General features: G+C 52.2%; 1 protein-coding gene across 5 annotated transcripts; it reads right to left on the bottom strand.

Annotated features, from left to right (window-relative positions):
* Positions 1-6,945: 6,945 nt before the first annotated feature.
* On the bottom strand, positions 6,946-53,059 carry FERMT2 (FERM domain containing kindlin 2). Of its 5 annotated transcripts, XM_084288110.1 has the most exons (17): positions 52,932-53,058; positions 51,957-52,125; positions 36,821-37,054; positions 23,991-24,125; positions 19,772-19,804; positions 19,080-19,305; positions 18,781-18,883; positions 18,329-18,436; positions 17,362-17,496; positions 15,471-15,520; positions 13,996-14,120; positions 12,710-12,816; positions 12,210-12,431; positions 10,317-10,337; positions 9,667-9,791; positions 9,170-9,311; positions 6,946-7,837 (listed from the first exon to the last, which is right to left on the bottom strand). In XM_084288110.1, the coding sequence occupies exons 1-17, from the start codon at positions 52,986-52,988 to the stop codon at positions 7,664-7,666; spliced, it is 2,166 nt and encodes a 721-aa protein (XP_084144236.1). In that variant the 5' UTR covers positions 52,989-53,058; the 3' UTR covers positions 6,946-7,663. The 5 variants fall into 5 exon arrangements, with proteins under 5 accessions (XP_084144236.1, XP_084144238.1, XP_084144237.1 ...); XM_084288112.1 differs by lacking the exon at positions 19,772-19,804 and having other exon boundaries at positions 52,932-53,059; XM_084288111.1 differs by lacking the exon at positions 10,317-10,337.
* Between the last annotated feature and the right edge of the window lie 1,628 nt (positions 53,060-54,687).

Raw genomic sequence — 54,687 nt, 5'->3', positions numbered from 1 at the left:
CTCCTTGGGGTCAGGCACACCCGAGGTCTGGTGACGATGCGAGTCTGGGGGCTGGAAAGGTCCCATCCATGTGAAGAAATTAACAGTTTATCCCACTTCAAGTGCCACAAGAAACTGAGAATTGTGGCTTTGCTGGTTAAAACAGCGTCGCTGTGAGTGCGGATGAGTTCCACTGAGTGAAAAAATGACAAAAAGGGGTTTAACTTAACTCCCTCTGTGATGCCTCTTCTCCAGTGGAAAGATTCACAGGTGTGAGGGAGGTTTTGCATTTTACCCACGTCACGGTGACAAATCCAGGCTTTTACCGAGTAAAATTGTGCCGTGACAGCGCTGTGAGAACGACCACATGGGGTCAGGCCAGCTCTCCCCAGCAGGGCTGGGTGCAGATGGCCGGGACCTGCCCAGGAACAGAGATTTTGGATAAATGCAGACACATCCTCCAGGTTTCCGGCACTCAGCAGCACAGGGACATCCTGACCCAGGAGCTTCATCCGGCCCCTGGTGTTTAACACCCGAAAGCTGCTCTCCTCCATGCGTGCGCCTCAGCTCCTGACCTCCAGAGCTCCCAGAGCGCCTCAGCGTAAAGGCACTGAATGGGGGAAAAAAAGCCTTCAGTTTGTTTAAAACTCCACTTTTATTAGTCCCGGAGACCGGCCCTTTTCTATTTACAGCCACTGAGGTACCGACTTCAGCGTGGCTTGAGGACAGGAACTATTTGTACTTGTGGGTTTTCGTAGCAGCGTGGGCCTGAACCAGAGCAGGGAAATGATCCAGATGAAAAATCTCCCCCCCAAGGGAAGAGGAATTTGCCAGGCTGCTGGCTCCAAAAGCGTCCTCCATTCCAGCAATGTTTTAGGGACAGGCTGCTGATACACAGGGATTAGCCTCTCACAAGGCTTTGATCTTCACACCCCCCCAGGGTCTGTAAACCCCCTCAGCAGACCCTGTGCCAGCCCCCCAGGCAGGGCAGAGCAGTGCCAGCCCGTTTTCAGCGCCCCTCTCTCCTTGTGCAGCGAGCTTGAAGCCTTTTCTCTGATTTTAACCACATCAGAAGGAGATGGCGATGCTCTTAAAGGCTTTCTGAGGAATAACTGAGTGTCTGGGGAAGGGCTCAGCCGCTTTGTGAACACCCCGAGGGTCCACGCACAAAACAAGCCTCGTTCCTTAGCACGGTGGAAGGCAAGTGGCCACGGATGAGCTCCCACTTCTAGAGACATCTCTAAGACCCACGGTGGCTTTCCAAAGGTCAAGTGATGCAGGTCAGTGAGGATTCACAGCAGCCAGCAGATAAATCTCCACGGTACCGCCGAGGCCAGGATTTGGTTGCAAAAAGGTGAAATGAAGCGTTTCCACTCGTGTCACAAGCGCCGGTTCCACCGCGGCGGATTGTGTTTCGGAGCAAAAGCAAAGAGCAAAGTGATATCCTCGGGCTGCTCCGTGTCTGCCAGCGCTGGAACGGGGTGATTACAAGGCAAGGAAATTGCAAATTCGTGACCGCAAGACAGTCGGAGAGACGGGAAAGGAGCCATGCACTTGCTTGATGTCAATGTCTGGGTCCGAAGCACGCCCTGCTTTATGAGGAGAGAACGCGCTCCCCTTTCATTTTGCCATATGACACAATGCAGCAAGAACGAGTAAATCCTTGCCACAATCAAATTGTTTACGTTCTGTTTTGGAAACACACTCAGGGCTCCATCTACCTAGGGACGGGCTGCTCTGGTTCTTTTTACCCTCTCACGGATCAGGCTGAATCCACCCACGGCTGAATCCTGAGCGCTGGAAGCGATGTCTGCAGGAGGGCTGCCTAAAACAGCTCCGGGCGCCCGGGTTTCACAAAGGACCCAGCACTTTTAACTCCAAAAAAAAAGAAGGATGCTGCCGCGTCTCCCCAAATGTCACCCATGGGTGGATAGAGATGAACTAAATACCTGCTAGGACTTCATAAAGTCGTAGGGGAAAGCTGGCAGCCCTCCCCAAAGCTCTGCCGCGATCCAGATGGCCGCCTGGAACTTGGGAAATGGTATTTCTGCAGGGCTTACGATAACATTAGTGCAGTTAGGGAAGGAGGCGTGCATCTGGAACACGTCTGCCTCGCTGGAAATGATTATCCAACCTGGAGCCAAGAAGCCGAGCATCATTTAGCAGTGGGGGGAAAGGGAAGTGTCAGGGAGCGCAGGTGCGTGGCACCCCCTGCCCCAGGGTGGCTCTTGCAGCCCCAGCCTGCCCTCTGCAGAGGCTGCTGGGAGCCTGCGATTGGCTCCTCCAGCTTTTCTCCTGCTTCTTGAGCATGGATTAAGAGCACATTTTTTATTTTTATTTATTTTTTTGTGTGCAGAAGATCCCCACCTGTCCCTACCAGCATCACCCCTCAGTTCTCAGACATCCCAGCTCAGACTCTGACAGCCCTGGGGCTGGAGCTGAGGTTTGGGTCGGACTCATAGGATCAGACAGAGATCTGGCCCCAAGCTGAGAAATGGGGAACGCAGCCCAAAGGGTGCTGCTGTTCCCAAAGAGCCCTGAGCCTGGAGATTTCCAATCCCCGCAGTTGAGAGCTCACCTTCCCATCCGCTGCAGGCAGAGCACGCTCCAGGACTGCTCTCCCCAGCCCTCCTGCACAAGATTAGCATGCTGTGGATTCGATAAGCCAATTTATTTGGGTGGGTTAGGGAATAAATTCGAGTTTTTCCCCTTGTCCCTCCTACCAAACATAATCTGTCAGAGCCAACGTGGCATTTTTCTAGCAGCTGTGGCATTTCACCCACCTTCCCATCCACCAGTTGAGGAATTCAGAAGGCCCACCCCGTACTTCCTAGGGGATTTTATGTATAAGACCTTGATTAAATTCAAAGATTGGCATTTCCCCAGTGGTTTCCCTGGGCACAGCCGGGCTGGGCTGGGGCAGGGGGCTCCGTCCTGCCGCGGGCAGCAGGGTCCTGCCCAGCCCCGGGGTGGGCAGAGGAGGGCACGGCCGCTGGGCAAACTCGCTCTCTGTTTATCCCTCGTGGTGGAAACTCTTTATCTTCCACTCGGGCTGCGCTGTGCGAGCGATGATAAGAGCTGGGTTGTTAAACAGGAGCCGAAACTGCTGCTCTGTGAGGCTGCAGAGAACAAACCAACGGCGGCCGATGCCCGTGCCCAGAGCTGATGGGCACAGGATGGGCCGGGGCTGTGCCTGGCATTTGGGGTGGCCTGGGAAGGATGGGAGGAAGAATGAATGCAGCTGGGGGTGAGAATTTCCCAAATTTCCCCCCCCAAAAAACCCTCTCCAAGCACACGGAGTGGCGATGCCGCCTGGCTCCAAACCAGCCCCGAATCCACGAGGATCAGTCCTAGGGCTGGGCGCGACGCGAGGCACATCCCAGCTCATTTTATCTCAGATCAAACCTCCGAAGGACCTGCTTCCCATGAGCTTAATGACTTTAATTAACTTAATGAAGCCCCTAGGGGGCAGGAAGGCTGGGATGTGCTGGGACGGAGGTCTCTCAGACCCAAAGGGCAGCGATAACGCGGGGTTGAAGGCGACACATCTGCCCTTGGTCCTGCTTTCCGAGGTCCTCCCCCTTCCTCTTACCTTGTGGCGCAGCGGGAGGGGAGGCAGGAAATCCTGCAGGGCTATTTTTGAGCTCGGGATTAATTCGTGGAGGGGCCGGGATTGACCTGGCCGTGGAGGGCTGGCGGGTTGTGGGATGTCCCAGGCAGCGCCGGGATCTGGGAAAATCGGGGCCAGGCTCGGGGTGGCGGAGATCCGCAGGGCTGGGGGGCTGCTTAGGGCAACAAAATGATATATCCACACATATTTTGTTAATTCTGCAGGGCAGAAAAATATTAAAATCACTTTTTGGACCTTTCTGGACCCTGCCAGCCACATCCCCGCTGCCAGGGCCCCTCCAGGATCCGTCCCCTCGGCGCCGTTGGAGGTCTCCCACCCGTCTCCCTCCCCGCCCTCACTTCCCCTCGGTCCCAGGCGTGTTCCCGTCCTGTTCTCCTCCTGTTTATGGGAAGGGGAAAAACGTTTGGGAGAGAAAACAGCCCTGCGGTGGGGCCGTTTGCCATCGAGTCTGGTGGAAGCAGAAGGTACTGGGCTTGGAGCAAATGCACCCCAAGCCCCGGAGCAAATGCACCCTGAAAAACAAAGCAAACTCACGCCAAAACCCAAAGCAAACGCACCCCAAAACCCAGAGCAGCAGCCTCGAGGTGCAGATCCTCGGGGAGCGAGGAATTCCCCTGGCTGGGGACAAAGTGGGGGAGCAGCTCCCAGCCAGCACCGCCCCGAGCCGAGTTTGCGACCCGGCTCCTCGTTTATCTCACACCCCCGTTTCCCCGGCAGGAAATAAAACCGCAGCCCGCTCGTTAGGGGCTGACCATCTGCTGACCAAAAGCCAAAAAGAAAAAAAAAAAAAAAAAAAAAGCCCAAAGCCACCCAAAGCAAATCCTGCGTTTGCTGAAGCCGCTGTTTTCGCAGCCCAGGGGGGTGGGAGGCTCGTGCTGGAGCTCCCCAGCAGCCCGCCCGGTGGCATGGGATGGGGCAGGGTTTTTTTGGGGGGGATTTTATCACTGTTTTACAAGAGATGTGTGTTCGGGGTGCAGGGATGGGGGTGTTAAGGCTCCGGGACACGGCTCTGCAAAGCTCGGTACCCCCCGGACAGATGGAAACCTTCAGGGTTGTGCCTTACCTGTGGGTCAAAGGCAAAACTTTTCGGGTAATTTCACTCTCTGACAGCTTCCCATATATTTGAGTCGCTTTAAAATACGGGGTTGGCATTTCCAAGTCCATCGGGCTGGGGAAATATTTTGATGCCCCTGTGTCGAGCAAAAAAAAAAAAACCCTAAAGTGGCTTTTTTTTGCACGGCTCAGATAAACTGCAGAGCCAACCACTGAGTGGATGAAAGCGTTTTGGGATAAATTGGGTGGTTTTTTAAATTATAAATTCTTCCTAAACCAGCATTTTCCATCAGCATTTCCCCAGCAGGAGAGGTGAGCACCAGACGGGGAGCTCAGGAGACGGCGAGGAGCAGCTTGCAGGGGGCTTCTGCTCTCAGGCCCTTCAAAGCGAGCCCAGACCCCATTACGCTGGCACTTACTGGAAAAGATGTGAGCAAGCAGACACCTTTTATTTATTTATTTATTTTTAATGCCTAACATCCAGCAGATATTTATAGATCTTTTATCTCTTTAGTGCCTCGGTGCCGCAAATAAAAGCGTGCGGCGCTTTTATGGTGCTTGGAGCCAGCAGGTGAAATAGAGGCACGGGTTTGCAGGAAGGTTTGGAGCTGGGCACGGATCAGGGCAGCCCAAATTGAGTTAGGATGGGTCTGGGGGGCAGGAGGGGATGCAGGAGGGGGGCTGAGAGTGACTCTGAATGCACCTTCCCGTGAAGTCTGCTGGAAAATCGTCGGTGGCAATTGTTTTCCCCAGGTTTTCCCACTGGTTTCTGGCTGCCCACGGCGAGCCCTGCCTGAAGCTGAGTCAGGCACCCCCACGCCGGGTTTCTCGCTGTGGCTTTTGGGTTGGTTTTCTCTTTCGTTGGCCCCCAAGGGCCACCCGCAGCCGGATTTCACCACGTCAGCACAAGAAATCCAGCACGGCCGCTGGAACTGGGGTCTGGGTGCCTCCGTGTGCCCAAATCTTTTTGTTTTTTGTACCAGCCAAGGAAGGAGCCTGGACACCCTGCTTGGGGTGGCCCTGCTGGGGCTGGGGCCGGGCCAGAGGCACCCAGAGGATGTCCAGAGGGGACGGGAAACGCAGCATCAAAAACCCAAGCCCCCCTTGGGCTCCCCCCGGAGCCTGTAGGGCTCCAGGCTTCCCCCATCCCTGGGGGCAGGAGAGCGACCTCGGCCTTCCCATGCCCCAGCACCGACCTCCCCGCAGCCCCCGCACCATTTCCTGAGGCCTCCAAGCCCGGAGGGACATGGGGACGGACACGGGGATGGACATGGGGATGGATGCACCTTCCCCTGCCTCGCCTCCCCTCCAGCAGAACCTCAGCCCTCATGTAGGATGGCTTTTTTTTGGCTCGCCGTCCCCATCTCCCAGCCCTCGCCCAGGGCTGGCGTTGCTTTCTCGTCCCCATCAGCAGCTCTGTTGTGTCGGAAAAGAGAAACCTGAACCCGTGAGCTGGATTGTGCCCTTCCTAAAGGGTCCCTGCCCCTCTCTCGGGGTGTTTTAGGGTGCAGCAGGGTGGTTTGGGTGCCCCCCTGCTCTGCTCACCAGCTCTGTCCCCACGAAGTGGCAGCGTCGCTGCTGCTTGCTGGGTTCCTGCTCCACGGGGAGGGGGAAAAGGGGTGACCCCGAGGCTCACATCCCCTAAATCCCACAGTCACAACCCTTAAATCACCCCCCAGTCACATCCTTCAAACTAGGGGCAAGAGGAACCCCGGGGGAGGGAAGAAGGGCTTTGGGGGCGCAGCGCGACCACGGAAGCCAGCGACGGCAGCGGTTAAATAAAAGATTTGACTTTTATTTAAAATAAAATGCATTTATACATAGTCTCGGAACCGCAGACTACGGGAACACAACACTGCTTATTCCTGGCATCAGGAGGAGCGGGCGACCCCCTGCCGCTAACGCAGCCCCTGCCCAGGGCCCGGCACTGAGGGTCTCCTGGCCCAGCTCCGAGGACGCACTTAACTTAGGTAAAAATTGGGCTGAAACTGGTGGGTTTGTTGGGTTTTTGTCTGTTTTCCACCCCCCCCCAGGTTACTCCCCTTATCCCCTACAGGCATACTACAGTTAATGCGGATACACCAGATCTACGCGATATTCTAGCTGGCTTGTGAGAGTAGTTAAAAAAAAAAAAACAAAAAAACAAAAAACAAAACTGTACAATTTTATAAAATTTGTGTTTTTACATTAGTTACACAAAATCTATACTTCATAGACCTTTACTTCATATTGTAATGAAAAAAGTTTGCATATCATAGGCAGAACAGTGGCTATGCTGGTGAATACTAAAAGTGTCATAATACAATATGGTGTAAAAATAAAAAAAAAAAGACAATATAAATGATTATCAAAAGGAAAGTTAACAAATAAACCAAGCTATAACAGACTAACAGGAGGTCGTCTTCAAGGCCACACGCAGCTATCTCCAAAATAATGTCAGGCACCTGCAGCAGTCCTGGTGCATGTAGTGTGAAAGGAGAGATTGAAATTCTACTTATGGGTAGGACAGCTTCCGAACAGGTCAAATTTACAGAATTAAAAAAAACAAAAACAAAAACAAAAACCAAAAACAAGAACACGAAAAAAAAGAAAAAGAAATAAAACGCTCATGCATTAAACATGATAAATAGACTTCATATAATTAAAGCCCTGGATGGCTTTTAAAGAAGATGGCTTAGAGTTCTCTTAGGAATTTGGCTATTTAAGGTCAGTCAAATCTGATCCCGATCTGCCGGCACGTTCGGTATGTAAAGGGGGCAGGCAGCATCACCTGGCCCAGGCACGGTCTCGTTATAGCAAATTAACAGAAGTGCTCATTAGTGCACACAGATTAACTGGTCTGGTAATGCAAAAATTTTCATGATTAAAAAAAAAAAAAAAAAAAAAAAAAGATACATTTCAAGCTTACTTTATTAAGCAGCATATTTCAAAGAACAGCTTCTTAAAGTTAAATATTAATATGGCCACGGGGGTTTCCTCTCGGCGTACAGTACATGGGCCTCACACCCAGCCGCTGGTCAGTTTGTAGAACATCTCCTCGTCTAAGCTCTCGTTCTGGTCCTTGGCTCGCGTCGACAAGAAGATGTAGCCGCCGATGAACTCGTGCACCACCTTGCAATCCACCTCCGTGCAGATGAAGGACACCCGGACGTCGTCTGCGAACTCCACCGTCACCTAGGGGCAGGGAGCCACGGGGTGAGGGGCACCGCGCGCAGCCCCGCCGCGTCCCGGCCCCACGAACCGTTTGTGCTGCCCGAGAGAAACCCAGCTGCATCACTGCTGAAATTTTGGGGGCAGAAAAGCCTCTTTCTGGCAAGGAGCAAGCCTCTTTCACCGCAGAGACCATTACATTGTTCGTGCCTCTCGGCGCCGAGCCTGTAAGTGCGCACCCTGTGCTTTACGAGAAGCAGAGGCTGGACACGGGACTGTTAATAAGGGCTGGGATTTGTTTCCCGGTTCCCCTGTGAGTGTATTTTGGATTTATACGCTGAGGTTTTGCTGTAGGAATGTTTTACGGGGTTGGGGAGCCTGTTGCAGAGTGCCTGCCCATCCTGATGCCCAGGAATTTTTCGTCCCCCCGACGCCAACAGCTCTGCGGGGGCAACGCTGGGGTTTTCCTGGCAGAAAGTCCGGGCAATTCGGATACAGGGGCTTGCAAGCTGGGTCCAAACAAGGACTCCGACCCTGAATAATTCTGCCAGCAGCTCTCAACGTGCCCCGAAGCTCACAGGAACAGCCTTTACACGGTGGCTGGAAGCCTGCATTGGATGCTGCGTTGGGGAAGAGCACAGAGCTTGCGCACCCAAACGTAGCTGCTGGTAAAAAAAATATTTTGGAGCTCAGCAAAGTGCCTTGCTTGCATGAGTTACAGGAAAATCTGAGCTGAGCCACAAGTAAATGGGTTTTAATATGGATAAAGGCTCAGCACATCGCTGTTACTGCTTAGGATCACGCCTGAACCTCAGTCCTGAAGTCTGATTCTGTTTCACTGCCCTTGAGTGGGTGTTCGGAGAGACCAGGCCAGAACTGCTACGCATTAAATGTGTAACCGGCTTAGTTAAAGGTTGAATTCTTTCCTCTTTTTTAAGGGTCACGCTTGGCTCCACCAGCTGCTCAGACAAGCTCTGATGGATCTCCAGGGGGTGGAGGTGGGGAGAAAATACTTTACGTGGATGCAGAAGGATGTCATTCCAGAGCTACCTCCAGAAAAAAGAGCCTGAAAGCTTTAGTGAAACGTGTTAGCGCTGTTTCCAGCAGCGCACCGTGAGCTTCCAGCCAGCCTCGTGCCAGCAGACCACCTCCCAAAAGCCACGCTTTGGAAAACACCGACAAAAATCTCACTTTTTAAAAGCCGATGCACAAAAAACTGACAGCAACATCTTTTCCACGGAAGCGGGGAAGCGGCCTACGTGTGTGAAACACCGAGCAGCGGGCCCTGCAACTCTGCAGCTCGCACGTCTGGGCACGGAGCAGCACGAGGAGCACAGCCGGGCTCTGCCCTCTTACCATTTTAATCTCCCAGTTGACGTTCCACTGCTTCATGTTGCTGAATCGCCACGTTTTGACGGCGTCGCCCGTGCTGGCGTCCATCCGAATCAGCCGGTTGTAGGCGATGCCGATCAGCTCCTCCTTCTTGCCCCCCTGGAACCTGCGGCACGGGGAGGGATTAGTAACCACGAGCTAACGGGGAGCTAAATGTGTTAAATCCAGCAACCCGGTTAACTTATACAATATAAATCGATGTGATTCACCCCGACACAGTCGATGTGATTGATGCTTTTAATTTCGGTTCTGGTGCAACTTCACGGCGCAGGATGTGCCACCGGAGAGGTGTGAAAGAAGGGGTGCAGGTCCTAAGCAGTAGGTGCAAACCCCCTCTGCTTGCAGCTATGGCTTTGCATCGCTCTGACCAGTTGCAGATGACAGATTTAACCCAAGGATGTCATTAAATGCTCAGCTGGAACACGTTCATTCACGGCACACACCCTGCTCTGCCCACTGACCTCGCGATGAAGTGCGTGATGCCAAACTCGGGCAGCGATTGCCATGCTTGGATAAACCGCATCTTCGCCTCGATGAGGCTCATCTGGGCGACGTTCTGGTGGGCCTCCAGGATCCGGGCCGTGATCTGGGTGCGGTGAGACACAGCAGCATTAGGCACGGGGCTTGTGAGAAGCACCTCCAGCACCCCACTCGCCATGGCCACGCCGAAAGGCACAGCTCGGCCGGCGCTGGGAACGGTGCAGGTCAGCGCCGTTATCAGCAGTGCAGATAAATGACAATTTCTACCCCGAGGACGAATTTCAGCTGTTATTGCTCAAAGAGCGGGACCACGGCTGACGGAGCTGCTTTTGCTTAGCATCTCCAGACACAGAAAGCAAACAGAGCTTTGACCTGGCTGAAGGCAGAGAGCTCTCAGACTCATTTCGCTTAAGACGCAGGATGTGAGCAAACGGCAGGGCAAATTTCTGGTGTAGGGTTTCTACTTTCACAGCATAAATCACTGGGGACCATTACGAAAAACAAACGGGGCTAGAGTTTCTCAGGGAGGATGGGTTTTGTTAGTTTTTTTTTCATCGCTGCTCTCACAACCAAAGGGGATCTAGGCTATTTTAAGTTTTTTTAACTTAATTTTATTGTTGCTGTCACTTACCAAGTCTCTTACATAGCCTGGCTGTAGATGGCAAGGCGAAAAAAAAAAAAAAAAAAAAAAAGAAAAGGAGGCAGAAAGAAAAAAAAGCGATCAGAAATATGGCAACAAAGCAAAGAAAAAGTGCAAATTATCTGCAAACCAAAGTTCAAGCCAAAATAAAAAAACAAACCATGCACAATTCTGTAGGCAGAAAAGCAGCCAAGGTGGACGCAAGCGCGGAGAGGGGGCAAGCGAGCAGATTCGCCCCTCGTGCCGGTGCGGGGTCGTGGAAATGGTTTTGGTCGGAGAGTTCCTGCTGTCCCACTCCTCTCCCTGCTTCTGTGCAAACTCAGCTCTATTTATTTGCATGGAAAAGGCCTCGAGCTCAATAGCTGCTTTTATTTGAGATAGGCAGAGGAAGGCTGGAGATGCTGCTGGGGTAAGAGGCGGCTGCGGGACGCCACCAGCAGAGCCAGGCGCTGCCTGGGGACAAGGCAGGGACATCAAACCCCTGCCAATTCCCAGCTCGTGCAGCTGAGAGCCCTGAATGCAAACGGTTTTTCTTTTTTTACTTTCTTTTTTCTTTTTTTTTTTAGCTTTTAGCATTTGGCACTCCTCGAACCCAACCTGCCAAGCCTGCACTGCCGCAGCGGCACGTGGAGAGAAACAAACCCCTGAGTGGGTTTGGGGCTGCTGCGGCTTCAAATCATCTTGCGAGGCCCATTGCCAACTCCCATTTTGCATGGCCTCCTCCTCCCCTCTGCCGGGGCACGGGGGGGACCCTCACAGCCAAATTCCTTGCATTCCCTCCTCCGTCCGTCCTTCCTTCTGTCTGTCCCTCCCTGCCACTCCCAGCAAACAGCCTCTGAGGCTGCAAACTCTGCCCCTGGCCGCATTTGGGGTGCTGAGCACCACGGGGTGCGGAGCCAGGCGAGGGCTCCTGCTCACCCCCATGGTTCCTGCACAAGGATACCTGCACAGCAAGCAAGTTCTGCGGGCTAATATTTTTCCAGGTGCCTCCATTTTACCGAGCTCAAGCCTAGAAGGTCTTCTATATGTTAAAAGTGGATATTTATGCAGCCTCCCCTCCATCCAAGTGGATATAAAGGCTTATTCAGAAGAATAATAAGGGCTATATAAAATATAACTCCACTGCCAGGAAATCATCGTGCTGTGCCAATAAAAAGTTATATTCTTCCTGCTTCTCTGAGTTGTAGCCTTCTTCTTGGGTTTGAGAGGTCGGATACAGCTCAGGCTGCGGAGCTGCAGCCGAACCGTTAAGTCACCGAAAGGCCACGGAGCAATGCCTGCCTTATTTCTGCTGCCGAGCTGAAATATAATGTCCTTCAGAATGCCGTGCATTTATTCCTACCACAAAACAGTTCAGCTCTGTCATGCACGGACTGAATATAGCGTGGAGTTCAAGCGCAAGTCACAGCAATTTAAAATGAAGCAACGTTTCAAAGCCTGGCATTCTGAAGTAGTGGAAAAGCGAAGAGGGAAAAATGCAAACCACGTTACAGCCAAGTCTGTACAAAGCACTGCAAGCAACTGCAACTCTGCTCATCCTGAGGCTTTCCGCGCCCGCTCTGTGCAAACTTCTGATCCCAGCAGCGGGATTTGGTCTCGCTGCTGGACCTGCCTTTGCCGCAGCACCCTCCTGCAGCGCCGTGCGCGGGGTGGAACCAACACCGATTGCGTCCCCACTGCCCAGGCTGCTTGCGTGCACGTCACCCATCAGTGCAATGATGGTGGTGGGTGCCATTCCCTGCTTCTGGTTCTGCAGCCTTCAGTGGGCACTCGTTTTAGTAACTGTGTGCATCCGACCCAAAGGCAGTGTCCGAAAACGCAGCGTTAACCGCCGGCTCCTGCCGAAGTGCGCACCGAGGCTGCGGCGAGGCGGCCGGCACCTACCTGCTTGTTCTTGTATTTCTTCAGGTAGCGAGGGGACACCAAGCACTCGGGGTTGATGTCGGTCGTGATCTGCTCCGGGATCAGCTGCGGGTCCGGGTTGAGGTGCTGCATCTTCAGGAAGGAGAGGATGTTCTGCACCTCCATGCTGTACGAGCTGTCCGCCATCGTCTTGCCCTTGGAGGCCAGGCGGCAGGCGGCCATCCAGCTGGCGTACTGCCTCTCCTGCAGCCCAAACGAGACCCGTGCACCATCAGCAGGGGGAGCTGGCACCGTCCCCCGCCTGCCAAAACGCCCAAAAAGTCTCCTTTTTGGGGAGCCTGGTGCACAGCCACAGATGGACAGAACCCTTCCGCGACACGGGTGGACGGACAAAACCAAGCGGCCCTCCCAATTCAGGCTGCTCGTGATATCAGCAGCAAATACTTCCACATGCAAACGTGCTCTGTGGGTTTGTTTGTTTTAATTAGCAGCAGCTAAACGGCCCACGCCGACGGACTTACGTTGTCGCAGCGAAGCCAGATTTCGTTCATCCCCTCCGCAACGGGGATCAGGAGTTTGATGTTGAACTTCTGCCCGGAGATGTTCACGTCGGGGGTGACTTCACATCCTGCAACGAGGGAGCCGACGTTCAACGTGTGTGTAAAGACACAAGGAGGAGGAAAAAAAGAGGAGAAGGAAAGGCAAAGCACTCCAGCTAAACGTCTTGTGGCATATCTCCCATGGGACAAGCGCTCCATGTCGCAGGGAAAAAACCCCTGACAGACAGCCCTTTTTCCAAGTGGAAGGAAAAAGAGGGAAACAAAGCAAGATCTGGTCTGAAAACAAGGCTGAGGCTAACATCTGCCCACTGGACTCATCTCCCAGACCTTCCCTGGCCTTGGGAACGGACCCAACAGCCTGCAAACACCACGTGATCCCCAAATTTTCATGAAAGTGCAGGAAGAGGTGGCTAGCTGCATCCTGAGCCCTCTGTCACTGTCTTGGCTGGGTGCACTGCTGCTGTCTTTAGTGGTGAGCATGAGCATCCCGCTTTCAGTGTCTACAAAGGGCTACGAGCCATTGTGCCAGCATGGGGGTGGTGAGATGGGACAGCAAAGGAAAATATGCCAAAAGCTCCCATAAGTATAATGAAGGCTGAACTTCTCAGGGCTGCAACCTGAAGTCATTTGGAATCACAAAATTCGTCTCTGTGCTAAAAAAAGATTCCCTTTCTGAAGTTTGGTCGCTCTTGGAGCAGGGATGTTTGACTTGACATAAAGGCAGGCAGCCAGAGGGATGTGAAACCTGGTGTGCAAGGCTTGCAGGGAACACCTGAGCGGGGCTGCCCACAGACAGTGCCTGGGAGAGGAGGAAAAAAATAGAGGAGGGAGAGCAGAAGGAGAGCACGGTCTGCTCTCTGCAGCTCAGTGTGCGCTCAGGCCCATTCTTTGCTGTTGGAGTTGGTTCAGCAGTTTTGAATAGCCGTGATGAAAAGGAAACTGGGACGCTGTCTCTTTGGGCTCACAGAAACCTGCTTGGCTTTGCTCTGCAGCTGAAAAATGGGCTGGTTAGCGGGGAATGCCCAACAGCTGTGCTACTGAGGAGGTGGTGGCACTTTCTGACGGGACCATGGACCACATACTTGCTAGATATCTAAGTTTATACCGTGCTATTAAACCCTTCTTTCCTTCACATTTATTTATCCAGCCCTCGGATGGCATGAAAGTAGCACAAACAAGTGGAAAACCAAGATGCAGCAGTGGCAGACAACTGGAATACCTTGGAAGTGTGCGTACGCTGCTCTTACCTCTCAAGTTCATCTGGTGGGCAGGTGTCCCGTTGGCTTCCTCTTTGCTCTTGTAGCAGGAGATGGAGGTATCTTTGAAGGTGCACCAGTATGGCTTGTAACCTTTCAGTGTCAGCTTCTTGGGCCTGCCAGACAGGTCGATGGACATTACTGTGCAAATCTGCAGCTCGCCAGGGGTTTGAAAAGCTGCTGCCAGCAGCCTGGGGGATGCCTGTCCCTGGGACAGCCCTTGCTGGGGAGCTGCACCACCACCTGCTGTCCCTAGAGTCTCTGCAGGACCACCAGGGACATATGGGGACGTATACACATGACACATACACATAATAGTGAAATATATTGCAGCTCTTCCCTGATAAAACACGACGAGGCACATCCAAAATAGATTTCATTCCTGCTCCCTGTCCTCAAGCTGCAGCAGGAATTGGACTTGCCATGAAGCAGATGCAGAAGTTAGGCTGGCAAAATGTGCAGGCCTAGCTCCCAGACTGTCCACCAGTGCCTTTATGGTATCTTTTGGACTCAAATTTGGACTTTTTTGGACTCAAATCGCAGTTCTCAGGGTTTGAAGTTTGCACCAAACAGGAGGAAGGAACCCGCATCGTCTCGCGGCTCCATCTCTTTTCCTGACAATTGGTGCTCCAATTTGCGAGCAATTAGCAATTTGAGTTGTGCCTGGTTTTACTGGCAAATAAGCACATCAAAGGAAACAAGGAGGTTTTTGTTGGATGGTTTGCTTTAAGGGGAAAAAAACCACCCGCTCCAAAGCATGGAGCAGGCTCCAGCCCTGAAACTTTGCCCCAGTTGGAGCAGACACAAGCCTGGAGAGCGGGACCGGTCTCATTACCACGTGTCCACAGAGGGAGAAAAAGTGCTTTTCAGCACACAAGTAGCAGCTTCTGGCTCCAGAACCACACGATTACGAAATAAAGGCTTGTTAGGGAGCTATTTCATCACCACCGTTTTATTTCTGCTCCTGTACCTATCCCGTGAAATCTCATCGGGTTTATTCACTATCTCCAGACCGTTCCCCATCACCTGTGCTGCAGCAGGCAGCGGATTACAAAAGGCAAGCGTGGCTGCCAAAGTGCTAGCCAGGGTCCAGCTGCTGCCGTGCCCAGTTTCCACGCACCAGCATCCAGGTGACAGCAACATTAACAAGGCCCATAAATCCCGACTTTGGGTTTGATGTTTAAGAAGTGATCAACTTCGGGATCAAATGGGTTGGTTGGGAACAGTGCGAAACACCCAGTGAGCGTGCCAAGTGCCGGATGAAGAAGTAAAAGGTTTTAATAGCCAGGGTGCCCAGATGCTGTGAGCTGCGGTGAAACAGCTCAGTGGTTTTCCATGCACCATAACACAGCGGTGTGCAGGGAAATCTCAGGGCAGGAGGGGGAAGAAATGCACAGCAGGCGTCAGGACCATTAATTATTCATTGCTCCTACGTCTCCCAAGCACCTCTTCCCATCAGTACTTACTTGAATACTTTAATGTAGTCGGCGAGCTCCGGGATGGAAGTGATGTCACCCTGAAAATAAAAATGATCCCTTTCAGTCACCTGCCCCAGCAGAGCCCAGGGGGTGAAGCACACAGAGAAAATCTACTGCACAAGTGCTTTTTGGAAACCAGAGGACAACCTTTTATATTTTTAAAGCGATTCCTGCTGCCTGTGCCCTGCAGAGCCAGTTCCCAGCCAGGTCACTGACTGGCACGCTGGCTCGTGCTTGCACAGGGATTTTTCTCTTCCTTTAAGATTTCCTTTAGCTCCGAATAAAACAAAAAGATGTTGCTTTGCACCACCCTGGAGGACTGTGGGAAGGCTTCCTGAGAGTCTAGGAAGGCTTTTTTTGCCCCTAATTTTTTTCATATTGAGTTTATCTTGGTATACCTCTGTATTTTGGATGAGTAGAATACAGAGGGTGGCATTTTCAATTCCCACGAGCTCCAACTGAAGGGTTTTCGAATGACAAAGAAAGCAAACAGTGCTACAGCAGCTCCCAGCAGCAAGACAGTTTACTTTCTGTCTGCAATGAGCAATGCTGTTTATAGATACCATGGGGAAAAAAATGCAGAATCTAAACAAACAATCCACTAATTGCCCATTATCCGTATTCAATTACTCGAATGCCTCTGGAAATGGCTACTGTTAGCAACCAGTACAGAAAGGGACGGATATTTTTTGATGAATCATTGTCTTCCTCACTCCTGTTTGGCAGGGACTGCTCCTTAGTGCTGCACTTCAAATCTGCTTTGCAAGGAAATTATAAAAGATATCTTGGCTCTATCAACCGGTCCCTATTTCTGTTGCATCTAAGTGATGCTGCTCTCCCTGGGGGAGCACTAGAATGCTGCAGGCTAGGTGTAGATGTTAACTTCAAAAGACCCTTTGTAAACAGTTAAAAAATTACAGGAACTGGAAGACTGGAAAATTTCAGGATTTTTAGGTTTTCAAAGGATTGGAATTTAAATGAAACTCAAAGATGGCAAAAATGTACAAAATTGCTGGAGAAACCGGGCTGTGCTGACAAAACCTGACTGGACCTTGTCCTTTTTCTGCAAATTAATTTTTGGGCTTTGCAACTTTAAAGGTGGGAAGCCAGTGTGTTAAAACAATGTCTCAGAAAGAAAGGAACCCTCTGAAATACAGACACAGCCCACTCCAGGCTAAAATCCAGTCTAATAAAAACAGGGTTTCAAAAGCACAAGCTATTTCTGAAAATCATGGCAGCTGTTTCAGATGCTGTAAAACTTTGTCATGAACTAGAGAACAGTGGAAGAGAAACCTCAGTGTGAGGAATTCGGTATTTGGGAAAGTCAGCCACGAGAACAGAAACCAAATGAATTTTATTTGAGTTTTCCATTATTGGAGTGGGAAGGTGGCTTGGTGCAGGGGGCTCAGCAAGATCCTGGCTCCTTCAGAATTTCTCCAACGCAGTTTGGTCTTCCAATCTTTGTAGGAAAAAAGTGTTAATGCACTCGATTCCTGTGGCAATGCCAATTATATTAACTGTAAACACCCCCAAAAGAGATGGCTTAAATGCAGCCTTGGGTTCAACACGTGCCCACGCTCAAAGAGCTTTTACCAGCTCCATGCTGGCCTCACACTGGACACTGCCTGGAGTCCCCTGCCACCAAAACCACCTAGCTGTGTTTCAAAAAAATACTGGTTTTATGTAAAATATCACTGGGCTCTGTGTTCTGCATTGCTCCACCACGGTCAATTTTTTTCAACAAGAGCAGAAATAGAAAAAAAAAAAAGAGAGGAAGGAAATAAAACTGGTTGGATGCATGGAAAAAAAAAAGTATTCCTGCTTGGTGAGAGGCGAGAAGGGGACATGTAAGGCACCACGCCCCAGCCTCAGCCCTTACCAGAATCGTTGACGTTTTGCCACCTTCCAAAGTAATTTCTAGGTCGGAGAGCGCAGCATCCACCTCATCCACCTCCTTGTCGCTGTTGTTCAGGTGGTTTTCCGACGACATGATGGACAGCTTGTTGATGTGGTACTGCAAGGCAAGGCACAGCCCCGTGAACAAAGGCGCTCCTGCGACCTGGAAGCCTCGGGCTGGCCATGGCAAAAAAAACTTTGGCTTTAATGGCACAGCCCATGTTTGTGACAGGATGATGGTCATGCTGCTGAGCTAATGCAACGTGAGGGCGTGCTCATGCACACACACTTTACATCCTCTTGCACTGCAGCTGTTTTTACCATGGAAAACCAAAAAGCCTGCAAAATCTCACTCTAAGGACCATGCACAACCCCCTCTGGACTGCTCAGAGAGTTAAACAGAGCGTTGACATTTCTGTTCTCACTATTTTCTTCCTGGGAGGGGCCCTACGAGCAGACTCTTGCTCCTGTTGGGGCTGTTTTTGCATCCTACTGCAACAAGGAGCGCCAGACCACACATAGTAAATGGCCTGCCATCCATCCCACAGAAGTCAATAGCAGGTGTAGTATTTATGCCAAATAACACCAAGTATTTCATAAAACAGATAAATAAATAGTTCTGGGAAACCCACAGATTATCACCAGCTGCTCAGGGGGCGGCGTGCCAGGAATGCACAGTTCAGTAACCTAGTGTCCTTACTGGGGTTTTTCAGAAAGGGTAAAACTAAAGTTAAGGCAGACATAAACATGTTTGGTAAAAGGGGACTAAGTTCTTCTTCATGAGAAGAAATGAGCAGAAAACATTTAAATTGCCCAGTAAACTCAAGTATTAGGAGACAGGAAACGAGCATGAGAAGCCCAACCTCCCACCGATGCATCAGCGGAGATGTCTGCAGAGCCACAAAATCCAGACTACCCAAACCCACGAGTTTTCTGGGGCCGTCTCCTACCTGCAGCGCCGCGAACATCATCATCTCCTCCTCCGTGCACTCGATCTCCTCCAGCAGAATGGCCCACTTGGACTGCTCGTACAGCTGGTTGATCCTGATCGCGTCGTACTGCGCGCAGCGAGAAATGGTGCGGCCGTGAACCACCACCCGCCACCTCCCACGCTCCCAGCACAAGCAAAGACCACCCAATTAACCTTTTTCAATGCTCATTTTTTAAAATCCAGCATTGGGAAGCCTCACAGCCACCCACCAAAGCATCTCTTAGGGTAACTCGAGCGATGCCTGAGTGTGGCAGCCCGGGACGTGGCAGGGCACACACCCAGGCTTGGTGCACGCACCACCAATTTTCAAGTAGTGGAGGATTTACCAGCACAAATGTGCATCAGAGACACAGGCATCCTTCACCCAAAACGTTCGGCTGCAAGGTGCAAGTGAAATGAATAACTCTGTACCTTTGGATTCAGGTCAAAAAAGCTGTAGTACTTGAACCGGAGCAGCAAAGCTTCGTTTTCTTTCACCTCTTGCTCCATAAGAGATCGGGACGAATCCAGCCATCTGTGAATTGTCAACAAGGGCTAACACACACGAAGAGCTCCGGCGAACTCGCGACGACGCTTTCAAGAATGCAATTTAAAACCACACGGATCTATTCTTTTTTTTTTTTTTAAGGAAGCCCATTTTTTTTTTTTTAAGGCAAAAAAAAAAAAAAAAAAAAAGAAGAAGAGAGAAGAAAAACAAATCCTGAACTCACCCTTGGTTGATTTTGGCTTTATCGAGGAGCGCCTGTGGCTTGTACATTTTTGCGAGGGACTCTGGGGAGGTGACGGGCTGGCTGACGGCCAGGATGCCCGGGTTCCCCTCCGACAAGGCGCTGTCACCGAACCAGGCGGACGTGGGTGACAGGGGGCTGCCGTCGTGAGCGTCGTAGGTTGGCGTCATGGTTTTGCTGTACAGTCCCGGGCTCGAATATATGTTTCCTACCAGCGAGAGGAAGAAGTGCCGGGAGTTAGCTTGCTGCCAAGCCCTGCTCCGTACAAAGCCAGCGCAGACACAAAAACGAAGCCAGCGGATGAGAAACCTTCCCTTTTTCTTTTACCATTTTTTTCCGCAGCGGGAAAACACTGCGCTGCTTGTTTTCCCATGACAAGCTGTCCCAAGCTCTCCCTCTCTCTCTCTCTCTCAGCTCTTCTCCAAGAGCAAAGCTGATGGAAAAGCCATTCCAGGCTGAATCCATGGGAAAACCCTCAGGTCTCCCAGGCTGCCAGCCTCGGGAGCTGGCGCCTGCCCCTGAGCTGGGACATGAGCAGCCCCCCACTTACCGGCATTACCTGGCGCTTAAAGATTTTGGAAGTCAAAGGTTTTAGAGGAGCAGGAAAATAAACTAAGGGCACGGCCAGAGAGACCAGAGGCAGAGCACAAAAGTCCTAAGGAGGTGGAGCTCACCTTTGACGGGGCCGATGTAAAGAATATCGGTGCCTATGGAGAGGGAAAGAAAGGAGGGAAGTGAGAAGGCGAGAGAAAGTCACCGGGAGGGCTGGGAAGGAGCGGAGCTGAAAATACAAATGTTTGCAAGAGGTCTGAATAGCACACGTGAGGTTTAACCACCCAAACCCCAGTGCAGAGCCGGCCTCTGGCTGAGACTCCCCTCGTTAAAGTGATTGCGCTTAAAATCAGGGAGGCGTTTCAGGTGAGTTTGCAAAAATTGCCTTTCTTGCCAAATGGTTTCGAGCGGGACACTCATGATGTGGATTTTCTGAGCTTCCTGCAAGCAACGCATCAAACTGCTGCGATCGGTCAGGCTAACGGTTGGACCTGGTGCTCTTGAAGGTCTTTTTCCAACCGAGGTGATTCTGTGCTTTTGGCAATTGCCACTTCTCAACACAGACCCGAAACTGCCATGTTTTCACCCTGATTTACTGCCGGGGAGGCTCCTCCAGCGATGCAGCCGCAAGATGCGTGCTCTCCCGCTGCCGCCCCGCTGCACGCCCTCAGTAGCCAACAAACTGTAAACCTGGTTTTTTCCCCGACACGTGAAACGCTTGCAAAGCTGCCCAGAAGCTCGCCCGTCTCTTTGCACACAACTTTCATCAAAAGCACTCTTTTTTCTGAGCGTTTTGCAGCAGCGCCAGCTGACTCGGCAGGCAAAGTAACCCGAGTGACTCCACGCTCTTTTGCTCGTGTTACAAGAACTGGCCAGGCACGGAAACGTGGCATTTTGTGGACAGAAAAGCTTGCTTAGATGGCCTATTTGATATTAATGTGCTGAGCGAGTGGTGCTATTTGGTGCAGGACTGGTCACAAGGCATGCAATAATCCTAGGTGAAGTTTTACAGCTTGTACAGGGAAAAAAAATATAAATCGCTTTTAAAATTACAAATTACGAAGAGAAGAAATCTGACCTAACTTGGCATCTTATATCCCATATTAGCTGATAGCTAACGAGGCCCTGCTTGTCTCATGGGAGCATTGATTTTTATGCTGAGTATAAAACCCAAATTTTGAAAGTAATGGAGATTCAACAAGTGTATCCTAATATCGGTGATTCCACTGTGTAGAAAAATCAGGCAATGAGCTCAACGTCATTTGCTGGGAATAAATCTGTGCACCACTATTTAGGAGGACCAATATTTGGCTCTTAGGGAAAGGATTGTGTCCTTTTGAAATCACGTTTCCCATTCCAGCATGCTCAGATGTGTGATACGATGCGCCCAAAATACACCTTAGAAGAGCACTAGCTCCTTGAATGTGCAAGAAATTACAGAAAGATGAGCCAAAAGACCGGTCTGAATCCATCCTATCGGGAAGAGGTCCAACCCCCCAGCTCTTCCATGCGTGGTTCTGCATTTTGGAAACCCAGCTCCAGATAGCTTCATCTGTCTCCTCAGGATGAAATATCTTCCACATCTCCGGCTGTTTTGAAGTATATTAAAAAACTCCAGAGAATATTAAAAAAAGTATTCCAAGCACTTTGTAACACGGCAGGATTCGATCGAGAGTTTTCCCGCAATATTTAGGGCTGAACTGAATTAGAGGGATACATCTGGGCCCAGCAATCCGATCCGATCTGGAATCGAGCTACATGATACGACATCTGGAAGATAACACAATCGACGTCAGTGAACCAACTTCGCACCGTTTTGAGGGGATTTTACACAGAACCGGCCTCTGTTAAGTTATTAACTGATAGGATGGAAAACGTAAGTGAAAGCTGGCAGGTGCCATCGAACAAGAAAACCTTTGGGACGTTTTTAATGATGCTGCTGGGTTTGCTGGCACCCTGGTCAGGATTCATGTTCTGACCAAAAGTCTGAGGACTGGGAAGCAGTGTGGGAACCTACTGGGACAGAGCTGAAAACTGGGGCTGAGGAAAAATGCTGCAGGAATCATGGCAGGATGGGAATATCCCCCTTTGAGCTTCATTCTTTCAAGGAGAAGGCAGCAGCTTCTCCTTGCCTCCATCTGTCGGCCCTTGCATTGTGCCAGCCTCAAGTGACAGGGCTGAACATGGAGCAAGGAAAGGAAAACCCACTTCTTGCCCCAAAACGGGCAGATGTTCACATGGACGTCCACGCATGTGCAAGCCCTGCTCCCCTCTGTTCGAGTCTCTGCTCCAGAGCACAGAGGAGCAAAACTTCCCCGTGGATGTTCTCCACATCACCTTCTGAGGAGGTCACTGACGTCGTTCAGAAACAACTGAAACATTTCAGAAGTTTTCCTTAAAAAATTTGCCTGTGGCAGGCAATGTCATGGAAAGTTTCAGCTTAAATACCTATAAGCTTGGCTAGCTCATAAACAAGCAAAAACAAGAATTTCAGTGGAAAGTGTTGGGCAATACTTACTGTAGGTATATTGACAGCTCTGCCTATAGAGGTTTAAATTGGGTGCACTGCCAGGTGTGGGGTCCTCAGTGACAAAAAAATGCCCATTAAATCTATGTGCACTGAAACGAGCAGATCCAGAAATGTTAACTCATTTCACATAAGCATTCAGCGCACAAACTGATGTTGGAACAACAGCAGCAACAACTTATTCAGCTTAAAAACATGACGTCTAACTGATGGGACCTAAACGTTGCAGATAGCTGCAGTAATTAAAGCTGCAGCAAAAGTCCTTTCATTCACAGACGTAGTGCAGGAAAGAAAAAACTGTATGATAGTTCAAAGTGACTCACTGAAAGAGTAATAAATAATTTAAATTGAAAAATGTCTTTTGCATACATTTCCCACAAAGCAAGCCAAGTATTTCCTATTAATCTAACAGAGATGCTCTCTGCGAACATTGCCTTTCGGAAAGGCTGATGACTACCTCTCCTGATGGAAATGCCAAATGAAAATGAAAATTGGCCAGAGCTTTGAAAGATGCAGGGAAAGCTCCTCTAGCCAGAAGTCGAAGAGGACTAGTCCAGAAGTATTATTAAGTCACTTAGAAGAGAAAGAGTGAGAAAAGAGGAAAAAAAGGAGTATTTTTCTCTTGCTGCAAAGCTCCCGAGGGGCTTCTGCAGACCATCCTCCAGAAGTGCCCAGGGTGGTGCTGAGCAGCTGGGAAGCTTGTGCAGGAGCTCTAGGCTCCTCCATCCCATGAAGGACGTGGAACTGAAGCCACCCCCCAGCCCAGTTGCCGAAAAGGGGAGATGCCAACCCTCCCCAGTGCCCGTGCCCCATGTGAAGCTGCCCACAAGCATGCAGGGGTGAGCACCGTGCCCGCAGAGCACCACCGAGCATGCTGCTGTCACCTTCACTCGTACTTTGGTTAATTCAAGAGCAATTATACAAATTTACTGAATCCCAAGGTTGTTTGCTTTTTAACATTAATGCTGCCCTGCTTCCCTCTTGTCGCTGGATTTAAATCCAGGAGCGCTGGCAGCCAGACGCGTCTCGCCCGCCCGCCAGCACGCATCACTGCGGCTGTCTCCGCGAGTCCATTAGGGTTAAAGTGCTCCCACTTGACTGCCTCCATCCTTCCAGCCCCAGCCTCCAGCCGCTGAGGAGCAGAGCCAGAACATCTCTCTGCTTGCAAACACTCCCGGCATCGATTTGCTGCTTGCGGCAAGCGGTGCTGCTCCGTTAGCGGTGCTGCTTCGTTAGCGGTGCTCTGTGAGCCACACTGGCAAACTCCCGCAGCAGCAAGAAACCCCCGACAATGAGAGCTTTCTTTTAGCATTACCACCTACAGCCACGCCCTTAGCATTAGGGAGCACTAATGCAATTAATAAAAAGACCATTTCTGGTGGGCTATAAATAAGGTTTGAAGCAGCGGTGTTGCCTAAAACGCACCTGGAGTTTGAAGTTAGGAATGGTTTTCCATTTAACTTCTTTCTTAATAGGGTAAGAAAACATTTCAGTAACACAATCTGCATGCTGAAGTGGTCACACTTTTTATTTTATGTGTTTCTTTTTTATTTTATAAAGCCTGGCGTTCTTCTGCTCCCCTGCACACCTCACAGCCCCAGGCGTTCATCTGCACCATCATGACCGCGTGCAGCAGCCCTGGATAACTTATGGAAATAATTCGGGGTCCATTTCTTGCGCAGCCCTTAAGGAATTTGGTCAGATCAATACTGCCATATATTTTTTCCCTGCATGCATTCCCATTTTATTACCTGGCTGCTTCCTCCCACTCTGCTCCCCATAAGCGCATCACCACAAAGCAAACCCTGACTCACCCGACCCCGGCGTGATTAGCGGGCCCTCCAGCTCAAAGGCTTCATCTTCATATTGATCATCCAGCTTCTTCTTTTTTTTCTTTGATGGATCTCTGGGTTTCCTCAAAAGGGAGAGCTCTTCTGGATGCCTGATGTCTGGGGAAAAAACAGACCGCTTTAACAAAGGCAGGATGGAAAAATGTGGGGGAAAAAAAAGAAGAAAATCTTTCCTTTAGGAATAACACCCAGTGACTTGCAGTATCTTGGCTGATTTTCCTGCTTTGCAATGGACAGAAATGAAGTTGAGACCCAGCCTGTACAAAACAAACCACCTTCCTTGCACCAGCAGCTCATATCTTATCTATCTATTTTTATCTCTTTCTTTATACATATTTAACCCCTCTATTTAGGCACCTAGGTGACAGGCCAGGTTCTCTCCCATCCGCAGCAGCAACCCAAGAGTCAAGCCATTTATTTAGTTACCAGACTGGAAATGCCACACACAACATCTTTATCTTTCTCACACAATGTCCTTGTCTCTAAATTGGAGAGATGTGGATTTGGTGGGTGGACTATTTGGTGGATTAATTATCTGGATGGCTGCATTCAGAGAATCGCAGTAAACAGCTCTATGGCCAGGTGGAGACCAGTGACAAATGGTGTCCCTCATGGGTCTGTATGGGGACAGGTGCTGTTTTATGTCTTTCTTAATGCTATGGGCAGTAGGATCGAGTGCACCCTCAGCATGTTTGATGATAACACCAAGCAGTGTGGTGCTGGAGGGAAGGGCTGCCATCCAGAGGGACCTGGGCAAGCCTGAGCGGTGGGCCTGTGAGAACCTCATGGGGTTCAACAAGGCCAAGTGCAAGGTCCTGCAGCTGGGCCGGGGCAATCGAAGCACAAACACAGGCTGGGCAAGGAACGGATTAAGAGCAGCCCTTGGGAAAAGGACCTGAGGGTGTTGAGAAGCTTGCCACAGAGGAGGCCTCGAGGATGCTCAGAGGCTGCAGCCCCTCTGCTGTGGGGACAGGCTGAGGGAGCTGGGGGTGTTTGGCCTGGAGAAGGGGAGGCTCCGGGGAGACCTCATGGGGCCTAAAGGGGCTGCAGGACAGCTGGGGGGTACTTTTTACAAGGGCATGTAATGATAGTGATGGTTTTAAACCAAAAAAGGGTAGATTTAGGTTCAATATGAGGAAGAAATCCTTCCCTCAGAGGGTGGTGAGGCCCTGGCGCAGGCTGCCCCAAGGAGCTGTGGCTGCCCCATCCCTGGGGGTGCCCCAGGCCAGGCTGGATGGGGCTGGGGGCAGGGGTCCCTGCCAGGGGGACTCCAGCCTCTCCCAGTTCCCTGCCCCAAACCAGACGGAATAATCCTAAAACCACGTAACTGAAAATGAAGAGCATCGGAGTGCATCAGTGCTTCAGCCATGGGAGTAGCATGGTTTGCTTCTACAAAGCACACAATCTGCATGACTAATGAAAATGAGAAACACATAAAAATATGTAGGAAAAAGGGATTACAAGATTTGGGTGACTGGGTAACAAAATCCTCCCCAGGAATCAATGCTCGTCACGTAAACTGCAGCTTGGACAATTAAAGAGCCACGCATTTGGTTTCCATCACTGGGCTCTTCCTGTTCTGGGGGCTTGGGGTGGTCCCATCCAGGCAAAGGTATTTTGGGGTGTCACACCTCATGCATCCACTTCCAACTGGGAAGGAGCTTTCTGGGAAAGCGGAGACCAAATTCTGGTCACACCTGAGTCTGTAAGGAAGAGCTTTGGAGCTGCCCCTGCAGCTGGCTCTCCCTGCTCAAGCCCCTTGGTGGTCTCCAGCTGTTTTCCCCCAAAATGCACAGAAACGTGTGAAGCTGTGAATCCTTGACGCTTTAAGGAAAGCGGCCACAATTCCCACCTCAGCTGCACGCTGAAGCTTGCAGCTGTACACGTTACGATACCTATTGGATCGCCTGGGGAGAAACTTGGTGTTTTCATTTGGCATGGCCAGGAGGACGTGAGGGCTCGTCCACCAGGCAGGAGAGGATGCAGAGAGTCGGAGCAGGCTGTATTTCCCCACCAGGAGGGGTGCTGAGCAGGACAACCGGTAATCACCCAAACCAGGAGGGATTACATGGTCAGCATTTTACCTAATGCACGTGGTGACCACGCCGGCAGCAATGGGAGTTTGCTGTCTGGTCCCAGCCACAGGAATACCATTAAACCCGGAATTTAGTGGCCAGGACGTGACCTGAAGGGGACACATCTGTGCTGCTCCGTGATGCAGCAGATGTTTCCTACCCCAGCCTTTTTCCCTGTGAGAAACGATGGATGAGAACACCAGGCTGCGAGCAGGCTCTGCCCCAAACCAGCGACACACCATGAGCCAAGAAACCAGATCTGCCTCTATCAGACACGATTCCCACCATCCCCAGGCGGACAGACACATCTGGCTTTCCTTGTAAGCAACCCCCAGCCTGTTTCTCTCCGAGCCCACACTCCCGTTGGGTGCTCAGGCACAGGGCACATCCCTGGAGCATCCCCAGCTGGAACACTCGGGATGGAGCAGGACCCAGCAGCCTACGTAGGTGCAGCGCCGCTAAATCACACAGCTGGACACGATGCACAGTTTCCACATTTGCCAAGGTACGGCTGCCATTATAAACAGCACATTCCAAAAATTACTTTATTTTTTTTTAATTTATTACAGCACGGCTTCCCTGGCAGGCTGTGCCCCGTCCCTGGACTTTGTTTCCCTGCTTGCAGGCACCGTGAGCTCCATGGGGCCATAGCACGGGCTATCCCATCCCACAAAGGGCCCCACAATGCCCAGCCTGCGGTGCTATTTGTACAACCACCTCTGCTTCTGCAACCTTGCTGTGCCTGCCACATCAGGGGGATGTGATTTTAGGTGACATGCAAGGACAGATGCCTCTGTCCTGGTGTCTCCTAATCCAGCACCTCTGGATTTACCCATCTCCCGTACTGCAAGTCTCCCACCCCAAACCACCCTCTGGCACAGCTTTTATTAATTAAAGTGCACATTGATTTCCTATTACTACACAAAAACTGACCATCCTGCTGAGCTCACTCCCCGCACCCACTAACAGCTAATTTCACCTCCACTCAACACTACTTTTTGACCATTTCTAGCAATAAATACCCGGAGCGCAAATCCAGACAGCTCTTCTGATTCATTCCTCTTGCCTCCAGCTTATCTCATTAAGAAAAAATCTGCTGGGATAACCAGGATCATGAGCATGGGACAACACGCAGCAGAGCCTAAAATGAGGAGTTCCCCTGGTATTTTGCTAGCAAGGTTTATACTCTGCTGTTTATTTATGGTGCATTAGCAACTGATGCTGCCGCTCAGCTGAAACCATTCAGAGAGGCCAAGAGAAGGACTCCAGGCCAAGCTCGGCTCCTGAAAGCAATCTGCTGGAGACGGCCCAACGCTTGACCATCTGATTTCAAAGCGACTTTTTATAGTTCCTCAGTTGTTCATGACGCTATCTTCGGATTACAAAGGATGCTGTAAGTTTTCGGCAGCTGCTTCAAAGCCGTGCATCGCCGCGGGGCACGGCACCGCAGCATCCGTGCCATGCAAGAGCACTGCTGCTCCTCCACGGCTGAGCACTTTTTCAAGTGAAAAACCACAGATTTCACCCCAAGAGCTGTCTGCTGGACAAGCCAGCCTTTCAGAGACTTCAGGACCCCACTGAAGCCAACTGCAGAAATTCGGGTTGCAGGGGGAATAAAAATGAAGCCTGCCGTGCTACAAGTAGACAAGCAGCAAGCGAGCACCACTGCGTGCGTGTCTGCAGTTCCTACCCCCGAATTAGAGAAAAAGTGAAAAGCAACTTTGCACATTTCCTGGCTGCGCTTTTCAATCTTTCAGTAAACTACTGGTGAAAAAAAATGCTTGACACTGCGTATGATTAATAAGTTTACAAAGGCTCTTCAAGCGTGTTTTGAATAGAGACGAGCTTTGGCAAACATGCTGTTTAGTTACTGTAGCTAAAGCAGAGGCTGTCCAGGGTGTAAGGGCTTGCAGATGGTAGTGCTCCAGTTAATTGGAAACTGGGACGAGGAGCTGCTCAGAGCCCCAGCCCCTCTCTTCTGGCCATAAAAGCAAGAAAGACGTCTTTAAAGTACAAAAGCAGTGAGAAATCTCAAGTCCTTGGTACAGGTTTGTGCTGTTGGGTTAATCACACTGTGCCTGGAGATGGCCGTTCGCTGGAGCTGTCCTCTGGGGTAAAACATCTTCCCAGGTTCAGTTCCAGCCCCAAATCCACATGTGAAGGTCTCTGTTAACATCTCCTCCCCGTTTTTCGGCTGACACCAGGCTGCTCCTGCCAAAGGTCACCTCCGAGCAGAAGCGGGTGGGCTGCAGCAGCGACCTCCTGATGCACTGCGAGCTCGCTCTTCAATTTATGCTTTTGTTGTCATCCTCCGGGCCTGTGTTTGTTTAAAGAGAGACTCCTTGTCTGTACACACAAGACAGATGGCATTGGCAACATCTACGAGAAATTACTGTAAATGATCCATTTAGCATTTTATTTCTATTTATTGTGCAAGCGCGTGGAAACCCAGCTATTCCTCCTCCTGCCGCGAGCCCCGGCACGGCTCGTGGCGTCCACCAGGATGTTTGGATGGAGGGGCAGTGCCACCAAAACCTGCTTCAGAAACCTCTCCTCAGCCAGATCTGAGTGGGAGCCACTTCTGCAGCCCCCAGCAGAAGGGGCTTGTCAAACCCATTGGGTTTTATCAAGCGAGGGAAATGCCCTCAGGCGAGGGGAGCACACGCACGTGATTTTCACAGCAGGCATCTCAGAAACGTGAGGGGGAAGGCGGCTTTCAGCCTCCAGGATAAATTTCCCCAACTGTTGGACAAAGGCATCCTGCTCCCTGCAGCATCTCCTTTCCCGTTCGCCTGCAAGAGCCTGTCTGTGCCTGTGCTGTGTCTCGCTGCAGACAAACCCTTGGCCTTTCCTTCCCGTGTAATCCCTCATTTCTGTTCCAGCCCATGCACAGCTCACCCGGCCCAGCTGTACCCATTTATCTCCCACCCGGAGACAAGCAGCAGAGCTGGGATGAAATCCTCCTTCTCCACAGGACACTGCACTGACTGCGCCCAGAAAACTGGCTTTGAAGAGCAATAGCTGCCCCGCAGGCTGTAAAATTCAAAATTTACGCTCTTTTGGGCTGAATCACGCGGCTGCTGCATCTTTAACACCGAGGTGCGTCGCGGCTGGCCCTGACCCCAGCCATGGGAAAGCAGTTGGGAATGTAGAAGCAGAATCAAACCCCATGGGTTTTGGCATGAAAGAAGGGGGGATTTTGCTGCTTTGTCCCCACTGAAGGTTCAAACCACCCTGATTGTCCCACAGGCGGCGAAGCAGCACCCCGAGGGGCCGGGGGACACCGAGTGACGATGTGAGAGCTCTAAGGGATGTGTTCTTGCCATGCTGAGAGACCAGATCTGTGGTTTTCTTGCCCCGACCACATCCACAACATGGCATCATCCACTGGAAGCGGTGTCTGAGGACGTATCGACTTCTCCAAAATTTAAAACGATGAGAAAGCACACTACTTTCAATATCCAATTTTGACATTTTACGAAAAATAACTCTCTGAAGAAGTTGCCATTCGTTTTTCTACCCCATTTCTGGCTGCCTTAAAAGGCCAGCGAGCTGGTTAGCCCAGCTCTTGAAGCATTGAAAAGTCCATAATTTTCCTGGTAGCACAGACAACATTTAGGGGAAATCCTCTCTTTAATGCTCATCCAGTTACCCTCAGCTAGGAAATGTGTTTTGAAGTGGGTTATGTCTGCACTGGATCACCAATGTCTTGAACCAATGACTCATAAAAATTACAGCCTTTGCACTTCAACATGATGATTCTTAGAAAATTGAGACCTCAAAACCCGTTCCTTTCCCATTTCAACCCTAAGACTGCGATTTTTTTTTTTTTTTTTGAATCAGCAAATTCTGTTTCGAGGCGTAAGCCGACAGACCTAGGTATCGCTGCCTTATCTTTAACATAAACTCATTCAAGATAAAGTCTGCAAAACAAACCTCAGGCAAAAAAAAAAAAATCAAAGCACATAGCTTCGGGAACGCCTGGAGATAAGAGCCCAGTTGTACCGGAGTTCAGCTGACGGCGGAGCAGGTCCTCAGCGGTTTGCTGGGTTTGTATACCCACGCGCATTCAGAACATTTTATTATGGGTTCTTCAGCTGCCCGGCTGCTTAAATATTTATTTGGGTAAAAGCCAAGTTTGGCGCCTGCTGCCCCAGGCAGGCGGCTCTGTCAGGACACCCTGTGAAGCCTCCTGAGATCCCGACAAGTGTCCCGGGCACTGTCCAAAACGGGGCTGACCATGGCCTGGGTTTTGCCTTCCCAAATTCCCTGCGGAAAACCCAAGCGCCCACTGGATTAGCAACTCGCTGGAAATGTGCAAAGCCACCCAAAAATGGTCTCTGAAGCTGTCAAATGGGTTTGCAGCGGTGAGGGCACTTCTTGCAGGTGCTGTGTGAGCGGTACCCAGAGCCAAAATCAGGCGGCATCGGTCGGGGGGACCCGTGAGGAGGAGGAGGAGGAGGCAGAGAGCAGCGACGGAGCCAACTGTTAGCACGAGGCTAATAAAAAGGGCCGTCGGAGAGACAGGAGGAGCCAAACGCCAGATGTTTTGATGTTTTTTTCCACGAGTGGGACAGAATCCCCAGGCTCCAGTTCACCAGATGCCTTTTAGAGCCCAGACGGCACGTCGAGCCTTTCCCTGAAGTTTCTGAACTGCAGCTGAAGTCGAATTAACCTCATTAGATTAAGTGCCACGAACAAGAGAATAAATCCACTTATAGCCTCTGCATCGGGCCATAAAGAGCCATCAGAGGGAGAATAATCCTAGGGAAGGTGGCGGGACCGGGTCTGCCAGCACCTCCTAATGTCTTCAGGACGAAAGGCTATTTAAAGGGTCTCTGTCAACAGAAGAGTAAGGATGAAAAAATTCACTGACTCACGCAGTGACATACGAAGTGATGTTACTCGACAGGCAGAATGGGGACGGCGGCGGGAGGGGAGGGGAGGAAAGGGGAATATTTTTTTCCATTTCAGTCACTTTGCGATTCCATCTCGTTACTTCTCTCGCGGCCCGGTTTCTGGTGTTCGTCTGGATCCCCCACAACAGCTGCGGATGAGTATAGGAAAGCAATAAAAGAGGAAAAGAGCGAAATGAAGAAGTTGGCAGCCGCACACTCGGGCCTCCCAATTTAAAAAGCTGAGTACATTGCAATTTGGCAGACTCTCTAAATGGTAAGATTTCCTTCCACACCCATCCCCTAGACATATTTAGAAATAGCTGCGCTACTGCCAAACCTCTGCTCGTGGTAGCAGGAGGCAGCAAACCCTGCCTCGGTGCTTGGCCGGCTCTGTCTCTGTGCTGGGACGTGCACGATGCCTCCAAGCATCCTCTTGGTGCTGCTGAGCATCCCCACACCGCACCAGGACAGAGCTGGTGCCACCCCCAAACACTCCCATGCATTTACCGGGACCCCACTTCAGCCCCAATGTTTTAGGAGAAGCACTGCTTTGTCTTCCAGCAGGGCGTGAGGGGAGATAAAAAGGTTTAAAGAGGAGATCGACGGCGATCTTCCAGCAAAGAGGAACCTAAAGGAATATTTCGGGGTGCTAATGGTGAGAGGCAGAGTGGGTGGCAGCGGGGCACGTCCTGCCATGGGGGAAAAACGGGGCTGCACCCTCTTAATTTGCAACAGGGTGCAGTTTTACAAGGGTGAGGAGTGACTGTCCCCATGTCATCCCGTGCTCTGCTCCAAGGCCTTTCTGTATTTAACTCCAGCTGCCCCCAGCCGTGCCGGGCTGCTGCTCGGCGTGCTAACGAAGCCGGGCGAAGCCCTGGGAAGCTATGCATCTAGGAGTGCCAGCGGGTTGCAGTTTTGCAAAAATAGCAGCTTTTTATAGAAGTTTTTTTGGCGACGGAGGGCGTGGAAATATTACAAATACTTCGGAAGGCAGAGGACATTCTGTACTGGAGGAGAGACCATTTATAAAGAGAGGGGGAAGGGAAAAAAAAAAAAAGGTAGGGTCAGATTCAGCGTCTAGACTGCCCGACGGTGTCGCCTCGCTCGGGCTTGCATCACACAGCTCCCAAATGCCACCGCCACCTCGTCTCGGGTTGCATTCAGTGGCTGGAGGAGAAGCGAGGAGGATCGGCTATCGCCTTCCCGTCAGTCGTGTTCTTCTGCTATTTTGGGGCAGGGAGAGGCAAAGGGAAGCAGCGGGGACTCCCCAGTCGCATCCTCGGCCCCATGAGCTCCCCAGGACTGGGTGAGCCTTCCCGGAGCAAGAGGGCTCCCGACTTCTTGGTGTCCCCAGGGGCTGGACCGAAATGGGTGCAGGCAGGGGAAGTGCTGCTGCTTAACACAGGTGCTCCATCCATGGACTTGGTTTCCAAACCAGGCGATTAATTCCCACGAGGATCCCTGAGGATGAGGACGGAGGAGCTGGGGGAGATGCCTCAGCAGGGAAAGACGACCTGAAGGAACTTCCTTGGGTCCTGCACAGCCTCAGAGGGGACAAGGGAAGGAGCAGTAACGTGTTTGGGAGATCCATACAGAGCAGCTCTTCCTCCCAGGGCAGCATCCTCCTGGCTCGGGCACCCGTCCTCCTCCTGGTGCTCCCACCAGTGCCGGCCGCCACCATCTCAGCACGCAGCAACTTTCCCTCATCCTGAGGCTCCCAGGACACTCGCTACTTCCCTGAGAGAAGCAGCACTGCTGGGGCAGGAAACGCAAAAGCATGGGAAAAAAAACCTTCACACTTCGGGCTCTGTTTGCTTTTCCTCTCCCACGTGCCCTGCCAGCAGCAGCACATCCTGCCTGGAGTCCATCGCTGCTCCCAGGATACATGGAAAAAGAAAAATAAAACTACAGGGAGAAGCAGCAGCAAGGGGAGCCTGCAAGGAAGCAGCGCGATGGCAGGAGCAGACGCAAAGCATCCTCTGCCCTGCAATCCCACGAAGCTGGGGAGGAGGGGAGGATTTCTCTGCTTGTATTTCGGGATGATCAGTCGGCAGGAGCAGCGACAAGGCTGTGCCTTACGCGCGGGCACCGCCAGCTCTGTGCGTTCAGCCGCATCCCCCATCTCCCCAGACCTCTCCGGTGGAGATATTCCCACCCACACCAGTTGAGTGCTGAACTGCAGCCACCTCAAGTCGCATTTGTAGATTTGACAAGCTGGCTGCCAGGCAGGAAAGTCTCCCAGGCAGGACAAACGGGAGGGGGACACGTGGGACACCCGTAAGCGGCACCACGTCCCCAGCCCGCGGCACCCTGCTCGTCCCCGCGGCACTTCTGGCAGTGCCTGAACAAAAAAAAAAAGGGAAGTTTTACTTTCTCTTTCTGTGGTCTTTAATAGCAGATCAAAGCTTGTCCTCCTGCTGCCCGGGCAGGCAGCCAGGGCCAGCCTTCGGGCCAGGGCTGCCCGCTCCATCCTCCTCCCCGCTCTGCTTCTCCTGCTTCCATCCTCTGTCACCCCCTGACCCTCCCCATCGGCTGCTGTGGGAATCGAGGGGCTGCAGCCCAGCCACTGGGAATGGGGGAGAGTTTTCCGGCTTCACACGACCTCCAAAAGCACTGGGGGGGGGGATGTGCGAGAGGCTCCAGCATCTTCCCACATCCACCTCCGGGCTGCCCCAGGAGAGCCCCGGCACAGCGGCGGCGAGGGCTGCTCAATAATTTCCATCTGCACGAGATTACAGACTTTAGGAAGAAATCCCAAGGGTGACATGACATGCCTGGCTGCTGCACTCAAGGAGACGACAGCCTGTGCTGCTTCCAGGGATGGAAACCTGTCACGGCTGGGTTGCAATAATGCCCTCGTTTTAATTAAGAGAGATGCAGAAGGGCAGCAACCTCGCCGCCAGGTCCAAAAAGAAGCAGGTCTGAGGTTTGGTAACGCGGTCCCGTCAGAGGATGCTCTGACTCGCAATTTCCCTCCACAGAGCTCCGACAGCATTCCTCATCTGCTATCGCTCTAACCTGAATTCCCCGTCCCCCTTTTGCAGGAAATTCAGCCCCTGACAGAAATATGAAGTCTCAGGCACCACTTGGCGAAAAGCCACTTCCGAGACCGAAGAGCCTTGCACACCAGACAGAAGCACTGGGCAGCTTTAGGAAACAGCAGCCTCCCTCCTTCCCCATCCCTCCCTCATTTTACACAAACTGCAGAACAAAAGCTGTTGCAAAACCTTCACGTAGGGCTGCAGCACTGCAAATACCAGACCACTGCAGAAGAAATATAATTTCTCAAGCCACCCCACTCCAACCAGAGGATGCTCCCTGGCTGCAGCATCCTCCAGCCCAGGTCTTCTCCCCACAGAGCTCAGACATCTCTACAGCCCTCGGGATCCCAAAAGAGCAGCTGCCCACAGGCTGGAAAACACATGCACAACAAACAGGGTCGCACGGGGAATCTTCTTCCAGGAATTGCCAAGCTTTTTTGGTTGCTAACCCTAAAGCTCGTCATATTCTGTAATTTAAAGTGAATATAAGAAAAGGCACAACCTAAATAATATGCCCAAGTGTGATCCTTGCTTGTCTGTAGGGTGTTTTATAGATGCAACCAGCTAGAGTCCTGGTGACATGAGGAATTACTTACAATTACTCCTTAATCATGCCATATGTTAAAATTACTGAAGTATGTAATTAAATGCTCTGGGGGCAAAGGCAGCAAACAGAGCTGAAATGCGAGCAGTTCCCAAACACAATTCTCTCTGCTGGACACTGGCTCAGGCCACAATGGACTGTAATTTTAGAAATCAAGGGATTTTTAGAGGAACGAGTTGTGCTGTTAGGGCAGGGATTACCTCTTTCCCCTTCTACCTTGAAATATCTGCTCAATTTTCCTTGGGGAGGCAACGAGCACAATTAGTGTTGGTGCTCCCTGCACAGATGCTGGGGAGGGCAGGAGGAAGGTGATGGAGAAAAACAGGGCAGGGTAAACACTAAATGGGGGGGAATAGAGAGGAAAACAGGCGGGTTGGGACAGCGTTATAGCAGGGTCTGCAAGACCCCGAGAGGAGAAAAAGGAAAACAGGCAGGGTTTTGGTTCCTATATATATATACACATATATCTATCTCAGATGTTTATATCTAATTTATGTTAAAAATTATATATTTGAGCTATCTATCTACGAAACTGTGTTATATATGGATATAGAGGCATCCCTGTATCTCCATGGAGCAGGGAAGAGCCTCCAGCCCCAGCCCCCTCTTTCCCCACGCCGACCGTGGCCGTCTTCCCCGCAGCCCTGCCGAACATCTGGCTTCCAGTAAACACCACGAGAAGGGCTAAACAAGATTTAATCGCAGCAGTTTCCATCCATCCATCGGCAAACGGCTCGGGCTGGGGTAAGGCATGGAAAGAAGAACGGGGTTTCCAGCCAAATCCTGCTTTTGTTCCTCCCCCCCAACAGGGCACTTTTAGCCCAGAGCTTCGGATGCCCCAGAGGAAAAGCCAGAAATGCCTGCGATGTGCTGCTCCTGCCTGCTGCAAAGAGCTCATACCACTGCCCAGCTGCAGCCCTCTGAGCAGCTTTCCCCCCCCTCCTTGCACATCTTTAAATATTAGCATTATCCTCTCGGTTTGCTCATAAATACGCTGAGAGCCCTGGAGTTAAATAAATCGCTGCTGCAGGCCCATTTAAGGTTCTGACTGCTCGGCGGCGGCACTGCAAGCCCTCTCGTTACGTGATTAACTCTACCAGAATTTCCTGACGTGACTCACACTGCTGGAGAGATTCGGCAGCAGCAGCAAAGCCGACGCGTGTGACTCCTCTGCCTTCAAGGTACTGAAAACGGCCACGGGAGATGTGGGAGGACGCTGAATCCACTCGGCCATCACGCTGGCTAAGGCTTTTCTATTTTTAAGCAGAATTTTCCCAATATTTATCCAAAGGAAACCCCCCCAAAAACAAAACAGGAAGGAAAGAGCGGAGAGGAGCCCTATCAAGCTCCATCGCCGGCTATATATATATCGGCTTAGCGGCGGAGGCACGGGGGCCACGTCCTAACAGCCCGCTCCCAGCCGGCCTCTTCCTGCTCCGTGAAATAACTGGGTCAGCCAAGAGTAACCAGAGTCGTTTTGGGAGAGCAGAAATAGATTTTACTACGCCAGGGCTCGGCTCGCGGCGCATCCTTGGGGAGGGGGAGGCCGCCCCTCGTGTTTGGGAGAAGTGAAAAGACCATGCCCGGGTTTTGGGGGGGTGTAAGAAACCTGGGGAAATGGGTAAAAGGAGATGCTTGGAGGCAGCAGCCTCGGACAAGCACCGTGTATTTGGAGGGAGATTTTACCAAGGGAAGCAGAGGAAGGAGGAGGTGGGGAGGAAGGAGGAAGAATCGCTCCCTTCCCTCCACCAGACAGTTTTATAGCAGAGCATCATCACTTAACCTCTAATCCGATTTTCCTCTGGAAAAGAACCACGCATCTGGAAGATGTCCCATTGCAGGGTTTGTTTGTCATCTAGCGCGTAAATTTGCAGAAAAAAAATAAAAATAAAAATAAAAAAATGAGGACCCAACACCAACAGCTTAAACACAGAGCAGGGCTGCTGCCGCCCTGCCGCCCGCGAAGCCGAGCACAGCCTGGGTGTGCCGAGTGTTTTTATTTAAGTATTTACCCAGAAAAGATGAGATTTGAAAGGCAGGAAGGGCAGACACCCAGGTGTCGGTTCCCAGGTGTTTGGGGCTTGAAGGTGGAAATCAGCAGCACCTTGATGAGCTCACGGAGACGCACGCAAATTGGGGGATAAGGGGAAGCCGAACCAAATGGTCCGATACTTACTGAAGGTTTTGCAGATGTCGGAAACCGCCTTGAAGACCCTGTCCGAGAAGTTGACCTTCACCTTCACGTACTTCATGTTGGGCAGCTGCAGGCGGAGCAGCTTGTGCTGCGGCGTGAACTGCAGCTTGGCGTCAGCCTGGATCCCGTACTTGTCCAGCGTCCAGTGAGTTTTCAGGAGCCACGTCTTCTTCTTCTCCCACCACAGCGCGTGGTCCGACCAGTCCTTCTTGACATCTGCAACAAAGACCCCGTTGCACCAGTTAAAAACAGGACCAAAACGAACCTTCAAAAGACATCAAAGCAGAAATTTGGAGGCGTCAACCGAGATGCGCCTATCGACCCAAAATGCCATCAAAGAAATGCTGCGCTCAGCAGCACCCAGAAGCCACCTCGGAGATGAGTGCCTCACTTTTTTAAGGGATGTACCGAGGGATCTGAGTCATTTTGGTGATCCCTCACCTCTGGCTGTCGCTGCCAGCCTTTCTCTATCTGCCCACATAGAATTTAGCACAAAGGGGACTTGCTTGGGGAACGGGGTGCCTGTGCACTGCCACAGCATTAACCCAGAAATGGGATAGGGAAGAGGGAAAAAGTAGGAAAAATGCACAATAAATCCATGGATCACCAAGCCTGATGGCTGGGACACCAAAGGGCTCCTTAGCAACCCAGCACTGTCCCCAGGAGGGATTTTCCCAGCCACTCGGTGATATTTTCCCCTCTCCCACTAACACCCATCCCGTGCCGTGCTCTCCCCTTGCCTGTTCCGCAGAGCATCTCCGAAAACTGCCCAGGCACCAACATTGCAGTGCCAATGGGGAGAAACACGAACGCCCACTGCCTCGCCAGCATCCCACACTGCTCTGCCAAAGCCCACGCAGGCAGCAGTGGGATTTTGGAGCCGGCCACCCCAAAAAGGACATTTTCCCCCATGCCATGGCAGTGGCAGATGGCACATCAGCACCCGCCGGGGCAGGAGGAAGGCAAGAAGGGGGCAGATGCGTTTCGCAAGGACAAGTTGTGGGCACACTAAGCGCAGAGGATTTGTTTTATTTGCAGATTTTTATTCCCATTTTTATTCCCATTTTTTATTTTATACTGCTAATTTCATATCCAGGACTCACGCAGCAGAAAATAAGTCACAACGGGATCTCGACTGCGGGATCACTGAGGAAAACCTGCGTGGGATCTGAAGCAGAAGCTTTTTCCGTGTAAATTCTGGTAAGATGGCACGGTCACACAGCCAGAAAGTAGAAACGTTTGGCGAGACTTTTCAACAGCTTTGTACAATCAAATTAAACAAAACCAAATATAGAAAAGCATGCAAACTTGCACAAGCTTTGGCTACTCTCAGAAAAATCTGAGAAATCATTACAATGGACTTTGGTAATGAAGCCCAACTCCTGCCCTACTGGAAGCTGAGCAGGTTGGCACGGGAAGCCAGGGGGAGGAAAACGAAATGTGTTTTGAATCTCTAACTTGTGCCTAAGAGGACGGGATTTGGGTTTAGGCTGCAGGTTAACCTCTCAGGCCATGGCGTGAGCATGCACAGCATCCTCCTCTGGCCTGAGAGCAATTAACAAATTAACAGTGAGGTGCTGGCTATGTCCTGAGGTTGGTGAGTGCCCCCGGGGCCGTTATGAACAGAGGAGCTGGTGAATGTTTAGCAGCAGTGTCTGCGGGCTGGGGAATGCCAGCCCCCTGCTGCCACCTGAGCAAAGGTTTACAAGTGTCCAGCAGGGCCCCAGCTCACGAGTTACTGATTTGTCGGGGTTTTATGACAAAGCTGGGGGTTTTGGCTCAGCCTTTGCACACCGACAGCTGACGGGTGAACCTCTGGAGAGCACCAGCAGCGCTGGGAGAGACAGCAGCAGAAATGGTTAAAGCTGGCAAACTGAAGGCTAAACACCCAGACACGATGTTCTTGCAGAAAAAAGAGCCCATTTTCACATCCACCTCCCAGAGCTGTGCCAAGAGGGATGCTGAGGACATTTCGGGCAGCAAAACCCTGGGAGCCACCACTGAGCATCTTTGCTGCTCACCCCAAAAAACAGCTCAGGCCGTCCTGCACGTGCAAGAGGCATCCCTAATCACCCAGACAGCTGCAGAGACCTCTGCGAGGACCAGACATCCGATACGAGGGGCAGGGCTGCTCCACAACCTGCTTTTAACCTTAAATATCCCAAGTGTTAAATTCACGCCGGCGCCTTGCCGCAGTCGCATCGCACCTGCTCGCCCGGCGCGATTGCATTTGCAGATTTTTAATCCCAAAGCTACTGCTGATTTCACAGCCAGGATTCATGAAAAATAACTCTTCATCATCGAGGTGCGCGAGAAGGACTTTTTAATTCTGCCGTCGCTGTTGCACAGATGGATGCACGCACGCACAATCACCGCTTAAACACTTCGCAACGAAGCCAAATTTTGGTGTAATGCGAAATAATGAAGGATCCTGGGCAGGTGGGATACCAGGAGGTTTACCAACGCCTGACTCCATAGCATGGTTTGGGTTGGAAGGGCCTTTTAAAGATCACCTAGGCCGACCTCCCTGCTCCAGAAGCCTGAGTGCTCCTTGGCAGGCTCCCCGCGAGCTTATGACTTACTCGCAGTAGTATACAAGACCCCGGTGTTACATAAACACCGCCTTTGCCTCGTTATTTTGGGATATCCCCCATTGAGGAGGGAGCCCTCCTCCTGTGAGCCAGGAGCCCGGGCAGGACCTTCGGCACGCTCCGGGAGGATGAGAGGTGCCTCCTCCCCTCCTCCTCCTCCCTACAGTTGGCCAAGCCCCACAGGGCTGAGATTTGGGTTGGGAATTATTAAAAAGAGTAGGTGGGCAGGGAAAACAGAGGCTCCCGTTCATTTTTTAATTATTTTTTTTAATTATTATTTAATTATTTTTAATTATTATTTAACTATTTTTTAATTATTTTTTAATTATAAGCAACGACCTGCAGAGCAGCAAATTCAAGTCCTCTGAGCACAACTCCTGCCTGTATCCATACATGTAGGTACAGATATCCACACTGATATAAAATACATCAAAGTAATGATCAATATTTTGATATATTATGCATTATTTTGATATATTATGCATGTAAAACAGACAGGGGCGCATTTATACCATCTATGCACACAGAGATATCTGCACGTATATGGATGTTGTATCTCCGCACACATATAAAACATATCTAGCTGTGTGTATATACAATAAATGTTATATACCTAAGAAAGTATATATACATTAAATGTTATATACTTAAAATACGGTGCAAAGACTGCAACCAACTCACAACCCGAGCACTTCCACTCCCAAAAGTGGCTTTTGTGCTTGGTAATCCGCCGCGGAGAACAACTTTCAGGCTTTTCAAGGAGAAGAATGCTCTCATACAGATGCAAGAAGACAGATGAGAGTCAGATTTTGTGTGGTTTTTTGATTTTTTTTTCAGCTTAACGTGCAATATACAACTCATTGAAAAAAAAAACAGAAATGCAGACACCGCCCGTGGAACAGACGGCTGGAGAGGCAGCCGTGGGACTGGAGCACCTTTGGGCTCCAGCAGCAGCTGATAAAGTGCTTGCAAGCCACAGGGAGCGGCCAGAGGCTCTCCAGGCACAGCAGGGTTGGGGCCGTGACCCCATGGGGATGAAGAATTCCTGCAGAGGAACCTGGGGCTGCGCGGTGCTGCCGGGTGAGCCGGCTGCAGGGGATGTAAAAGGCACTGCCTTACTGCTGCGCCAGGGGAAATAGAGAAATGCTTCAAAGTATGCGAAAAAGGGAGTCATTTAAAACTGCGAGTGAAAAAAATAGGAACAATAAAGAGGGGAGGAGAAAAATAATTGCTTTTTGTGGTGGCTTCGGTTGGTTTTCCATGTGCTGTCAAAGGACACGTGCCAATAAGGTGTGCAAGCGCTGGCATGAAGCCTGCCCTCGCATTGCTCCGACGTCTGAGCATACTTGGTGCACTTTATGGGCTGCTCTGGTGCATGGAGCAGGGCAGAGGCAGCAGGGGATCAAGAATAAGAAGGGTTTGGCAGCCACGAGCCCTACTGGGGGTCAGCTCCAACCAGTGCCAGCTCTCTCAGTGTCGATGTTACTTGCTCAGTGTCTGTACATGTCTAGATACCTGGAATCCCTGCATTTACCCATATATCTATATTTATTTATTCATTTATTTATTTACCCATTTATATATATACCCATATATATATATTTACCCATATAAATATATATACAGCCATATATATATATATATTTACTCATATATATGTGTATACCCATATATAATATGGGTAAATGCAGAGATTCCAGGTATACAGACATGCACACTGTGCATATATATATATATATATATATGGGAAATATATATATATATGAGTAAATATATACATATATATGGGTAAATATATATATATATGGGTAAATGCAGGGATTCCAGGTATCTAGACATGCACAGACACTGTGCATATATATATATACACACACACATCCATAGATATATTTATCATGTATACATACATGGATATTTATCCACATATCCATTCAATGTTTATATGGGTGTGTATATATACATACACCATATTCAGCCTTCTCTACATCCATGCACGCTCTCCCAGTAAATATAACTACAGATACAGCTATGTATATGCCCATACCCTATATATGTATGTACCCATATCGTTCCTTACGGGGTGGGACACGACACCGCCGCGTCGCTGCTCGCGCTGACCTCTGAACACCCGGATTCCTCCCCACATGCCAAAGCCACTCCTTCTGAGACAATCATGGAAGAAATATGCACGCACGGAGCTGTTGCCATTCGTCTCGGGTCACACAGAAGCGCTGATGCTTGCTGCTGGGTGACAGGGTCACTGTCCCGGGCACCATCTATTTGTTGGGACAGTTTGGAGGGTTTTGGGGTTTTGGAAGTGTAAGTTGGGATTTAAACTGAGATATTAAGTGGAAAAGGATAAAAAAGTCCTTCTGCCCTTTGAGCATGATGTTTGAAAAATTATACTTCGAAGCACAGAGAGACAAATATCCTATAAAAATCATTATCAGCCTGCTGTAATAAAGCTGCAGCCAGGACAATCTGATGCCCTTGGTACTCATGAGATTTAACGGGGGTTTTAATCACATGCCCTGCATAAATTTGAGGCCAGCTATGAAAAACTCACTGTGCATCAGCCACTCTGCAGCCACGGCTTGCGAAAGGGCTTTTACCTGCAGGTGAAGACAGAGCAGCAAAGCGGTGCCTTGAGTTCTCCCACGTTTATCCCCACGGGCAGCCACCACCCCCTGCTACATTATCCCGCCTGTCTTCGGCAGCACAAATATCACCTGAGCACACCCACGGAGGTGTCAAAACCAGCGCAGACCTGTGCTGGAATTTAAATGTAAGGAAAACATTTCTTGCATGAAAAATAGCTCGACTTGTTAAAAAAAAAAGGAAAAAAAAAAAAAGCTTCTGTGTGAGATCCAGATGTCACAGCACACTGCTCGGTTGCAGATAGCTATGCAAAACAAGGAAAAAAGAAGCAAAAAAACCCCTGTGAAGGACAACAGGCACATGAGGATGTGATGCAGAGCACAGCCCTTCAATGCATCCTTGCTCCGAGTAATTATTGGCTGTCCTCTGCTAATAAGGGAACGCCTTGCTGGAAAAAGAAATGTCCTTTTATCAGGTTTTTAAATCAGGGTTACGAGGCCCACACCTCGACATGGCATATGTTGACTGATGCACTGATGAGCTGACCAAAATAACGTGGTTTTTGATCCTCCTGCTACCCAAAAGCTCAGGACCTCCTGGCGAAGCACCCACAAAATGTTAGGTTTCTCGCTGCTCGGCCCTGTTTGGTGGCCCACACAGAAAAAGGAGCACATGGCATGCTCTCTACCAAATGGTTTTCCAAAATCATGGGGCCAAAGCTCTGAGCTCTTGTCCCTGGCACACACCTGAGCCCCCACCAGCACCCCAAGGTGACTGCGCACAGCCCCGGCCAGCGGGACGACTGCCGGCGAGCGTGAAAGTTGCCTCTGCTCTAAAGTAAACTCTAGGAAGGAAGCTCTTTTCAGCGGTAATAGGATTACTCAGCTAGCACTTGGAAATTTAATTCATTAAGATGCCACGGCACTTGCACTGCAAGCGCCCGGATCCCTTCTCCTCCGTCCCCAGCGGCAGCGATCTCCCTCGCTGCTCACCTGCAGCGGCAGCAGCGACACCCTCCACACCCCTGCAGCATTTGGGGCCATCCCACAGAAGGTACAAAGCACAGGCTGGCGGCCCCACAAGCTCTGAGCCGAGCATATGGCACCTGTCCCCGAGGCAAACACCTCCATTGTTTTTTGTTTTTTGTTTTTTTTTTTATGCATAAATTTATTATGCCTAGGGGCACGTAAAATAAAATCGGTTTTATTTCTCAGCGTTTGCTGCGGCAGGAGGTCTGGGGGTTTCTCTCACCTGCTCTGGGCAGCCGTACCCAGCCCAGTCTGAACTTGCTGCCCCGAGTTTAGCAGCAATGTTAACCCAGGGGGAACACCAGGAAGCCCCCCAGGAAAGCTCAGCGCGACCCCATCACTCCCAGGTACCCAGCAGCAGGCGCACGTACGTCCTGCAGGCTCTCTTAAATCCCCTACACCAGCAGCAGTTCGGATTGCTCATTTTTCTCAAGGAAGGAAATTCAGGAAAGCAAGGACGGATTTTTACTTTTAAATATTTTTAAAGAGGGTCTTCACACCCGGATTTAGCAGAGTGCTCTCCCCTCTGTGGCACCCCCCTCGCCAAGCACGCCATCAGGGGCGGCTTTCGCCGCGGCGGACGGCACCACGAGAGATGGAAGCAAACTCGATTAGGGTTTACATGATTCACCCAGCACGAAATAGGAAGCATGGCACGGAAACAGAGCGGCAGAGGAAGGAAGGAAAGAAAACCACTTCATCAGGGAGCCCTGAGGGGACACAAAGGGACAAGTGCCCGGGGGGGCGACGATGCCAGCGGTGCGCAATCCTGACTCAGCCCCCGAGGTGCAATTCCTGCCAGAAAGGCAGGAATGATACCGTGCTTGATACCGGAGCCAGGGGACCTTGCACGGGGCAGATAAAGGCGGGCTGAGCAGGCAGCCTCAATTCCTTACACCGTTTTTGAAGGCTCAGCCCTGCTACGATGCTGAGCGCCGGTTTTTGGGTGATAACAGCTTCACCCCCTGCAAAGCGAGCTGTGCAACAGCCACAGCGCATGGCAAAGCACTGGAAAAAACCCACGTTTATTTATTATGATTATTATTTATTTCTGCAGGAGTCTCCGTGCCATTACTCACAAGAACTTCTGCAGAAATACGTGTAATAACGTCTGCAGAAATATTACGGATAATCTAATAAATGGGAAAGGTTACGTTTCTTTTTATTTCCTCGCTGCAGCCTTCTAAAGGGCTCCCAGCTCCTGAGCTCGTGGCTCCTTCTGGCCACTGGGCGAGCCACCTGGAAGGCACAAAAGCCACCAGATCGCTCGCCCTGGGGCCTGGCTGCTCCCAGCAAAGCTCTGCGTGTTACCAGCGAGGACGGGCAGCTCGGCGAGACGGCGACATCGCTCTTCCCAGGCGATTTTGGAGAGCGCAGACTTTCTAATTGAATTTGGAGCTCCGGCGATTACGGCTTCCAAAAGCACATATATCTATCTGCAGGGAGGAGGGGGAAATAAAAGAACCCAACCAGCGAGACAGCCCGGATAATTGGCTGGTCGGAGATTTGAAATGTAATAATTGGCAAGACGAAGTTCAGGTTGCCGTCTGGCTGTTTTGCAAGCTAAAAGCCATCCAAGGTTGTAAAAAATGAAGGTTTATGCAACTGCTCGTGTGCCTGCAGCCCTCCTAATATCGCTCTGGACCCGCTGCCTGCTTTCAGCCCTATTTTCCAGGGAACTGGAGGGCTGCGGGGCGCTGGAGCCAGCTGAATCTGGAGAGAAGTCGTTTTCAGCAGCGCACTGCTCCCAGGCACGGGTTAATATTTGAAGGGCCACGAGGTGCCACCTGCACTCGGACCTGCTGCAGACGTGCTGCAAACGGGGCGAATGCATGAGAAGCTGAGCTGCAGGGTTCCCTGGAACAAAGAAGTTGGAAAAGCTTTCCTCTGGCTTGCCGAGCACTTTCTTCCCCTTTCCCAGCAGTTCTCCCCCATGGAAGCTCCAGGCTGGTTAACCCAAACCAGAGTCATGTGCAGGAACCAAGCCTGGCCAAGAAAATGAAGTAACCGCAACGCAGCTCACGTTCCTCATTTCCCCATCAAGCAGGAATTTGGGGATCTCGGTGTTTTTCCAAGTTGTAACAAATAAAAACCCTGAAAGCCAGCAAGAATGCTCAGAGCCAAGTCCTGCCAGCTCAGACCTTTTGGTTTTGCTCTTCTGCCCCTTCTGAGCCATCGGCCACATCTCAGAAGGAGAGCAAGAAATGCATCTCCTTCCCAGGCGGCAGGAGCGGGCATCTGAGCAGAACGAGACTTTTTCCCCCAAAGCACGTCCAGGCTTGGACCTGGGATAAACTCGGTGTGCCAAGAGCTCGGTGAGCGCTGTAAATCTCCCTCCTTTGCCTCATCTGTAAGAAAAGCCACCACCAAAAAAATAAATCCCCCGAAGACACAAACCACAGGCGTGCAGCGGCTGTGCAATCGGCGATGTTGAAACGGCCGAAGTTTGCAGCGCAAACACTCCCTCTGCTCTTTCTCAACTTGGCAAACACTCCCCGCACCCAGAAGTTCATGTCGCTGCCCGCACACCTTTTCTCCCCTCCCATACCCAGAGAACAAGGGTTAGAAGCCGCCGTGGTTGCAGCTTATGCTGTGAATCCCCACGTGCATTTTGGCACGTGCTCCGCCGTGAAAAGCTGCTCTTGCAGGGGTGCCGGATGGCACGGCTGCATTTCTGGGCACGGATCCCCACCCTTTTTGTGCTGGGGCTTCAGGCACCAGCCATAATCCTTTCTGCCAGGCACCATCCCCTAAAAACTGGCCCATTCCTCCACTCCAGCATCATTCCTTGCTCTTCGTCTGGCCCCACACGAGGCCCTGCTTTGCCAGGGCGCACGCTTCGAAGACAAGAAAAAAAAAAAAAAAACAAAAACCCAAACCAAAACAATGAAAACACACAACTAAAAGGGAAGTGTGCGAATGTGCCAGTGCTCTCATTCCAGCTCCATCCGACGTCAGCGTGTCGAGCAGCTCCCCTCGCCAGCTTCCCCCCGCGTTACGTCAAAGCGAAACCTGACAAAGTGCGGAGAGGAAGCGGCTGATTTGGGCTGGGTCTGAGCGGCGAACCCAACAATTTCCTGTCTGTGGTCGGACAAACCCTGGCACCGCAGGAACGCCGCCGCTGCTTCCCCTCTGACCAGGCCCTGTATCGCAAGGCCGGGCTCTTCCCAGCCCGAGCTGGGGGTCTGGAAGGGGAAAAACCCCCCCGGCATCCCCGGCACGGCGCGAGCCCGCGGGGAGCCGCGGGAATTTTCCGCCGCGGCCCCAGGTGGAGGACGGCTGCTTCTCCACGCGGGCTCCTTGCTTGCTTTTCCGCGCCGCTATTTGGACAAAGAACAAACACACGGGAGAGGAAATTACTGCAAAAATAGATTTTGTTTTGGTTTTGGCTCCCCAAGAGCCATCGCCACTCGGGGGAGAAACGCTAATCGCCGTGACGGCGGCCCGGAGCTGCGTGCGGCTTTTACCTACCCCCGCCCCAAATTCCTCTGCTCGCTGGCAGTGCCGATGAATATTCCGCTCATGCTAACAAAGAGGACATTATTTGAGCCACGATCCTGCGATTTTGTTGTGTGCCTACGTAGAAGCTTCCTGGAGTCAGACGCTGGATGCAAAGCAAGGAAGCCTGCCCCGCGCGGAGCAACGCGCACGGCCTCTGATTAACGGGCTGCCTGCACATCGCACTTGCACGCCAGGAAAAATGTGTTACCCAAGGGAGGAGGATTCAGCATAGGTCAATAGAGAAGATATTAATCATGTAGAGATATGGAAAAGCAGAGCCAGCAGCTCCAGAGGTCTCCTTGAAGATGCTGCTGGAGCGGGAGCATCCCCGCTGGGTACAGCCTGTTGCTGGAGCAGCTCTGTTCCAGCATCCCATCACGTCCCCTCCCATCACATTCCCAGCTGCTGAGAAGCCCAGGATGACATTTTCCAGAAGGTGGCTGGTGCTGGGCACTCGAGGAGCACCCCCTGCCCAGCACGAGCTGCCTTTGGTGGTCACCACCACCACCACCACCACCACCACCACCTCCTCGCAAGCCTCCCGGCGCGCTGACCAGGACTCACAGCCCTCTGCAAACACCACGCACTTGAAAAGCAAGAGAGGGATGATTTGAGCACTGCTTTGGAAGCAGAACTTCCTCCTCGCCTCGACCGACAGCTGACGGCCAGACGAGCATCCGCAGCCCTCGCGGATGAAGATGCTCAGCTGTCATCCTCGCGGCACGGCTGAGAAACGCCCCGGCCACGCTGCAGGCACCAGGCACGGATGTTTAGATCAGGATTTTGGCAACGTGTGCCTATGATAAAACCCTTTCCTTTATTCTCATCGGCCTCCAACCACTCCTCTCACCTCCCTTAGCAGCAGGATGAACGTGCCCACCTATAGCCCTTGCCTACAGCTCCTTGGAGGATTGCAAGGCAAAAAGAGCAGGACGGCCCCACAGGCTCACCCTGCCTCGTGTCTGCAGAACAGCACGGTGCAGGCACTCTGTATTACTTTTATATAGCCTTGAGCAGTTCCAGAGAGCCCATTTCGAGGCAAATGATCTCCACAGCCGGTCTCACCAGGGCTCGGCGCATTTGTAAGCGCTGCAAAACCTCAGGCAGAGAACTCGGAATCGATGATGTTGCACTTCCTTGGTGTTTTATTCATGGCCCCGTAAGGGTTCCATTAAGGAAGAGCCCTTACGTGGCGAGCACTAGGATTTTTCATTCACTCTTCCTACCGAGCGGGGCTGAAGTCATTGGCGAGATCACTCGGGCAGAGCCCATTCGATTGGGAACAGAGCCCCCGGGCTCCTGATGAATCCCAGACACATCTGCAGGCTGAAAGCAGCGGAAGAAAGAGCTGCGTGTGCTACGCCAACAGCAAAAAAACACACAAAATTTGCATGTGCCAGCTCCCCAGCCCCTGTGTTCAGGTGAGAGCCAGCCCTCCGTGGTGATGCACCTTGAGCACAGGACAGCAGAGCTGCCAGTGGGGGCAGAGAGCCTGGCACAGACCCCCAAGCCATCACCAGAAACCCGCTTTGCCAAAAAAAACACGGACTTGGAGGCTGCCATCGCTGCTGTCAAGTGCTCTGTTAGGGCAGGGGCTCGCTCTGCCACGGGTCCCGTGCCCACATTGAGCCGAGGGGTCCCCGGCGGTCCCCTCTGCAGGTCCTGACGGCGCTGGGCAGCTTCGTCCCCAGGCTTTGGCATCCCATCAGTGCACATTTAGGTCACCTGTCTTCACCCATTCATCTGCCAGACCTTGTTTTTCCCCCTCCTTGTTTCCTTCAGCTCGTCTTTTACTCCCGCAGCACCCACCGAAAGCTCCTCCCAGGCCCGCTCCAAAAAAAAAAAAAAAAAAAAAAAAAGCAAGTTTTTAGTCGGGTATGTTTAAAACAGCCTGGAGTTGACAACAACAATAACCTCTGCTCACTTCCTTCCTTCCTCCGCTCGCAGTGATTTTAAGCCGCGTTTTTTTGTTTGTAAGTCAATAGTGGCAGGATTCCTAAAAACCCCTGGGTGAGCACCACGGGTTTCCAGCACGGAGCCTTGCTTGCGATTTGGAAGCAAGGCGAAACAGGTTGCTGCGTACTCCAAACTTCACCAAATGCCTTCTGCAAAACTGGAAAACTCTACGGTGAAGCCAGTTCTTAAAACCTTATTAAGTATAAATCTATAATAATAACAATCATGATGATAATAATAATAATAATGACCATAATAATAATCCGGCCCAGCTTGGGATGCGCTGCACTTTACAATGGCATGGACAGGATTAATAGCACGTTCCCTACACCGTAACTGGGATTTTACCCCATACCTTTATAGGTGACCAATTAAATCCTACTACTCTTGAAACCTCAGCATTTTTTGCCTATTTTTCAGAGGTCGGCTGTGCCAAACACATGGGACATCTCAATTAACCAAGTGGCTTAATCCGGCAGGGTGATAAATAACAGGGAGCGAGCAGGTCACTGCAATTCACTTGAGTAACCAGATCCCTGCCTGCTGCTTGGGGTTTTTCCAATCTGCATTAGGGCTGGGTTTTAATTGTAAACTCCCCAAATTGCAGGCTCTGTGCTGGCAAGGGCTGAATGCACAGGAGTCACTGATACCCGACGCTTAAAGCCACGACCCTACACCTCTGCCAGCACCCTACAGCAGGGCCAGTCTGCTCATGATCCCCAGCGATGCCCTAAATTTCAGCAAAACTCCCCCAAATCACCTTGCCCTGCCCCACAAGCAGCAGGGAGCCCCCAGGAGCCTCATCCCAAAGGATGCAGCAGGCAAAGCCATGCCCACGGCACCGATCCCCCATCCGTCTGCCAGGGGGATCCCAGAGCTGCGGGAAACATCGCTTTTTTTTTTTTGTCCCTAGAACTCACAGGGTGAAAAATAAAACCTTTGGAAAACAATTTTTTAATGCTGGGAGCTGTTAAAAAAATTAAGGAGCAGCAGCAGGGAGGGAGGGATGGGTTGAATGTGCAGGGAGAGGGGTCTGACATGGAGAAGATGCAGGATGAACGCATCTGGAAGAGAAAGGGCGCAGGAGGGCGAGGGGACAGCACCCATCCTGCTCCCCAGGGACAACCCCAATCAAGTGGCTGGCTTCAGAGCAGAGCAATACAAATTACGAGGAGGGAAGGGAGGTGACCACACGCGGGGAAGGCGAGGGGAGAGGGAAGGGGCAGCCTGAGGGTCCGTGGGCCCCGCGCACCGCGACCGCCGAATGCACAGCTCCCGCGCGGGGCCGAGGGCCAGCATTCCTTCCCCATAATACAATGCCTAATTTAACGGGAGGAGAGGAGCCTGGCGAGCTCTTCGCGGGGGGACGCCTTGCGTCAGGAGCTAATTTAAGCCCTCGCTGGGCTTCGTCCCCCTGCACGCGCCGAGCCCCTGCGCGCCAGGCGTCCCCGCGGCACGACGTCAGCCACGAGCAGCAGGGCCCAGGGGGGCAGCACTTATCCATCCGGGGGCCCATTTTTATCATTTCTAGAAAGCCCATGACATTTTTCTCTTTTTTTTTTTTTTTTTTTGTGCTTGCCCCGGCACTTGGCCCAGCTTCGGCGGATCTTTCTGCAGCTCCAGCGTAAAAACAACAAAAATAAATGAGTTTTCTGAGTCAAGGCTGTCTCGCGCACGAGACCCTTTGATGCGAAGGTTTGCTTCCTTTTGAAACCAGCACATTTATGTCTCTTGCTTCCTTTAGCTCCCGATAATTGATAAATCGGGAGGCCGAGCAGGGTGTAAGATGGTGTTTTTAAAGCCACGCTTCGCATGGAAGCAGGACCTGCAGGACCAGCAGCTGACAGCGCTGCTACTCCCACAGCCACAGGCATGCGCCGGCAACTCGAAATTAATATTTTATTTGAGCAATTACAGTAATCAGCCCGAACAACACTGCTGGGTAAACACAGGCAAGCCGTAAGGAGCCGATACAAAGAGGAGCCGCTACGAGGCTGTCCCCGGAGCGAGGGCTGGGGCCAGCACCAAGTGGCTTTTGGGGACGCCGGGCCGCGAAGGCGGCCACGGAGAGCGCACAAAAGCTCGCAGCCGGCCGGCCCCGCCGCCTTCAGATGCTGGTTTTCACATGCCCCAGACAAACGGGCTCTTTGTCCAGGTGCGAGCTCAAGGCCACCGGACACCGCGGGGCTCCCGGCCCCCTCTTGTTGGCCCCAAAAGCCAGGCTGCCCCAAATCAGCTCAAAGGCGCTTTCCTCGCCCAAAGCGGCACCGCGCGTGGAGCAGGGCCAACTTTTCCAGTGCTGACCGTGCAAACGCACTGCCCCGTTCCGCCCCATGCTGGCTTTTCGAATTAAATCCTTTCTGTCAGCCGGAGAAGGCGCACTCGCACAAAACCCACCCATAAATGACGATGTCTCCCGGCCCCACGCAAAGTCCCCTTTGCAGAGCAGCTCGAAGCAGCGGTCCCGGGGTGGAACGGGGCAAAGCGTGGGTGCTGCCGGGTACCCCTCGGGGCCCCAGGGTGGTGCTCAGAGGGGTGTCTGGGGAGAGGAGCACCCCGGGGTGCTCGGAGGGCTGGGATGGGGTGCTGGGACGTGGAGCAGGCAGGGTGCTGTGTGCTCAAGCTGTGTGGTGGGGCAGGGTGCTGGGTGCTGGGTGCTTCAGCAGAGGCTGGGACAGGGTGCTGGGGCAGGATGCTAGGTGTGGGCAGGGTATGGGGTGCTGGACATAGGCAGGGTGCTGGATACGGGCAGGGTGCTGGGCACTGGATACAGGCTAGGTGCTGGGTGCTGGGTGCAGGATGGGTGCTGGAAATAGGCTGGGTGCTAGACACAGGGTGCTGGGGGCTGGATATAGGCTGGGTGCTGGACACAGGGTGTTGGGTGCCAGATGCAAGCAGGGTGCTGGGCACTGGGTGCTGAAGCACAGCACTGTGGCAGAGTCCTGGGAGCTGGGACAGGGTGCTGGGGCCCTGGACATAGACAGGGTGTTGGGTGCTGGGTGCCAAACACAGGCAGGGTGCTGGACATGGGGTGCTGGATACAGACAGGGTGCTGGGTGCTGGACATGGGCAGGGTGCTGGGTGCTAAAGCACAGCACTGTGGCAGAGCCCTGGGAGCTGGAGCAGGGTGCTGGGGTGCTGGCCATGGGGTGCTGGACACAGGCAGGGTGCTGGACACAGGGTGCTGGACATGGGCAGGGTGCTGGGTGCTTAAGCACAGCCCTGGGAGCTGGGGCAGGGCGCTGGGGTGCTGGCCATGGGGTGCTGGGCATAGACAGGGTGCTGGGTGCTGGGTGCAAGCAGGGTGCTGGGTGCTAAAGCACAGCACTGTGGCAAAGTCCTGGGAGCTGGGGCAGGGTGCTGGGTGCCGGGGCAGGGTGCTGGGTGCTGGGGCAGGGTGCTGGGTGCCGGGGCAGGGTGCTGGGTGCCGGGGGAAGGACTCACCCAGCTTCTCGACGAGGCGCAGCATGACGCCGCCGATGTGGATCTCGCCGGTGACCCGCAGGGTGACATCGCGGCCCAGGTCGGTGACATGGACGCTCAGCTCCCACGTCCCATCCGCGTAGCAGCCGTCTGGCATGCGGATCCCGTCCAGCGCCATGGCCACGGCCTCCTGCGCCGCCAGCCAGCCCCGCTCAGCTCCGCTCGGCTCGGCTCGGAGCGGCTGGGAGGGAGCTGCAGGGGGGGCGCACGGAGGGGATGGGGAAAGGGGAGGGGGGGGGACACCGAGCCGCTGCCTGCGGGGCCGCACGGGAGAAGGGGCGGGCAGCAGGAGGAGGAGGAGGAGGAGGAGGAGGAGGAGGAGGAGTTGGAGGGGGATAATAATTAAAGGAAAAACGCGCCCCGCGCTGCCGGGCCCCTTGGCCTTTTATGGAAGCGAAGGACGGAGCGCAACGGAGCGCAAGGGGGGCCCCGCTCCAACATCCGGGACTCGGCACGGCTCGGATCGGCTCGGATCGGCACGGCACGGCATGGCAGGGCACGGCACGGCTCGGCACGGCATGGCACGGCATGGCAAAACGTGGCACAGCATGGCACGGCATGGCACAACATGGCACTACATGGCACAGCATGGCACAATGTGGCACAGCGTGGCACAGCATGGCACGGCATGGCACAGCGTAGCACAACGTGGCACAGCATGGCACAACATGGCACAACATGGCACAACATGGCACGACACGGCACAACATAGCACAGCATGTCACTTAATGGCACAGCGTGGCACAACATGGCACGACACGGCACAACATGGCACAGCGTGGCACAACATGGCATGGCACAGCTCAGCACGGATGCTCAGCACGCCCCTCCAAGCACACACCCCCTCACCACCAGGATATCCCCACTTTTCTAAGCCCCCAGCCCCACAGCACAGCCAGCCAGCCCCGAAACGCCTCGCCCCGTGCTGAGCCATACCTGGGCATCGCCGCCTTCAGACCGCGCCGTGCCCGCCACCACGCTGCCTCCCTCCATCCTCAGCGTCTATGAGCCTCGGGGATGGGAGCTGTGGGTAAAGGAGAGCCTGAACCAGCACGAACACAGAAAAAAAAAGTGATTATCCGCTTCCTGTGGCTCTCCACCCAGTGATACATACGTCCCGCCACGGCAGCTGGGCTTCCTGAGAAGGTGGCGTGCGGGAGGAGCGGTGATGCGAGGCCCACGGTGGGCAGGATGCGACCCACGGTGGGCGCTGGGCAGCCCCGTCCCGCTGACCCCAGCCCCTCGCAGTGGCCTCTGCCCTCAATTTCCATGTGTGCCACTCCTGTGTTCCACGCCACAAACGGCAGCCGGGGCTTTGTCGTGGTGGTGGGCACTAAAAGGTCACGGTTTTGATGATGGGGGCTCCCCAGCTTCCCCCTCTTGTTGTTTTCTTGGAGGTATTTATCAAGGGCTGCTCCTCCACTTTCCTATAAGTATTAATAAAGGCTTCCCTGAGCCGGGTTTCGCACACAAAGACCATGGAGGATTTAGGCTAACGTGGCTGATGCTGCTGGAGGGGAATTAGGTAACAGTGGCCTACCCCCAAAATCCTCCTGGAGCCTCAGTCCCTGCCAACGTAACCCTATTTCTTCCCCCCGAGCCTGGAAGTCTGCGTTGGGGACAGCCTGGGAAGGCAGGGCAAAGCCATCCCGTAACAGTACGGCTCGTATCTCGGTGCTATTCCCCTGTCAAACAATAGGGCAATAAATAGAAAGGGTTACTCTCCGCTCCAGCGTTTTGGCCGAGCTCCCTAGCTGATGCAATGCAACACGCCCCCGGTGAAGCCGCATTGTTCCAGTCCAGCTGACTGCACCGGTTCCTCCTGCCCCCAAAAACCCTTCCCGGACTTTCTTTCCCCAGCCTCGGTGGCAGGGGGGACGCCGTCCCCGGGGCTCCCCTTCCCACCCGGGGCGGGGGTGTGCGCGGAGGCGGGCGGCCTCGTCTCCAATGCTCGGCCGAGCCGCGAAGCAAGGTCAAAAATGCAGCCGCCGGGCTCTTGCGTCAGAGGCAGCCAAGCATCCCGGGGCTCTTCCCACTGTTTGCAGGAGCTGTGTGCTCCCTACGAGCAGCAGCAATAGCCAAATAAGGTGCCGCAGCGTGCGGTTGCTCCGCCGGGGCAGGGATGATGCCCACCAGACCTGCCCGCGCGCGGCTCCCAGCCCGCTGCCCCTTCTGCCCCCGCTCCCCGAAAGCGGGATGCTGTTCCCGTGAAATGACTCAACAGCAGGGCAGCTCGGAGATGCTGGTGGTGGAGCCGAGCTGCTCCTTCCCTGCCTTTACGAGGCTTATTTTGCCCTTTTTTTTTTTTTAACTGATTATTTTAATTAACTGTGCGCAATTGTCGAAGCCGGCTCGCTTTAACACCTTGCTGCTTTGGGGTTGTGTGTGAGCCGGTCAGACTGGCTTTCTCCAGGGTGACCGAAATGTTCCCTGTGCGTTCGGGTGCCTTGGCAGGGTGTTGGGAGCAGGAAAAGCAGCAGGATCCAGGCACAGGAGCAGTGAAATTCCCCGAAGCCAAGAGTGAAGATAAATCCATTTCCTCCCATGGCACAGCGCGGCCAGGCACAAGGCACTCAGCCCCATCACCCCAAAAGCTTCCCCAGGTCCCCATACTCCCCATCCGTAGCTTCTTCCTGAACAAGGGCAAAGTTTAAAAAGAAAACCTCAGAGAGGAGAAATTCAGAAAACTGCT

This window comes from Netta rufina (genome assembly GCF_964035555.1).
Source record: "Netta rufina genome assembly, chromosome: 5".
Lineage (NCBI taxonomy): Eukaryota > Metazoa > Chordata > Aves > Anseriformes > Anatidae > Netta > Netta rufina.
This window is presented reverse-complemented; position numbering and strand designations above follow the sequence as displayed.

Coding starts and splice junctions, on each gene's coding strand:
- FERMT2 (XM_084288110.1), bottom strand. CDS start 52,988: ATGGAGGGAGGCAGCGTGGTGGCGGGCACGGCGCGGTCTGAAGGCGGC. Junction 24,126..36,820: donor CGACATCTGCAAAACCTTCA/GTAAGTATCGGA, acceptor TTTTTTCCCCAG/ACATCAGGCATCCAGAAGAG. Junction 12,817..13,995: donor CCACCAGATGAACTTGAGAG/GTAAGAGCAGCG, acceptor CCCTCGTTGCAG/GATGTGAAGTCACCCCCGAC.